General features: G+C 39.4%; 2 protein-coding genes across 2 annotated transcripts; one reads left to right on the top strand and one right to left on the bottom strand.

Annotated features, from left to right (window-relative positions):
- Positions 1–24,430: 24,430 nt before the first annotated feature.
- Positions 24,431–56,366, bottom strand: LOC143437343 (uncharacterized). Its single transcript, XM_076922142.1, has 7 exons — positions 56,287–56,366; positions 32,185–32,259; positions 31,980–32,096; positions 31,586–31,928; positions 29,659–29,757; positions 29,050–29,139; positions 24,431–26,582 (listed from the first exon to the last, which is right to left on the bottom strand). Exons 1-7 carry the CDS (start codon positions 56,364–56,366, stop codon positions 26,499–26,501), a joined length of 888 nt encoding a protein of 295 aa, XP_076778257.1. The 3' UTR covers positions 24,431–26,498.
- Positions 31,860–70,390, top strand: LOC143437404 (uncharacterized). The gene is made up of 5 exons (XM_076922238.1): positions 31,860–32,205; positions 34,332–34,442; positions 67,192–67,318; positions 67,516–67,576; positions 68,714–70,390. Exons 3-5 carry the CDS (start codon positions 67,285–67,287, stop codon positions 69,618–69,620), a joined length of 1,002 nt encoding a protein of 333 aa, XP_076778353.1. The 5' UTR covers positions 31,860–32,205; positions 34,332–34,442; positions 67,192–67,284; the 3' UTR covers positions 69,621–70,390.
- The last annotated feature ends 1,699 nt before the right edge of the window (positions 70,391–72,089 follow it).

The raw sequence follows: 72,089 nt of genomic DNA, 5'->3' as shown, positions 1-72,089 counted from the left end.
AAAAACATAAAAGATCCCACATTGGAAGAAACCTCATGAATGTGATCAACGTGGTAAAGACTTTTCACAACTTGAGCATCTCCAAACCTATAAAAGAGAAACCTACATGAATACATGAGAGAAACATGAATACAGGAGAGAAACCTCATGAATATAATCAGTGTTGTAAAGCATTTGCCAGTCACACTCATCTGCAGTGACAGGAGAGATCACATACCAGAGAGAAACCTGCTTGAATATTCACAATGTGGTAAAGCCTTTGCCTGTCATAGTTCTTTACACACACACAAAGAAATCACACTGGAGAGAAGCCTCATTAATGTAATCAATGTGGAAAAACTGACAATTCACTTTTTTCTGCGACTACATAGTAGAACACGTTCAAGATAGTGACTCAGTGTCATCAAGGTGCTAAGCCCTTGCATGTCACAGGCATCACCGGATACATAAAAGAACACATACTGTAAAGAAACTGCATGAATGCCATGAATGAGGTACAGTCTTTGCATGACAGTGTACTCTCCAAATACTTCAAGTAATACATTTTTTAGAGAAACCTTATGAATGTGACAAACGTGGAAAAGCCTGTGTCTATCACTGTAGTATCCAAAGACATAAAAGACCACAAATTGGACAGAAATCTTGTGCATGTACTCAAGTTGGAAAATCCTTTACATGCCACAGTATTCTCTGAATAGAAAAATCAACACATACTAGAGAGAAACCTTCTGAAAATAATCAATGTGGCAAAGCATCTGCATGTCCTAATCATACTTAAATGAACGAAAGAATTCATAGTAGAAATAAACTGTGGTGATTTGAATATATTTGGCCCTAAGAAGTGATAATATGTATTAGTATGTTTGGCCTAGGTGGATATTACTGTTTTGAAATAAGTGAATTCCTAGGGTCGGTGTCTTTGGAGCTCCAGCCAGTGCAAAATAGAGTCTCCTACCATTTTGCTGGATGATGTCTCTTCCTGGATGCCTTTTTATGAAAATGCAGAACTCTCAGCTCCTTCTCCAGAATCATGACTGCCTGCATGCTGACATTCTTCCTGCTATGTTGGTCATGAACTAAACACTTGAAAGTGTAAGACAGACCCAGTTAACTATTTGCCTTTAAAACTGTTGCCTTGGTCACAGTGTCTCTTCTTAGCAATGGAAATTCTATCTGAGACAGAAGTTCGTTCCCCAGGCTTAAGCATTTTTATTGATAGGCCTTACCATGCTTTTGTTGGAAGCAATGTGGATTTTTAGACTTTGGATTTGTACATGTATTAAGTGGAACTTCATGGGCCAAGCTAGTAGAACACATATGTACTAAGGGTGGTTTGAACTTTGTATATAGTTTTTATAATGTTTTGCTGAAGAATGTTGCTGTCTTTTGCTCTCATCAGAAGGTCAAGAGGCTTATTTTGTTAATTGCATTGACAAAGGAAGTCTCAGGAAAGCCAAGCATAGCCTTTGGCCTGTGTTTACTCTCATGGTGACTGTTTTGATCATGCTTAGTAATCTTAGAAAAGAAAAAAAATATGAATTGTTAGCTTCAAAGAGAAAATCTCACCAGGAAGTTGAATGAAGCTATATCCTGTGATCAAAGATACACAATGTTATTAAAGAAATGGTGATATTATTGCAAGATACCATCCACCTAAACATGTGGATGTGAAGTTGTATGAATGTGAACTGTATAATATTAGGCATTATTATTAACTGGTTACTCTTTTTATGTGGACTTGAAGACATACAAGTATGTGTCAAATTGACAATTGGCAAATTCTGATTACTATACTGGGTTTTCAATTTAAAATTTAAAGGGATATAGGATATACTTAGGTCCAGGCATGGTGGTACACACCTTCAATCCCAGGAGATGAACATCAAGCAGATTTCTGATTCAAGTCATCCTGGTACAGAACAAGTTTTAGGTAATAAAAAGCTTAGGTATGGGCAAAGTGTTACACATGTATTTATCAACATTCAGAAGACAGACCCATGCAGATCTGAGTTCAAGATTCCTCTACAGAGCAAGTTCAAGGACAGCCGAGCTTAGGCAGTGAAGTTGTTGAAAAATAGAAAGCTGGTGATGATGTAATAGAAGGAGTGATGTTTGGGCCCCAGCAAGCAGAGGGACTCAGCAGCTTTGTCCATGTGGCTCTGCTTTTAGAGGGAAGAATAGAAGGGACAACTGAGACAATTGATGCTGGTCAGCTGTAGTTAGAAAATTAGTGGGGATGAAGAAGAAACCATCACTCTCAGAAAACACTTCTGAGAAACCAACACTTCTCAGAAGTGTTTTCTGAGAGGACAAAGAAGCTGTGTTCCAGAGACAGCCAAGGTTGAACCTTGTTGTGCACCTGGAGTTTATCATGTGTGAGAATCACCCGGGTGGTATTGTTTTCAGAGGCATAAATGAATCTGTCATGCAGAGCAGCTAAGGTTTGGTCCTGTGAAGGGAGTGCATGAGAGCAAAACAGTGAATCCTAGTCACAGGGGAAGAACCCAGCATATTGAAGATGTCAGTCCCATGGGAGGAGCAGAAAGAACAGCAGCAGCAGTAAAGTGGAGTCAGCCAGAACCTACAGTGCTATAGATGGAAGAGCTGGTGAAGTGACCCAATCTCTTTTGAAGAGCACAGATGATCATGTGTGAATCCCAGATACTGGAACAAGAAGCTGTAATATAGAAGTTACCTTTGAAACCCTAATATTTTGAGACTCCAGAGATGTGGGATACCTGCTCTGGAAAACTGTTGCAGGGAATAAAACCAGCCAAAGAGAAAGAATTGTGCTGCAGTGAGCAAAGCAGGAAGGAGTTGGAGATCTGAAGAACACTTTGACATCAGACATGGAGATGCAGAGTTTGGAGATTGCCTTACAAGCTTTTGGTCTTCTTTTGGCCCAGTATTTCCTCATAATGGCATTTAAAAATGGTGAAGTACATTCTGCAAATTTGGATGGATATGATATTCTATTTGTTTTTGAAGATATAGGGGATTACATTTACATGATTGTATAAAACTCAAAAGAGACTTTGAACTTGAGGAATTTGTTGTGTCTTTCTCCAATTCTTTTGATTAATTTTGTTTAATATCTATTTTGCTACATTTTAAAATGTCCACACCAGCTTGCTCCTTTGGTCCATCTGCTTGGAAAATCTTTTTACATTCCATTACCTGGAATTACTGCCTATTCTTGATGTGGAGCTATATTTTTTGTATGCAATTGAAGGATCAATTTTATTAGCATCTATTCTTTGTCTTTTTACTGGTGAACTGTGGTCATTGATACTGGGAGAGTCAATAAACAGTGATTGTTAACTCCTTGTATTTTGTTATTGCTGCTGCTGCTGGTGCTGCTGGTGCTGTTGTTGGGGTATTTGTGTGCTTTCCTTTCTTTTGCAGATAATACAAGATTATTTATGACCTGAATTTTCATTTGTATTGGTAACTTCCTTGAAGGTCATCTGCAATTTTAAACAATCTTAATTTATATGTTTATTGGCTTTTGACCTTTGTAGCTTTTAGTATTCTTTCTTTGTACTGGATGTTTTGATTATTATACAGGAAAGAGACTTCATTTTAGGGTCCATTCTGTTAGGTGTTTTCATGATTCTTTTACTTTGATAAGCACCTCCGTCCTTATTTTGGAAGTTTTTCTTCTAAGATTTTGTTATCAATATTTTAGGAGAATTTGATCTAATATTGTTTTTTCTCTAGTCCTGGTATCCTTACATTTTATCCTTTCACAGTGTCCTAGATTTTCTGGATATTTTATGTCAGGATGTTTTAGATTTAACATTTTCTTTGTGTGATATTTCCATCCCTTCCATTGTATCTTCAGTGCTTGAGATTTTTCATTCATCTCTGAATTCTGTTTGTGAATCTTGCCTCCGTAGTTCCTCTTTGCAGTCTTGAAGTTTTGTTTCCATTATTCCCTCAGCTTGTGATTTTGTTATTGTTTCTATTTTCCTTGTAATCTTCATTTGTTTTTCTTGGCTTTATTTTTTTTTAAATCAGGGTTTCTCTGTGTAGCCCTGGCTGTCCTAGAACTCACTCTGTAGCCCCGGGTGGCCTGAAACTCAGAAATCCACTGCCACTGCCTCCCAAGTGCTGGGATTAAAGGTGTGCACCACCACTGCCCAGCTCTTGGCTTTATTTATAAGATTTGTTGGTTTCCTCCATGTTTTTGTTTGTGTTTTCCTGGCTGTCTTTGAGGTGTTTATTGATTTCCTCCAATTGTTTGTGCTTTTCTCGATTTCTTTAAGAGATTTAGTCATTTCCACTTTAAGGACTTCTATTATCTTCATACAGTTGATTTCAAAGCCTTTTTCTTGTACTTCAGCTATGTTGGAATATATAAGACCCTCTTTGGCAATATAAATGAGCTCACACTCATTAACCAGAGGGTGATAAATGTTACTCCTTAGTACAGAATCAAGTACCAACATCATGGAATGGGATGTGGCTATAACTTCTGGAATTGAAAAAGTCTATTTTATGTCAATGTAATTGATATACAATAGTTTGTGTCCGCACAATGAAATGTATGGTGGGACCCACCATAGGCTCTATGATAGATTCCGTGAAGTACTCAGCTTACATTTAACCCAAAGTTTGATTAACCCCATGTTTTTTTTCTCCTTAAATTGGACAGAGAGGCAACTGATGCACTTTTTAAATAAGTTACTTTGTTGAGATGATGGTTTTAATGACATCACTTCCGATCACTCACCATCACTGTGTCACCAACCCGCTGCCGCCGCCACCGAGGGTTTCTGTGATGCACTTCCGCTTCCCGAGAGGGCGGGGCTTCGTCTCCAAAAAAGTGCCGAAGGCCTTTCTGCCTGGAGATGCGGCGCCGCTTCCGGTTCCCGGGCGGTTGCAAGGGCACTTCCGGTCGTGCTCACCTCTGACCCTGCGGGACGGAAGCAGATGCGGTTCCCACCGGAAGCGGTTCCAGGTGACTGGGGGCATCGGCGACCCGCGGCCATCACCCCGCGATCCCGGCGCTGGCGTGTGACGTCACCGCGACTGCTCGGCGGCCGCACCAGGATCCCCGCGCCCGCCACGGCTCCCGCCGACACCGGCGCGCTGTCCGTGACGTCACAGCCGGCGACGGGGACCCGCGTAGGCGCACAGCGGCGGCCGCGCGATTCCCCAGGTCAGTGGCCGGCGGCGGCATGTGATCCCGTGAAGCCCCGGGTCGCCCGCCGACCCCGTCGCGGGCTTCTGACGTCACAGGGAGCGCGACTGAGCACCGCGAGCCCGATCGCGTCCCTTCAGCGGCCCTACCGCGATTGCCGCCATCGCCGCGGGCCCGGGACCCGTCGCGCTCTGCGTGACGTCACAGCCGGCGACGGGGACTCGTGCAGGCGCACGGCGACCTTCCTGGGTTTCCTCGGCGGCAGAGGCGGCGATCGATCCCGTGATTCCCCGCTGGGGCCCCGAACCCGTCGATACTAATCGATACTAATCAATTATCAATAATTGAGCTAATCAGTAAATCATTGCGCAGCCCTTTGTTCCCAGCACTCCCGAGTCAGCGGCAGGGGCATGATGGTGATGGGATGCCGATGAAGATCAATACTCATGGTAACCGATAATCAATGCTAATCAATGACGAATAATCGATGCCGGTCAGTAACTAAAAATAATCAATAACGATGATAATCAACGATCGATAATCAGCAGTTTTTGCCGATCAGTAATCAATACCGATCAATAATCGATAATCAATAACCGATAATTAATCAATACTCATCCATAGTTGATGACAGCGGTCAGTGCAAAGTGCAAATCAATAATCATCTTGCGAGGATCCTAATAAATATAAATAAAAATACAAATATAAAATGTGCAACGAAATATGAAAATAAAATTCTAATGAAATAAAAGACAAAATATAAAACATAAAATAAAACGAATAAAAATTTAAAATACAATGTAAAATATGAAAAAACCTAAATAAGATAAAAATATAAAATATAATAAAATATAGTAAAGTAAATAAAAAATAGGATAAAATAAGGCACAAATATAAAATTAATTATAAAAATAGAAAATAAGATATAAATGTAACATAAAATGAATAAAATAAAATATAAAAAGGAAATATAAAACATGAAAATATGAAACATGCTATAGACAAATCATTATTATTATAAAATTAAGGAAATAAAAATATAAAATAAAAATATAAAATAATATAAAATAAAATATAAATGTAACATAAAATAAATAAAATAAAATATAAAATATGAAACATGCTATAGACAAATCATGATTATTACTGTTTTCCATATTCCGCCGTGTGTTGAAGCACAATTGGTCAAACAGTGTCCGAGAGGAAGTAACACGTGCAGTGTGATATTTAACAATTTTATTTCCCTCACACAGGTGAGGAATTGAAAGTCCAGGTGTAAAATTGAAAGTCCAAGCAGATTTTTATTTTAAAGTCTTTAAAATTCATTTCTTAAACTATTTTTTCAAATTTTACGTATTTTTACTGATATTTACATCATGCTTTATATTTATAATTTATTTCAGTTTTTATTCGTATTTGATTTCATATTTAATGTTATTTTACAATTTGATTTACTCTTATTTTTCTGTTTTATAATTTATATTTAATGTATTTTATGTTTTATTTTAATTTTATAATTCATATTCACAGTATGCTTTATACTTATGTTTTATATTTTACATTTTATATTTTATATATATTTTGAAGTTTAAATTTATTTCATTTTATTTTATATTTTATATTTTATATTTTATTTTATATTTATTTTTATTTTATGTTTTCATTATATTTCATATTATATTTAATTTTATATTTTTACTTTACTTTTATTTTTTTAATTTTATAATTTATATTTTATATTTGATGTATATTATTTTAGTTTTATTTTATGTTTTATACGTATGTTTTATATTTTACATTTTATAGTTTATTGTATATTTTAAGTTTTAGTATATTTTATGTTTTATTTAATTTTATTATTTGTACTTATTTACATATTATATCCTATATATTATTATATATTGTTTTTAATATTTAATGTTATATTTTATATTATTTTATATTTTACTTTACTGTTAGGTTTTTATTTTCTATTTTCTATTCTTTATGTTTTATATTTTATTTTATTTTTATTTACATTTACATATTTATATTTTATATTTTACATTTTATTATATATTTACATTTTATTTTATATTTTATATATTGTGTTTTATATTTTATTTTTATGTTCATATTTTGTATTATTTTCTACTTTACTTTACTCTTTAATTTTATATTTTATATATTTTATATTTTATTTACTTTTTAATTTATTTTATTTTATTTATATTATATATTATATTTTATATTTATGTTTTGTACATTACATTTTGTATTTATTACATATTTTAATTTTAAATTTTATATTTTATATTCTTTATTTCATAGTAAAATATTTATATCATATTGTACGTTTTATTTTATATTTTATATTATTTTCCATTTTAATTTTTAAAAATTTTATATTACCGTATTTAATGTGTCATTTTGTTTTATTTTATATTTTATATTTACATTTATCTTATAATTTATATTGATGTTTTATATTTAATGTTTTTTCCATTCTATTTTAACTTAATTTTTAAATTTATATTTTAGAAGTTATGTCCGATGTATTTTGTATGTAATTTTTATATTTCATATTTTATTTTTTATAGTTGATGCATCTGATTGATGAATTAGAAGACGCAGCTTCATCATCTCTATCAATTTTCCGATGATTTATTTCCCAGCCGACACAACGCGGAGACAAATCCACAAGGAACGAGGGTGAGGCCCTGAGGCCCCGGCGGATGCTGCCATCCAAGGCCATGTTAGTCCTTATTACAGAATCAAGTACACCCGTCATGGAATGGAATGTGGCTATAACTTCTGGAAGTTGTACCTTCCCCCCCACCATGAGCAGGACTGAAGAGACCTTGGTTGCCACAGCAAGGTCAAGTGATCTAGGTGGAGTTACCCACCTTGGCTGCCCGGAACACAGCAGAACTGCCCCTGGGCTTGCCCTGAGACATCTCCGGCCGTGACCTGGCATGGACTATGGATTATCCCACCCATCTGGAACCAGGAGGGGTTGTGGGTTGGGTCTTCCCCTTTAAATTGAGAGCCGAACATTAAAGCTTTGGGCCTTGATCAGAGAACTTTGTCTTGGCCTCATCTCTTCTCGCCCTCCTTCCCCCTTCATTCCCAGCCCCCCTTTCAGGTGAATCCAGTTGACTTGTGGCCGCGGGCGGCTACAGATTGGCGCGCCATCGTGGGACTTGAAAACGGGGACCAGCTGAGGAAACACTGTCTTAGGTGGGGCCCCACGGGAAAAAGGTAATAAAAGAATGTATCCCGCGCACTTAGGAAGTAGCAAACAATATTGAATCTAGCGCTAGGTAAGTTTAGGAGGCCATGTTTGCAGGAAGTGCGTTGTGAGGGATATGGTATAGGTCTAGGTCAAATAGGTGTTGACCCGATGCCTACTTTGCCTAGGGGTGACAGTGAATTCGGGATAGGAGACCGGCAGATGCCCGCAGCCTTCAAGAGCTGCCTCAGACGAGAAAGAGCAGGGTTAGAAGAAATTGGAAAACTAAAAAAGCAGCCACAGCCATCTCCTAAAGAAAGGGATAAAGTGTTAGATCTTAAACTTCAGAGAGAGAACGGGTTTTGAAAAGCAGTTGTTCTCTCTCTGGGTTATGCCAGCAAAAAGAATGGAAAGGCTGTTTCGGAGCTCTCCTAGGAACAAGAGAAAATTCCGGAGATGTTTTAGACTAAGAGAAACTAAGAAATTCTTAGTTCTGCTTTCTTTGTTTATTGTCTTGTCCTTGGTGCACCAATGTCCACGTGTGTCTCATTGTGTTTTCTGTCCACATGTCTCGTTGTATGAATGATTGGTCGTCTATGTTTTATGTTCTATGTTTAATGTTTAAAAGATTGTTAAAATTGCTTGATTCAACACTTGGTCTAGTTTAACTTGGTTTTCAAAGGCAGTTCTAATATGCAGAGCAGCGGCTAGTAAGTTTGCTTAACACCTGTAGCTAAAAGTTTGGGAGCTGAGCTGAGCTGGAAAGGCTGCTTTTAAAGGGACAGGCAGGTTTCTTGGATTAAATAAGGAAGTTAAGAGTTGTTTGTCGTGGAAAAAATCTCAGTGATAAGGTGCTTTTATTTTAGAATTGTGGCTAGAAAAAGGGAGAAATTTTGTTTCGTTTAAATATATAAGATGCGTTGTTACTTCATTTTTGTTTGTAATTGGTTTTAAGGTACAAATATGTTCATGTCTTGGTTATAAATTATTGGCCTATAAGTTATTGGGTTTGATTAAAAATTTACAACTTTGGTAACAAAAAGTTGGCTCAAAACTGGTAACACAGGGTTAGTCATTCAAAAACCAGATGTATAAAAGATATAAAAGCAATGTCTATTTAGTGAGATATTAAAGACTGCACTATCGTGCATTCATATATAAGAACTGCAGCCAAACTTTGTAAGGTAATCCACTTGGTGTTGATTTTAGAGAAAAATAGATTGCTTACATTGTTAAAAATTGGTTTTGTTTCCAAAAATTATGGTTATATGCTAATATTGCAAAGGAAACTTAAAAATGTGGTTAATTGCCAACATTCCTTTGGCTACAGCTGACAGGAATCGTGAGCTTGAAAATTTATTGACTTGGTTATGTTTATAGAAGAAAGGCTATAGCAGGTAGAGTTAAATAAAAGAGTTAAAAAACAATTGTGGCACAATATGGGTCTACTGACCCCTTCACACAATCTTTATTGGATACTGTGGTAGAAGCAAATTTAATGCTCAAATATTGGAAAACTATATGTAAGGCTACTTTGTTAGGAGATTACTTGCTTTGGAGCTCAAAAATGGTGTGATACCAGTAAGAAAACCGCCATGATGATTGCCCAGGCAGGCAATGCAGATTGGGATCTTAACATGCTTCTAGGAGAAGGTTAATGTGAAGGTAATGCTAATCAGGTTAAACTGCCTACAGGATTGCATACATAGGTTGCAATGGTTGCCTGCTGTGCTTAAAATCAACTACCTACTAAAGGGGATCTTAGTGGAAATTTATTCAGTATTAATCAGGGTTCTGAGGAACCATTCCAGAAATTTGTGGACAGGCTGCTGAAAGCAGCTGGTAGAATTTTTGGAGATCCTCAAACAGGAATTCCTTTTGTTACTCATTTGGCTTATGAGAATGCTAATGCAGCCTGTTGCATAAAGCAAAGACAGACTTACTTGGAGACTTCGTCTTTGCGCTAAAATTGGGCCCTCTTACCATCAGGGTCTGTCTGCCTTACAAGGGACCACTGTACAAGCAATGCTTGCACAGAACCGTAAAGTTAAAAAGATGTTTTTAAATGTGGAGATTCAAGTCATTTTTAAAAGGAGGGTCTCAAAAACAGGCACTAGCAAATAATCTGGTCACAAGACAGAAATTTGTCCTTGGTGCAGGAAAGATAATCTCTGGGCTAGGCCTCAGGATATAGGCCAAGATTAAAAACATTTACATCTGAATTAAGTTGATATACAATGGGTGCGGCAGAAGTTTGTGTGACAAATACTCTTTTTGCCTTGGTCATCCTGACCAGCCCCTTGAAGGGTGTTTTCTAGAATTTGTTTATTGCCTTGTTTGTTCCTTGGAAGGGTCAGCTTCAGGGCCAAGAGTTGTAATGATTATGCTGGAGAAATTTAAATAATGGCTGCTCCGCCCATGGCATTGTAACTACCTGCTGGAAAAAGAATTGTTCAACTTGTTTTTTTGTTCCTTTGCATCTAGTTCCTTCCAAATTGTTAAGAAAGAGAAAGGACAAGATGGCTTTGGTTCCTCTAATATATATTGGGTTCAGTCTATCACTAGCAAGAGACCTAATCTCAAATTCTGTAACAATTAGAAGGTTGCCTTCAGCTTGGCATTCATCTGATACTCTCACTCTGCTAAAATAGATTGGTTATTGAATTAATCCAAAACAAAGTTTAAACTTAAGATTCATAAGACTAATGGGGCATTACAGCCTGACTTGCCTACTCCAGCTGCCATTTCAGTAAATATGTATATAATTATTATAGATCTAGAAGATTGTTTTTATACCATTCCTTTACATTTCTGGTAAGGCGTTAGGTTTGCATTTAGTAGATTTGCTGGTAATTGAGAATCCAAGGTTCTCACATTATTGGAAAGGTTTGCTTTTAATTTCATTTGCATTTAATGATTTTCAAAATTTGTTAAGAGATATTATTTGGCTAAAACCTCATCTTAAGCTTACCATAAGAGTATTTGAACCTCTGCTTGATATTCTCAAGGGAGATACAAGTCCTAATTCCCCTTGACAATTGACTAAAGGAAAAATAGCTTTGCGGAAAGTAGAGTAAGCTGTTAGTTATCAACAGACAAATTATATAGACTATGAAAAATTGTTGGTTGTTTGTGTTATTATTACTCATGCCCACAGCAGCCCTTTGGCAAAAGAAACCATTTATGTAGATTCATCCTTCTTCATCTACAAGTAAAGTTTGTGTTAATAAAACATTGTAAAATAGAATTCTAAGAACATTTTTGATAAAATATTCCTTATTCCAAATAGCAATTAAATTGGTTATTGAAAAATGATATTTGCCCTATTATGTGGCAAACATTTTAAGCAAATTTGGTGATCACTATCCAAAAGATAAGTTGTTACAGTTTTTCTCTGCATGCTTTTATATTTCCTGAAATTTACTACGCATGCAGCTCATAGAAAAGACATTTACTGTATTTACAGATGCCTCATCTATTGAGAAGGCAGTATATGTAATTAGATCACATTTAGATCACATGTTTATTTTTTTGAGTTTTCTCTACTTGAGCACAAATAATTAAATTATGTGTTGTAGCCACTGTTTAAAATACTAGAAAATCAAGCTTTCAATTTATATACTTATAGCCAGTAAATGGCTCATAATTTATAATTGCTTAAAATTGTTCCTTTTTTAGATATTGCTAATTCTCAAATTTTATAGTTATTTATAAAAATACAGCTTAATTTTTAAAACATGTACTGTCTCTGAACTTTTTAAGACATTTAAAAGCTCATTGGATTGCCTGAACCCCAGGACAATGCCAGAGCAGATTTGTATACTAGACAGATCATAGGCCTTGCAAATAATTGGCCATACTATCTTATTCTTTACAGCATCAAAATAGTAATAGCTTGATACAATAATTTGGCATTTCTAAAAGGTGTGCAAGTTAAATTGCAAAAACTTGTTTTCAGTATTTTCAATTTTTTTTTTCATAATGGTGTTAAACCTTGAAGATTTATGTAATCAATTTTGGCAAATAGATGTTACTCATTTTGATTTTTAAAAATTAAAATATGTACATGTGACTTGACACTTTTTAGACTTTCTAGTTGCAACTAATTTAACAAGAGAAGCAACTAAAAATATAGTTATTGCCTATATTATTTCCCTGTGCTTGGTGTTCCATACCAGACTAAGATAGGTAATGGAACTGGCTATTGCAGTTATTTGACTACAGTCAAACATTTGAGAGATTTTGTTGACAATTTAATATTGAAATTCCTTATTATCCTCAAAATTGTGAAAGAGAGATTATAAAACCTTAATATCTTTATAACTCTCTGAGTGTGGGAAAAACAGCTATTGGTGCTTCTTCCCTGATTTTACAAATACTCTAAAAGGTTGGCTTTTTAAACTAAAAAGGGGGGGAGAATTATACCCTCCAAGGTCACCAAAAGCACATCTTGCTTTTGTGTTATTTCTTTTAAATTTTCTGCAAACTGATGTTAAAGGTCAGTCTGCAGCAGATTGCCACTGGCATCCAGTCACTTCCAGGGTCTAATGGAGAGACCCCCTAACTAATGGTCCTGACCCTGTCTTAATTTGGGGTCGTGGATCAGTCTGTATTTTCTCAGAAAAAGAAAATGGAGCCTGATGGCTGCCTGAAAGATTGGTCCGTCAAGTGGACGAAGATCTTGAGCCTAATAATTATGATTCTGATAATGAAGAATCTGATGACAAAATTTAGTCAGACACATTACCATGTGTTAGCCATGGAGGACCGAAGACTCTAGATAAGGTTGTTACTCTATCCAGGGTGTTCCCAAGTCTCATCTCCATCCAACCTAAAAGAGGGGACTTCCGCCCCTAGACCAAGCAGAGAGGGACCACCCAGAACCCCCTCTGTCTGGCAATCTGAATTCTTGCTAAGGCTGCGAGGCTAAGCACTGCAAGGGAATATAAATAAAGGTTAAAAATATGTTTCTGGGTTCCCTGAGGGACAAGCCTGACTGCATAGGGGTTGATGTCAAAAGTATCCCCTCTCCAGGAAAAAGACATCTGGACGGGTATGGCCCTCAGGCCTTACTGGACAACGACAGGAGGACTGGAGCCATTACAAGGTTCCCTTTAATTATTGGAGGTCAGGCCTCTATCCCCGCCTGGGTAAGATGAGAATTGCCACGGTCCTTCTATAATTGGAAAAGAGAGGAGACTTCAGGGACAGCCCTGCTTAACTTTGAAGGCCTAAAATCAGCTATAAGCCTAAAATTCAGCAATAGGCCTGGCTTATTTGCCCGCTCAAAGTCTTAGGTCTCCATGGAAAAACACTGAAACAGAGGGCTATAAAGTATTGTAAACAGACAGCTTTTGTTGATATCTACCAGCCTGAGTAGTCATAGACTTTGTATCTGATCCCTGTCAGTCAGCAGTTGGATGAGATACTAAAACAGTTCCACCTTCAACCTTATTTCCTACTCGGCTGGGATAATCATATTGCTGTTAACCTTGTTTGAACCTTGTGTCTCAAGCAGATAAGTTGCCTTCACACAAAGATCTCTCCCAACAAGCCCGGCTACTCGGTACCTCAGATGGGATGAAGTCGTGTAACCCACACAGCTGCTTCTACTGGACCTGTTCCTCCTGACCTATCCTCAGATGGGCTCCATAAACCCTGGACAGCAGGACACAGCCGACTCTCCTATATCCCCCATACCCATTCTTCTAGGTTCCCCCTAGAGACACGTCGCCCCCAATGTCAGCAGGAAGTAGCCAGATATCACGACGATGACCCTATTCCTGTTTCACCTCTTTCTTTTCTTTTTAAGTTAACTAAAACGGGGGAAACTGTACCTTCCCCCCCACCATGAGCAGGACTGAAGAGACCTTGGTTGCCACAGCAAGGTCAAGTGATCTAGGTGGAGTTACCCACCTTGGCTGCCCGGAACACAGCAGAACTGCCCCTGGGCTTGCCCTGAGACATCTCCGGCCGTGACCTGGCATGGACTATGGATTATCCCACCCATCTGGAACCAGGAGGGGTTGTGGGTTGGGTCTTCCCCTTTAAATTGAGAGCCGAACATTAAAGCTTTGGGCCTTGATCAGAGAACTTTGTCTTGGCCTCATCTCTTCTCGCCCTCCTTCCCCCTTCATTCCCAGCCCCCCTTTCAGGTGAATCCAGTTGACTTGTGGCCGCGGGCGGCTACAGGAAGTAAAAAGGTCTATTTTATGTCAATGTACTTGATATACTATAATTTGTGTCCACATAATAATGAAATTTATCGTGGGACCAACCATAGGCTCCATGATAGAGTCAGCTTAAAAAATTATTACCCTGTCACCATCAGGTCACGGTCTTTTTTTGTAATGGTGACTCCAGGGTTAGTGATTGGAAGCGATGTTATTAGAAGGGTCCCTGTTCCAGCCCCAGCAAGCAGAGGAACTCAGCAGCTTTGTCCATGTGGCTCTGGGAGGAAAGACTAGAAGGGACGACTGAGACAATTGATGCTGGTTGGCTGTAGTTAAAAAATTAGTGGGGATGAAGTAGAAACCAGCACCACTGAGGTGACATATTCTCTGAAGTGTTGTTAGATTGTCCATATGCTGGGTTCTTCCCCTGCGACTAGGATTAACTGCATTTCTGTCATACATTCCCTTCACCGTGCCATGCCTTAGCTGCTCTGAATGACAGGTTCATTTATGCCTTTAAAACCAATAACACCTGGGTGATTCTCACACATGATTGACTCCAGGTGCACAACAAGGAACAACCTTGGCAACTTCTGGAATACAACTTTGTGTATTTGCATTGCAGTAGGTTCTTGGTGGTCTCTGGGGTGCCAGTGACTTGGGAACAACATCTTGGTGCATGGACTGGAACCCCAAAACACTCAAAAATACCAGCTGAAGGATTGAAAGGCTGCCTGTTAAGGTGTGTCATTGTTGCCGGGTGGTGGTGGTGCACACCTTTAATCCCAGCACTTGGGAGGCAGAGGCAGGTGCATTTCTGAGTTTGATACCAGCCTGGTCTACAGAGTGAGTTTTGGGATAGCCAGGGCTACAAAGAGAAACCCGGTCTCAAAAAGAAAAAAAACAAAAACAAAACAAAATAAGTAACAGATGTGTTATTGTTGTTCTTTGTGTCAGTTCCTTGTCTGTCAGATTTGTGTCTTTGTGCTTTGGTTTTTGGATTTTTTTGAGTATTTGCAGAGGGAGATGACTAAAGTGAATGTGGAAGCACATTATAGTGAACGCAATGGAGAGTTGAAGCCACAAAGGGCTTGGAACATGTTTCAGAGCCTGGTGTAGGGGATGGTGTGTGTGCATGGTCTTAATTTCTGGGGATGTAAGAATCTTGCTACATGGCTGACAGCTCCCTTCCTATCTTTATTTTCTCCTCTGTACAAGGGTTGGCATATGCTGGGTACCCTTTACTGCCCCCTTGAGGCTATCCATTTTGTGTGTTGCAATTTGTTATTCTCTGAGGAAATGAGACAGATTTCATCCTAATCAATTTAGTTACTAGCCCCATACCTTGGGTTAAATCCTGTGGGGAAGAATCTCACGGGTGGGGGGAGGGAGTCCGGCGGCGGGCTTCCCATCCTGCCCGGATTACACACAGAAACCCTGTCTCGAAAAACCAAAAAAAAAAAAAAAAAAAAAAAAAAACCCAATAATTTTACTTCCTCCTTTCTAATCTGTATTACCTTTATCTTCTTCAGTTTTATTGCTCTTGCTAAACTTTTAGAGAGTATTTTAAATAGATATGGAGAGAATGGATCACCGCTTCTTGTTTGTGAATTAGTGGAATTAATATGCATGTCTCTCTATTTTAATTGTTGTCTCTCTATTTAATGTTGGCTATAGGTTTGCAGTAAAGTGACATTATGTTTAGGTGTGTCCCTTGTATCCTTAATCACTCCAAGAACTTCATCATAAAGTGGGATTAAATATTGTCAGAGAATTATTAATCATCCAATGAGATGACCACTTATTTTATTTTCTTACACATTAAGCACATTATATTAAAGCATTCCTGTATCTCTTTAATGGAGCCTGCCTCATTGATCATTGAGGATGATCTTTTAAAATGATTTCTATTTTATTTAATTCATTGTATTAAAGATTTTTGCATCTGTGGTTTTAAGGGAAAACGGTTTGTAATTCTTTTTGTAGCTATGTCTTTATATTGATTGGATATTTGAGTAGCCATGGGCTCACAAAATAAAATCAGCTAAGGTTTCTTCTCTTTCTATATTGTTGAATACTTTGAGGACTATTGTCATGAACTCCTCTTTGGAGGTCTTGTAGGATTCTACCCTGAAACTCATGATCCTGGCCTCTATTTGTTGGCAGACTTGTAATGACTTCTCTTTTTCTAGGTGTTTAGGTGTGTTTAAGTTATTTCCCTTAGTTTGATTTAACTTTGGTCAGTGGAACAAATTGAGATTAGCCTTTTCTTTTAGAATTTCTAATTTGGTGTTGTAGAGGCATTTTAAAGCTATGTCTGTACCATTCTCTGGCTTTCTTCATTGTGTTATTTTGTCACCCTTTTTATTTTAGATTTCATTAATTTGGATATTCTCTATCTTTTAATAAGTGTTTCTATTTTGTCTAATAAAAGGTTCAAAGAACCAACCCCATGTTTCATTAATTCTTTGTATACTTCTCTTTCTATTTTATGGATTTTGATCCCAATTTGACAATATCTTGATGTCAACTTCTTTCCTTCATCGCTCACTCACTTCTTTCCATTCTAGATTTCAGAGAATGCTCTTAAATTGCCAGTGTGAGAGCTCTCCAATTTTTTCATGTAGGGATTTTGTGCTATGAACTTTCATCTTAGAGACAGTTTCATTTTATTTGTATTCCATAAGATTGTGCATTTTGCATATTCATTTGCATTGACTTCTATAAGGTCTCTAATTTCTTCCTTTATTTCTGTCTTAACCTAGTTTTCACTCAGTAGTGAGGTGTTCAGTTTCCATGAGTTTGTAAGCTTTGTGTTCTTTCTGGTTTTGTTGATATCCAGCTGTAATCTATGGTGGCCTGATAAGATACATGGTGGGTAGCTTGTCTTTCTTTATGTATTGAGACCTGCAATTTGTCTAAATATGTTTTCAGTTTAAAAGTGAGTTTCATGAAGTTCTAAGCAGGAAATATATTCTCTTTTATTTTGGTAGAATGTTCTCCAAATTTCAGCTGGATTCATGTTCATGCTATCAGTTAGATGGAGTATTTCTCTGTTTAATTTTGATCTGGGGAATTTATCCATTGGTGAGAATGGAGTATTGAAATTTGCCAGTATAATGTATGAAGGTTATCATGTGATTTTTACTTTAAAACTCTTTTTTTTTTACAAAGGTATGTGACCATGTGTTTGAGGCATAGATGTTAAAAATTGAAATGTCATTTATGGTAACTTTTTCTCTTTGATGAGTATGTTGTATCTTTCTCCAATTTTTTTGATGTTTTAAAAACTATTTTAAAATAGTTACATCAGCTTGCTTCTTTGGACCATTTGCTTGGAATATCTTTTTACAACCCTTTACACTAAAGTAATGCTTATCCTTGATGTTGAGCTATCTTTCTTTTTCTTTCTTTCTTTCCTTTTACAGTTATTATTGTTTTTAATGATATATTTATTTATTTTATGTATATGAGTACACCATTGCTCTCTTCAGACACACAAGAAGAGGGCATGAGACCCCATTACAGATGGTTGTGAACCACCATGTGGTTGCTGGGAATAGAACTCAAGACCTATGGAAGAGCAGTCAGTGCTCTTAACCACTGAGCCATCCTCTCCACCCCAAGCTGTATTTCTTATATGCAATAGAAGGATAAGTTTGTGTTAGCATCCATTCTGTTAGCCTGTGTCTTTTTATAGTCATCTGAGGTCATTGATATTGAAAAAGTCAATGAGTGGTGATTGTTATCTTCTGATATTTTGTTGTTCTTGTTGCTGTTATTGTTACAGCCGCAGCTGGTCGTGGTGGTGTTGTTGTGGTGTGTGTGTGTGCTTTCCCTTCTTTTGCAGATAACAAGATTATTTACTACCTGTGTTTTCATGTCTATCATTAATCTCCTTGGATTGGATTCTTCCTTCTACACTTTGTGTAGGTTTGTTTATGTAGATAGATCAGGTTAAGGGTTAGGATTATGGTTAGGATTAGAAATCCCCAAATAATATTTACCACAACAAGATGGCTGTAATTATGATTTGTGTCCAATGATTGAAATGGAATAGAGAGTAAGATGATAGAGGATACTCAGTAGTCCTGGCTCAGGTTCTTTCTAGAAAAGGTCATACTGTGCTTTCAGACGCCTTTCCTTTAAGGAAGATGAAAGGGAAAGATTGTTCCAGTAACCAATTATTAGACATGGAAGTTGAAAGGAAACATGCTGCTCCTGTGGTGGTGCATGCCTTTAATCTCAGAACCCAACAGACAAGTCAGGAAGATCATAAGGCCAAGACCCATCTCATCTATATAATGAATTTGAGCCAAGCCTAAGTTAAATTAAATCCTGTCTTACTTCCTTCTCAAATATTTTCATTGAAACTGGTTAGAAAAGGTGTCATGCGTGTACAGACATCCGTACATATCCCTTTCTACTTAATGTTTTTAGATGTGAATAAATGCATTGGAAAACAAGAAGAGTTAATAATAAAATATTAAAATTAATTTCTGTGGGGAATTTAAATTTACTAGCTTTTCAGTTTTCTCTTTTGCATCTATATTTCATCATTTTCTGTATCAAAACTGGATTCCTTGTGCAGTTTAATCAAAAGCACAAGCTATGACAAACAGTCTACACAACAGGTGTGGTCTGTAATGTGTTATTTCATTCTAATTCCTAGGGATTTAAAAAATTATTAAATACACATTTGTAGCCCAGCTGCAGAGGTCACACATGGATCTGGAAAGTCTCTTGTAGAAGAAGGCCAAGAAAATCTCCAGTGCTAAAGAAAAAATCACATAATTCCCAGGATGAGATTTTGTTTTCTTATTAAGCAGCACGAAAGCCTGCTTCTGAGCAAGACACTGACTTTGAGCCTTCACAAGACCGAGGGCCTCTCCTCCCATTGATGCCCAACAGTCTATCTTCTGCTACATATACAGATAGAACCATGGTTCTCTCCACGTGTACAGTTCAGTTGGTGGTTTAGTCCCTGGGAGCCCTGGGGGGTCTGGTTGGTTGATATTGTTGGTCTTCCTCTGGGGTTGCAAACCCCTTCAGCTCCTTCAGTCCTTTCTCTAACTCCTCCATTGGGGACCCCATGCTCAATTCAATGGTTGGCTGCAGGTATCTGCCTCTGTATTTGTCAGGCTCTGGCAGAGCCTCTCAGGAGACAGCTGTACCATGCTCCTGTCAGCATGCACTTCTTGGTATTCACAATATTGTCTGTGTTTGTTGACTGTATATAGGATAGATCCCCAGGTGCAGCAGTCTCTGGGTGGCCTTTCCTTCAGTCTCTGCTCCACACTTTGTCTTGGTATTTGCTCCCATGAGTATTTTGTTCCCTCTTCTAAGAAGAACCACTCAAACCACACTTTGGTCTTCCTTATTTTCTCTCTCTCTCTCTCTCTCTCTCTCTCTCTCTCTCTGTTTTTTTTTTTTTTTTTTTTGGTTTTTTTTTTTTATACAACCTTTCTCTGTGTAGCCCAGGCTGTTCTGGAACTCATTCTGTAGACCAGGCTAGGCTTGAACTCAGAAATCCTCCTGCCTTTGCCTCCCAAGTGTTGGGATTAAAGGCGTGCACCACCACTGCTCCCTTTGTCTTTATTCTTGAGTTTCTTGTTGTCTGTGAACTGTATCAGGTATTCTGAGCTTTTGGGCTAATATTGAACTCAGGACCTTTGGAAGAGCAGTCAGTGTTCATAACCAATGAGCTATCTCTCCAGCCCCCTAAAATATAAATTTCAATAAAGGACTAGTTAATATTGAATAGGAAATTTCAATATAGGATTAATTCAAATTAAATTGGAAATTTCAATATATGACTAGTTAAAAATAATTGGAAATTTCAATATAGGACTAGTTCATATTTAAATGGAAATTTCAATATAGGACTAGTTAATGGTAATTAGAAATTTCCACATATGGCTAGTTAAAAATACTTGGAACTTTCAGTATAGGCCTAGTTAATATTAAAGTGTAAATTTCAATATAGGACTACTTAAAAATAATTAGAAATTTAAACATAGGTTGAGTTACAAAAGAATTGGCGATTTTAGTGTAGGATTAGTTAACATTAAATTGTAAATTTAAATATAGTCTTACCTAGTATTAAATTGTAAATTTCAATATAGAATTAGTTAATATTAAATTGGAACTATCAAAGAATATTATATTTCTATATAGTACTAGTTAACACTAAATTGGATATTTCAATATAGGACTAGAAAAGATTAAATTGGATATTTCAATGTAGGACTATTTAAAATTACATTGTAAATTTTATTATGGCACTTGTTAATATTAAATTGGAATTTTCAGTATTGGACTAGTTAATATTCAATTACAAATTTCGATACAGGATTAGTTAACATAAAATTGGAAAATTCAATATAGGACTAGATAAAAAAATTGGAAATTTGGATATAGGACTACTTAATGTTAAATTGAAAATTTTGATATAAGACTAGTTAACATTAAGTTGAAATTTTCAAAACAGGAGTAGTTAATATTAAAATGTAGATTTCAATATAGGACTATTTAATAATAAATGGAATTTTCAATATAGGACTAGTTCACATAAAATTGAAAATTGCAATCTAGGACTAGTTAACATGGAAGTGTAAATTTCAGTATGGCACTAATTATCATGGAATTGTACATTTCAATCTAGGACTAGTTAACATTAAATTGTAAATTTCAATCTAGGACTAGTTAACATTAAATTAAAATATTCATTATAGGACTAGTTAACATTAAATTGGTAAATTGCAATCTAAAACTAGTTAACATGGAATTGTAAATTTCAATATAAGACTAGTTAACATGGAATTGGAAATTGCAATCTAGGAATCATCAATATCGAGTCGTAAATTGCATGATAGAATTAGTCAACTTAGAATTGTAAATTGCAATCTAGGACTAGTTAACATTACATTGAAAATTGCAATCTAGGACTAGTTAACAGGAAATTGTAAATTTCAATATAGGAATATTTAATTTGGAATGGGAAATTGCAATCTAGGACTATTTAACATTAAGTTGTAAATTTCAATATAGGACTAGATATATAGAACCACTACAACAGTAGGGTCATCCTCTCACATTGGATCATTTCTCTTGGGCAAAGAACAAAGCTTTCTACTTCCTGGAATAGACAGGTATTCTGCTTATGATTTTGACTTTCATGCACATATTGCTTCTGCCAAATCCACGATCCATGGACATACTGAGTGCCTCATTCACCACAATGGCATTCCACACAGTATTGCTTCTGACCAAGGAACTCATTTCACAGCAGAGAAGTGAGACAGTGGGCCAATGATCATGGATTCTAGTGGTATTAATTACCATTAATACCATAGTCCTTGTTACCCTGAAGGTGCTGAACTGATAGTAAAATAGAATGACCTTTAGAAGACACTTTTACACAGCCAATTATGGGACAGTCACCTAGAGAGCTGGGCAGGGTCCTAGGCTGTATGTATTTTGAATCAGCTTCCAGTATTTGGTACAGTTTCTCTCACAGCCAAGATCCACGGTTTCAGGAATCAAGGTTTTGGAAACCTGTGTGAAGGTCACAGGCCACAAGTCTCAGTGGAACTCAGATCAAAATGCAGGGCTCCCTTTATCAGAAGGTCTTCCATTTCTTTTTTTTTATTTATTATTTATTTATTTATTTATTTATGGGATTCCATATCCCTGTCTCAAATTTTCTAGACCATATCCCTGAACACAGGTGGCTGTCCTTATCAAAAGAATGTCCCTATGTGGAGCTTCTTAAACTCAAGCACACAAGTTCTGGCTTCCCTGCCCACATGATACTTAGATATACTATTATGACCAATTAATCCTTTCCACCTGTACCCATAAACTCCCTCATATACCTTATTTCTGGAACAATAAAGTAGAACTGACTCACTGTGCTGGTCTCCGGAGTTAATTTTATAATACTCACAGCCATCTCAAGCCAGATTGCTGTGGCTGCTCCCTTTGTCCTCACTGTTTGGTGGCTAACAACCACCCAAGAATAAAGAAGACCCACACCAAAGCTACCACCCTTAGTGGCCCAGTAGGAAAAATGTCAATGTGTTTTACATTCCTGTGTTTAGCCTTTCCCATTCTTCAGGTTTCTCATAAATTCTCCTGTCTTTCCATGAAACCATCACTGGTGATGCTGGACAAGATGAATATGAGTGGGCTGGCACTGCAGTCACCTTTGAGAGAATATCTGTACTTTTTGGTGTTTGTACAATGGATCCTTCTACATTGTTAAACTGACCAAAGGGGTGATATAGAAAGAGCAGCAGTTATGGTGCCTCAGAGAAGAATCCTTCTAAGGGGACAAAATAAAACAAAAGAGATGACAAAGATTATGAAATAAAACAGTCAAGGAAGGGAGAACACATGGAAGGATTCTGTTAGGAGAGTCAGATAACATCCACAATACACAAAAGCCAGACTGTTAGGACCATCATAATTTCTATTCAGGATATAGTTAAGAACATAATTAGGGCAGGATTGTGCTTATTATAGGAAGAAAATAGGCAAGAGTCCCACCTAAAAACCAACGTCATGCTTTGTATTGGGTGTTAGAAGACTGATACTTTTGGCCTTCTTGTAAGGCTGTGCTTTTCCCCCAGCCTTGAGCAGGCCTGAGAGACCTTGTTTACCACAACAGACCAAGTGGTAGGATCTAGGTGGAGTTACCCACCTTAGCTTCACAGAACATAGAAGCAGAACTGCCCCTGGACTTGCCTTGAGATATTTCAGGCCATGACCAGGAATGGATTATAGATTATCACACCCATCTTCAGCTGAAACAAGGAGGGGTTTGGGGTTGGGGCTCCCCCATTTAAATTGAGAGCTGAACATTAAAGCTTAGAGCCTTGATCACAGAACTTTGTCTTGGCTTCATCTCTTCTCACCCTTCGTCCCTTTTCATTCCCAGCCCCCTTTCAGGTGAACTTAGTTGATTCATGGCTGCAGGCAGCTACATAAGGCCAGCAGTTCAGTGAAAAAAAATTGAGGAATTTTGGACAACTCATTATAAGTTTATATTCAACCACTGATTCTCTTCTATTACAATCTTGTGTAATATATGAAGAATTAAATTTTGAGGAAATACTCCTAGCATCATTATTAATATGGGCTATGTTTTATAAGGAGAAATATGCATCTATTATGAGTTAAACAATATTAATATTAATATTAGTTTTTTCACCATTCAAATTTGTTTTGTAGGAAATGTTCTACAGGTAGTCCTGGTAGTTTCTATGTGATCCTGCGAGTCTATACCCAGCTGAATCCCTGTCATTTTCTAAGCCCACAGCCTCTATGTCTCACCTCATGGCTTCTTCACAGTCCATGAAGTTAGACTTACAACAGTTGCATCATTATCAAATGTGGATATTTTGGTATATGACATATACACTACAGTATAGTAACTACACAGAGATAGAAGGTGAGTGTGGGAAAGGCCTGGGGATCTGAGGAGGTGAGGACAGCACCAGCTCATAGATTTATAGATCTCTGAAATTTGCAACTGTACTGTTCTGGGGAGTAAGATTACTAGGTCTGAATGTGCGATGAAAGATTTACTTTTGATGTTCAGAGTATTCCCATAGTTTCAAGATTGAAAGTGACAAGTGTTTCACTATACTTAAAGTGTGAATTTAAGCAACAGACAGACATTATGCAGATTGCCTACTTTCTTGGGAAAGTCTGAAATTGTCATCTGTCAGACAGAACTTGAAAGACCTAGGCCTCAGGTCTTTCGCTCTGAGAGACCCCCGTCACCAAGACACCGAGACCAGGTATTCGGATGCAACAGCAAGAGGCTTTATTCTTCCAAATGGGTACCCGGACGACAGCGTCTCCCTGGAGGACTGCCATCCGGTGGTCTAGGGATTGGGGTTTTTATAGGGGTTCAGAGCAGGAAGCAAGGTTTACAGAAGCGAGAAGCATGGTTACAGGGCTCTAATTGGACAATTCAAATAAGGCCAGGTTCAACCTAGGGTCAACCCCCTGTTCCAGGAACTAGGTGCTGGGGGCAGTCTCTATTGTTCTTTGGATCACCTAGTGTTTTTCTGGGTACTTTCCGTCCCCTGCCTGGGGCCAGGTGCACTGTTTTGGCACTATCTTTGACCTGCTCAGGGGCCCAGTATTTGTCCAGCCTTGCAAAACAACTCTGCTGAGCAAAATAACTCGGCTAAGCAGGGGTCTTTCATTCCCCCATTTTCTTTATACATGGAATGGAATCTTCCATTCGCTATTATCTTAGTTTAACTCGGTCTCCTGTCTAAGTTGGTGATACTGTTGAGTTAGAACCATAGCCTGGACTGTGATAGATAACTCTGGGCCACGGCTCAACGAGGACACAAAAATCTCTGGTTTGATTGAGGACCTGAGCCGATATGCAAGGGGTCAGTCCCATGTTGCAGGCCTACTGGGTCCCGTTCGGGCCTGTAAGTCAATAGTTCCCAGGGTGTACCCAGAGGGTCTTATTGTAAAGGGCCTGATGGGTAAGAGGAACTGTCCCTAAACAAAGTCCCTTGCCTGATACTTCGGACAGGGTCAGCTTGTTTTGGGTGCCCTGTGAGCCAAGTTGAGGAACTGAGGTGTGGTTGGAAAGGTTTTTAATCACAGCAACCCCCTCATAGTAAGGGGGTGCTGAGCTCAAGCACAGCCAGCATTCCTGGAACAGGGTGTAATTGGCACTTACTGTGATATAGTCCCAGCCAGAGGAGGGCTTCCAATGGGCCTGGCCAGTCGTCTCACAGTCCCAGGACTTGCACTAGAAGTCCGAACCTCCCCCACAGTAGCGGTATGCCCGGGGTCGTTGTGATCCGGGACAGACATAAAAGGTTACTTCTTTGAGCTGGCTCCTCCAATTGGGGGTTGCGGCAGCCTCCCCAGGAGACCCCGGCTCGCCCTCCTTTGGGCACCGGTCGTCCCTCAGCGGGGAATGCCTGCGGGGCCGCAGAAGTAGCGCCAGCCAGAGTTCCTTGGATACTGAGAAAAAGTTTGGTAGAACTCGAAGCGGTCTTTAGAGGCGAGAGCGGCGCTATGGAGTCAGCTCCATGCACAACATGGACAGGGAACCGCTCTCTGAGGCAGAGGCTCCAGGACACTGTGGGTTTGTGCTTTCCCATGAGAACTTACAGTAAGTAGTCAAAGCCTCTCTTTTTCGATAAAAGAAAAATATATCTTTCTGAATTGATGCTGGAGAAATGTCTTTTTCCTGCTGGCTCAGATTTAGCACAAAAGTGGCATGGGATCAAACAGCATACCGCTCCTGTGAGCCCCCATTTAACATTTTTGATACATTTGATCCATCACTGGTGTCTTTGAAGCTACTGCAAAGGTCAATCCATTGTATAAACTAGGACTAAAGTTAGCCCCTGGGATGACGGAAATAAGTGGAGATGGTTCTGCAATTCTACAAATGAATTGTGACTCAGAAGAGGATTCAACCACCCTCTGTCTGCAGTCACGGAGGCAGAAGCAGCGCCAGGAGTAGCCCGCTTCACAGTCCCACACTGGCGCTCCTGTTGCCAGCTTACACAAGTCTGGGTACAGTTCCGGGTACCAAGTCCAGAGGGCATGCGTTCTGGAGACAGACCAGACGATGTCCCCCTGACTGTTTAGGACCTCCCAAGTTAATGACTTGGGAGCGTGGGGACTGTAAGAAGTCGTCTTATTGGGAAAATAAAGGAAAACAAGGAGCGTGAAAGTCTTATCTTTAAAGGGTTTGGGGTACGATGGGCTTTCCATCTCGTGGCCTGGTTCGATTCTGGAACGGAGATAGCCAATTTGACATGGGCGGCGTGAATCCAGTGAGCAATGCTATCTACTTTCAGTGCCGTTGGGGTGGTTAGTAGCACGACAAAGGGTCCCTTCCACCGTGGTTCCAGGTTCTTTAATTGATGCCGTCGAACCCAAACCGAATCTCCCACTTGGAACCGGTGAGGTATCATTAGTTGGTCCGCCTGCTCTTGGTAGGCACCTGCAAGGAATTGCCAAATCTCCTTCTGGACAATCTGTAGCGCCTGCAAGTGATCTGGAAAGGGGAGGCTATCAGCAAGGGATGGGAGGTAAGGATTCAGAGGCTGGCCACAGGGGGAGGCGCCCCATAAAGAATCTCAAAGGGGGTAAGTCCATGTGGCCCAGGCGTGTTTCGGGCTCCATACAAAGCCAGGGGTAGCAGGGTTACCCAGTCTCTAGTGCCAGCTGCCAGCGTTAATTTGGTTAAAGTCTCCTTTATAGTTCTATTTACTCTTTCTACTTGACCTGAACTCCTGGGGTTATATGCGCAATGCAGTTTCCAATTTATCCCCAGTGCTTTGGCCACTGACTGACTTACCTGGGAGATGAAGGCGGGTCCGTTGTCTGAGCCCAGAATATGTGGTATCCCGTAGCTGGGGATGACTTCCTTTAACAGTTTCTTTGCAACCTCCCTCGCAGTCTCATGTTTTGTCGGGTAAGCCTCTACCCAGCCTGAAAAGGTATCTACAAAAACCAACAGATACCTGTATCTATAGAGCCCAGTTTTTACCTCTGTGAAGTCGATTTCCCATTGAGTTCCGAGTCGGTTGCCCCGGGCACGGGCTCCACGGGGCACCCTGTTGTGTCCTGCATTAACCTGGGCACAAATGTCACAATTGGCTGTGACTTGCTGGAGAATCTTGTCTTTGCCCAGGAACAGTTGTTTCTCCTCTTCTTTATCTACCAGCATTTTTATTTTCTTCTGACCCAAATGGGTCATCCTGTGTAGGCATTAGAGCCTTGGTTTGCTACATGGGCCAGATTGGCTTTCCCTGGTGGACCCATAGTCTGGAGATGGGGTCATAGGCGGCCCCCATTTTCTTGATCAGCTCTAGATCCTCTTGACTATATGTGATTGCCAGTGGGGGGTTCATCTTTGGGGTCGGCTCTGACCGGGAAGGCCTCAGCGGACTCCCTCACCGCCGCCTCTCTTGCTGCTTGATCTGCCAAGCGGTTGCCCCGGGCCTCGATGTTGTCTCCTTTCTGATGGCCTGGGGTTTGAATTATGCTCAGGGCTTCTGCCATGCGGAGGGCCTGGGCCAGGGCAATTAACTCTGTCCTCTGAGCCGACATTCCCGGCGGCAATGTTTCTGCCCAGATCACCTCTGAGGTGGTGGTAACTGCAGCTCCTGCCTTTAGCAACCCGTTGTGTACGAAGCTGCTCTCATCGGTGAACCGGGTGCAGTCCGGAGAGGAGAGGGGCTGATCTGTCAGGTCGGGGCGTGTCCCATGTACTTCTGCTAGGATCTGGATGCAATCATGGGGGTCGGGCTCCCCAGGGAGGGGGAGCAAAGAGGCCGGATTAAGCACTTCCGGGGATCCATAGGTGACTCGTTCGGAGTCCAGCAATAAAGTCTGATAATGTGTCATTCGGGCGTTGGAGAGCCACCTTCCTGGGGGTTGCTTTACCAGGGACTCCACTGCATGCTGGGCAAACACCATCACCGGCTGGTCCAATGTTAACTTTATAGAGTCCTTGAGCAAGAGGGCGATGGCCGCTAACATCTTGAGGCACGGTGGCCATCTGGCAGCAACCGGGTCCAATTTCGTCGACAGGTAGGACAGTGGTCGTCACCAGGGCCCCAATTTCTGTGTCAACACCCCCTTCGCATATCCCTGTTTCTCATCGTTATCCAGATGTACCTTGCGCTCAGTGGTCCACTGGTAGGATTTTCTTCCGGTTGCCCCTTGGACCCATGCTGTCTTCTCACTCAGGGGTCCCGGTTGGCGGGTGAGAACCGAATGCTGGGCGCCGGTATCGACCAGAAAGGTGGCTGGCTGCCCCCCCACTTGAAGGGTTATCCGGGGTTCGGGGGGGGGCTCCTGACCCTGACCTCCCTAGTCTTCTAGGTTTATGAGGGAGGTCTGCGCCGGCCTGGGCCTACGCGGGCCCCTCGGTCTCTTGGGGCAATCTTTTATCCAGTGGCCCCTTTCCTTGCAGTAGGCACATTGATCTCAATCTACCGCTGGGGCTCTCTTTTCCAGTTTTCCCGGTTTCTGACTACTCTGTCTCTGCCCTGCTACTACAGTGGCCATTATTTTACAAAGATCTCTGTTGCGTTTCCTATCTCTCTGGGCCTCTCTCTCTTCTGTTTCTCTCCTCAACCTCTCCTCCTTCTCTTCCTATGTCTCTCTAACTTCCTTTTAATATCTGGAGCCGACTGCCAGATAAAAGACATGATAAGGTGAGTGGCCTGGCTCGGATCCTCCGGGTCATATGGGGTATGTACCCGGTAGGCATCCTTCAGATGTTCCATGAACGTAGATGGATGTTCCTCCGGTCCCTGAGTGACTGACTTGACCTGGGCCAAATTGGTGGGCTCTTTACCTGCCCCTAGGAGACCCGCTACAAGCAACTGGCGATAGAGACGTAGGCTGGCCCTACCTGCAGCCGTGGTGAAGTCCCACTAGGGTCGCTTCAAGGGGAAGGCCTCCTCAATTTCAGCCGTTATCTGGGTGGGGCGTCCATCGTCGCCCGGTACCTGTTTCCGGGCCTCCTGGAAGACGCTCTGCCTCTCCTCAGAGGTGAGGAGCACCTGTAAGAGCTGCTGACAGTCATCCCATGTGGGCTGCTGGGTAATTAAGACAGATTCAATAAGACTAGTCAGCTTGGAGGGATCCTGCGTAAAAGAGGGGTTATTGTTCTTCCAATTATAAAGGTCTGAGGTGGAGAAGGGCCAATATTGGGGGCGACCATCGTTCCCAGTTCTCAGAGGGAGGGCCTGTGACGACCACGGGGGTTCCCTTCGACCTCTAATCCGACCCGCTACCGGAGAGAAACCGGGGTTCTCAGGGGATGCTTCCTGTCCCCGCGGAGGATCTACCTCGGAGGAGGGGGCCCACCTGCCACCGCAGACTGGCCCTCCAGTCCCTGTTCTCCATAAGGAGGGGGGTCCTCAGTTAGGAGATCAATAAGAGGGCCCTGATCAGATGGCAGGACCGGGGGACATTTTTTCTTGTCCTCCGTTTGTTTGACAAGGGCAGGGTAGAGGGCAACGGGAGAGGTAGCAGGAGGGGCAGTTAGGACTATGGCGGGGGGCTGGCAAGGGAGGTAGGATCGGAGGGGAAACGGGAGAGAGGAAGGGTTTTACCTGTAATGGCGGGTCTACCACCAGCGACTCCAAGGTGATGATATATGAAACCCGATCCGGGTGTCTGCCCGGTTCAGGATTTATCGCCCTCTCCTTAACCTGCCGAATAATGGAAATGTTAAAAGTACCATCCCCAGGCCACCCGACTGAAAAGGTCGGCCACTCGGAGGTACAGAAGGTCTGCCATTTGCCTTTCTTGACGTCCACGGAGTTGTTGTGGGCCACACCGCGGACATCCTTGAAATGCTGTAAAGTCAAACTTAAAGGGGTGACCAGAGTCTGGCCCATAATTTCTCCCAAAGAGAATGCCAATGCCTTTACTGAGCAGGTTCAATATATACACCCAGCCAGGGAAGGAAAAACACAAACTCAGAAAAAAACAGGAACTGGACTAGGGGCAATAAGATGTCAAGTGTAAATTCCCTTCCTGGAGCATCATCCTTCAACAGGATGTTTTGTTCTCAGAAAAACTGCAGATTGTTACTTTGCAGAATGTTCCTTTGCACATGGAAAGTCTCAGCCAGGGCACAGCAGCCCTTCAGGGTACTACAGGAGATGACTCCAACAAAACCTCAAGAAACTGTGAGTGCTGAGTTTCCAAAGTGCTCCACAAACATCACTGTTTGCTGACATCAAGCATATTCTGTCCCCACTGTAATTCTTTTCTAAAGCTAGACTCTCACATATACCAGGAGGGTCTCAAATTCATAGCAATCCTCATACTTCTGCCTCCATCATGCGAGAGTTAAGGCAAATCCCATCATTTCTGGCTGTTAACAGGACTATTGAAATTGTATTTGTTCACTCTCTTCAGACTATCCTACACCTTTCCAATTTGCTGAATTTAAGAACTCAGGCACTACGTTAATAGTGAATTTTTAGGAATGAGAAATCTAAGCCTTAGTAATGTTACATAATTCATACAAAGATTACAAGGATATATTGTTAAAATAAGCAGAATTGAAGACTGTATCCAAAGTTTACTGAGTAGTAACAAGTGATGGGATTTGCTGTAGCTCAGATCCACAGTGAGCGTGGAGTTGAGTGTTAGGTCCCTTTTACAGAAAAATTAGGATGGATGGCCATTTTAAAAAGACTGAATCTCCCAATCCAAGAAGAAGGGAGATCTTTTAATTTTCTAGTGCTTCCTCCATGTCTTCCTTCAGTGTTTTGAAGTTTTCATTGTACAGGTTTTTTATTTTTGAATGGCAGCATGAAGAGACAAGAATCTCTCATTTTAGAGAACCTCAAAGCAATGCCGACCTAAGAAGCTGTTAATTGATTTATAAAAAACAAAAATGACAAAAGAAACTATGCCACACTGTAAACTCTATCAACACTGACCCCTCCCACCACAGCCTGACTCCGCCCACTTCCCCTCATCCTGGCTCCTCCCACACTCACATCACCACAGCAACGCCCCATAAACCCCACCCACTCAGGAACTGTAAATAGACTGGTATTTACACTAACTCCGCCCACACGGGCCTGGCCCCGCCCACGTTACTCAGTTGGCCTGGCTCCTCCCACACTGACATCACAGGCCATTACCTAAGCACCGCCTACAGTCAGATGAGAACTCTGCAACTGTAAATACAAACCAGGATTCCCCCTGACCCCGCCCACCCACCCTGGCCCCGCCCCTCCACCCTGACCCCGCCTCTGACGTCAAAGCCCATTAACTAAGCACCGCCTACAGTCAGATGAGAACTGTAAATACAGACCAGGATTCCCCGGACCCTGCCCACCCGCCCTGGCCCCGCCCCTCCACCCTGACCCCGCCCCGCTGGCCCCGCCCTGGGCCACCATGTCTCCCCTGGGCGCTGCGTTCCCTCTGCGGCCTTGGCCCACTTTGGAGCCCGGGGTGACACGAAGTTGGCTAGAACCGGATCCGCGGGGCCCCGGGGTGGGCGGGGCCTCGGCTCACCTTCGCTAGGCCCCGCCCACCGCGTCCGTCCGCAGCGCCGCAGCCTTCTCCCCGCCACACACCACACCCTGTCTCCCCCGCCGCTGCCGAGGGCCTCTGTGACGCACTTCCGCTTCCGGGGAGGGCGGGGCTGCGCCTGCGGAAAGGAGGCGGGGCCCTTCCACCCGGAGACGCCGCGCTGCTTCCGGTTCCCGGGCTCCCGCGAGGGGACTTCCGGTCAGGCTCACCTCTGACCCTGCGGGACAGAAACAGCGCGGCTCCCGCTGACCCCGTCGCGCTCTCCGTGACGTCACAACCGGCGATCGGGACCCGCTCCGCCCCACGGCGGCGTCTCCACAAAACCCTGGCGGCGGCGGAAGCGGCAATGGAGCCGCCAATCGGTCCCGTGATTCACAGCGGTTCCCGCCTACACCGTCGCGCCGGCCGTGACGTCACAGCCGGCGACAGGGTTTCCTGGAGGCAACGGCAATCGACCCCGTGATTCCCCGCGGCGGCTTCGGCCCTGTCAATACTAATCAGTTATCAATAATCGTGCTAATCAATAAATCGTGGCGCAGGCCTTTGTTCCAGCACTCGAAAGGCAGAGGCAGGGGCATTACGGTGATGGGATGACGATGACGGTCAGTAATCGTGATAATCGGTAATCAGTACTAATCAATGACGAATAATCGATGCTAAAAATGATCAGTAATGATGATAACCAATGATCGATAACCAGCCGTTACTGCCAATCGGTAATCAATACCGATCAATAATCGATAATCAATTATTGATAATTAATAACCAATGCTGATCCATAATTGACGACAGTAGTCAATGCAAATCAATAGTCAACTTGGGAGGATCCTAATATAAATATAAAATGTGCAACGAAATACGAAAATAAAATTATAATGAAGTAAAATGCAAAATATAAAATGTGAGATAAAATGAATAAAAATATAAAATAAAATATTAAATACGAAAAAATCTAAATAAAATAAGAATATAAAATATAACGAATAAAAATGTAGTAAAGTAAATAAAACGGAATAAAATAAAGTATAAATATAAAATTAAGTAAACGAAATAAATAAAAATATAAAATAAAATATAAAATAAAACGTAATAAAAATATAAAATAAAATATAAAATATAACATAAATAAATAAAATAAAATATAAAATATAAAACAAGCTATAGAGAGACAAATTATTATTATTTATTATTATCAATATTATGACGTACGGTGAAGCACAGTTGGTCAAACAGCGTCTGACAAGAAGTTATGCGAGTAGTATAATATTTAACAATTTTATTTCCCTTACACAGCCCGGTGTAGAATTAAAAGTCCAATTAGATTTTTATTTTAAATCTTTAATTTATTTTATATTATATTTTGTATTTGATTTCATATTTTACATCGTTTTAAAACGATTTAATTTATTTTTATGTTTTATATTTTATATTTAATGTATTTTATATTTTATTTTGATTTTATATTTATATTCATAGTATGTTTCATACTTGCTTTATATTTTACACTTTATATTTTATTATATGTTTTAAAGATTAAATTTATTTCTTTTATATTTTGTTTTAATTTATATTTATTTTCTATTTTATATTTTACATTTACATTATATTTTACGTATATAAATTTTTATATTTTATATTTAAATTTACATTTTACTTTATTTTTTTATTCTATACTTTATATTTGATATATTTTGTATTTTTTATTTAATATTTTATATTTATGTTTTCTATTTTACATTTTATATTTTAAATTTTAGTTTATTTCATATTTTATTTAATATTTATTTCTTATTTTATATATATTATATATCATATATATATAATTTATGATATTTTTATTTTATATTTAATGTTATATTTTATATTATTTTATGTATTAGTTTATTTTTAGTTTTTTATTTTCTATTTTCTATTTTATTTTATATTTTAAATTGTGTTTTTTATTTTCATTTACATATATATTATATTTATAGTTTGCATCTTATATTTTATTATATATTTAAATTTTATTTTACACTTTATATATTATGTTTTATGTTTTATATTTTATATTTTATATTATTTTCTATTTTAGTTTGCTTTCATTTTTTAATTTTATATTTTATATTTGATGTATTTTATATTTTATTTACTTTTTATTTTATTTTCATTATATTTATATTATATTTTATACTTATGGTTTATAAGTTACATTTCATATTTATTATATATATTAATTTCAATTATAATTTTTATATATTTACATTTAATTTCATATTTTCTATTATTTAATATTTTGTTTACTTTTTATTTTATATTTTATATTTAATATTTGATTTATTTTATATTTTATTTTATTTTATTTCATATTTTATATTTATGTTTTATATTTTACATATATTTGAAATTTTAAATTTTTTTTATTTCATTTTATATTTTATATTATTTATTTCATATTAATATTTATATTATATTGTATGTTTTAGTTTGTATTTTATATTAGTTTCCATTTTAATTTACTTTTTTTAATTTTGTATTTTAAATTTTATATTACCGAATTTTATGTGTCGTTTTATTTTTATTTTATATCTTATATTTACACTTACATTATAATTATTATCAATGTTTTATATTTAATATTTTTTCTATTGTAGTTTAATTAAATTTTTAATTTTATATTTTAGAATTTATATTCGATGTATTTTATATTTTATTTTTATTTTTATATTTTATGTTTTATGTTTTATAGTTGATGGATCTGATTGATGAATTCGGAGATGCGGCTTCATCATCTCTATCGATTTTCCGATGATTTATTTCCCAGCCGACACAACACGGAGACAAAACCATAAGGGACGAGGTAAGGCCCTGAGACCCTGGTGGACACGTTTGTCCAAGGTAGGCAGCAAAGAAAGCACTGGAAATTATTGATTAATAATAATTAGTTATTATTTCAGGGGGGTCTGAAATTTTGTTTATTATACACATATTTATATATGTGTATATACCCAACCTAGATATATAAACTATCTTTGACTGGTGGAGACACGTGAACATTTGCCTCCATGTTCCCCCCTTTCTCTCTCTTTCTCTCTCTCATCACCTAGCTTCTCTTCTCCTTTTTCTCCTCCTCTCCTTACTTCTTCTCTTCCTCTTGGTACCCCTTCACACCTTAGTTCCTCTTACATATCACCCTTCCTGTTAAAATAAAACTTTTCTCTCAAAATACAATTAGAGCACAATTATGCCAATTTGTACCAGTGAGGTACAAGATAGTCCTAATACGCAGTCCATCATTTTGTTGACTAACCAGAACCTCTGTCATCTATCCTAACTAAAACTCTTAGTTCTGAACCTGGATTTTTCCTTGGCTTTAGAATGAATGTCAGCTGAAAACCATCTACTCAAATCTTTTCTCCCAAGGTAAATAGCCAGGATTGGCTATGAGACCATAGGTCTTCAACCCCGTCAAAGATCCAGAATGGCTGAGTTAATTGTCCATGCTTTTTGTTTTCAGTTTCTAATCTAAGCTCCCAAAATGATGGACTGTGATCTGACAGAACCATGTACAACAGCCACTTATTACCTGAGATGCTTTTGCTCAGAGCATTCAATCACAGCAGCAAAATAGCAAGTTAGAACAACAACAACAACAACATTATTTGCTGAATCTATGTTGTAGATTGTATTCATGTGGACAAGACAAATTTTGGGTAACAAGATTTTTGGATTGGTTGGGGTCTTTAACTCTCCATTAAGGGTCCTGCCTGATGCAGGATGTGGCCTCTTCAGCATCCATATCTAACTGCTATACATCTCAGCTAAGATCAACCTTAGACTCCTTGGTACTTATTTATGGTCTCTGGCACACCCTAAATGTACCCCCTCCAACCCCCAGCCAGCTGCAGATTTTGATTCATTTTCCCCTCTGGCCCTCTCTTGTCTCTCACCACACCTGTTGCTGGTTCTCCCCTATTTCCCCTTCTTATCTGTTCTCCCATACAGTTCTCTCTCTTTCATCTGCCTCCTATGATTGCTTTACTCCCCCTTCTGAGTGAGATTCAACCATGCTCATTTGGGCCTTCCTTCTTGCTTAGTTTCTTTGTGTCTATGAAATGTAGTGTGGGTTTCCTGTATTTTATGATTATTATTCACTTGTAAGTGAGTACATACATGCATGTGCTTTTGGGTCTGGATTACCTCAATCAAGATGATAGTTTCTAGCTGTATCCATTTGCCTGCAAAACTCATGATGTCCTTGTATTTAATAGCTAAATAGTTTTTCCTTTTGTAAATACATTTTCTATATCCATATTTTGGTTGAACAGCATCTGGATTATTTCCACTTTCAAGTTGTTATAAATAAAATGGCTCTGAATTAGTGGAGTCCCTACTTTAAGTCACCTGCCTTCACAGAGTTCCTCCTGTATCTCCTGTTGGTCCTTTGAGAGGGTGTGGGCCCCTGGGAATCCATGATGGTGCATCAGGTCTGTATTGGGTTAAGTGCATCCTATTCACTGAGGCCAGACGTGGCAGCGCAGTTATGAGAACAGATTCCAATGATAGACAGCAGCTTTAGGGACTGCTCCTGCTACAGGTGTTGTAGGACCATCATGAAGACTGAGCTGCACATCTGCTACTTACAGGCCATTGGTCCTTTGTCCACCTGTGAGTGTTATTGTTTTTGTCTCACTTTCTTTATGGCCCCAAGGGTCAAGGTTAATTGAGTCTGCTGGTCTTTCTGTGGAGTTCCTTTCCTGTTCAGGGCCATCAATCCTTCCCCCAACTTTTCCATCAGAGTTACCAAGGTGCATGCAATGTTTGACTGTGGATCTCTGCTTCTGCTTCAGTCAGCTGCTGGGTGGAGCCTCTCAATGGACAATTATGCAAGGCCTCTGTGTGGGAGCATCACAGAATATCCTTAATAATGTCATGGATTGGAGCTTGTCCATGTTGGTCTCCAATTGAATGGGTTTTCATTGTCCACACCTTCATTCTCTGCTCTAGCTTTACTTCTGCATTTCTTTTACACAGGATAAATTTTGTTCTTGGTGTCTCCAGTGTTGTGGTTGAATCTGATCCTCCAGCTTTCTTCTCATGCTCCCATACATTCCCCATTTGGACTCTGTCCCTCAGTCACATAAGATACTGTGCACACATTTGCTGTTCAATGCTATGATATTTTGCAAACCTGGTGGTTTTATATTTTTAACTTTATTCATTCTGTTTTTGGTTTTCTAGAACAAAATTCTCTGTTAAGCAATTCCTGTTCTGATTGTAGATATAGAAGCCACATAAGCCACCTGACATGTTTTTGTTCTATAAGCACATGATTTTTTGCTGCTCTTCATCCACCTCTTTCATTTTGAAATTCAGCCAAATGCATAAATTATATTCTATTTCTCCAGATGGCTTCTGCTCATGTCATCAGTATTATCTGATGCTTCAGATTCATTGAATTGCAGGTGTATGATATTCTGCCTCTTATGATTGTTGTGAAATTTTTGAATAAATAAGTGTATTATGGCTAGGTACATGAATATGAATGTGTGCCTCATCTTTACTGTTGTCAGAAGATGGCCTCAGAACTCATGATCTTGAAGAAATGGACAGGTGTTGGTCCACATGTGTATGCTAGAAATTGACTTCCATTATGTGGAAGACCAGCAAGAGCTTCCATCTTCTGAGCTATAACTCCTGAACTGCATTCTTTATTTCTGACCAACATATACATTACTGCTGGGTGGTGGTACTGCACGCCTTTAGTCCCAGCACTTGAGGGTCAGAAACAGGATTTCTGAGTTCCAGGCCAGCCTGATCTAAAGAGTGAGTTCCAAGACAGCCAGGGCTATACACAGAAACCCTGTCTCGAAAACACACAGACACAAAAAACAAAAAACTAACAAAAAAACATATATATTACTAATATTTTCATCTGTCAGTTTTTAACTGTTTAAACATAAATTCCCTTCTAGTAAAATTTAGTTAATGTTGCTGTTTAAACTGGTTCACTTTATGTTCATGCAAGGTGAATACAGAACTGCAGTGAATGTATAACTCTTTGCAGTAACTTCAATAACGAACTGTGAGTTCATTCTATCATTTTTCCCCTGGTTTATTTTTGTAGCAGAGTGAGGTTCTTAACATGTAAGTTTTGCTGTCCTGAAACTCATTGCATAGACTGAGCTGGCATCCAGCTCAATGACATACACCTGCCTGTACCTCTGTGATTAAAAACATGAGGAAATATATGCAGCTTGCCCATCATTTTTCTAGTTAGTAATTGTTCATACAGCTTTTCAGATGTGTGCTCAGTACAGTTGATCTGTTTCCCCCTGCATTTCTCTCTCAATTGCCATTTGTGTTGCAAGGCTATATCCTATTCAAAGGGTTCAGAAGTGAAACAGCTGAACCCTGTGTCAAGGGTTCAAGTGTCAATATTTCAAGTTTCTTCTAAACTGACATGGTGATTATATTATAATTCGTGTGTCAGAAAATAAGTGGAGAAATCATGTGATTTATAAGATTATATTGTCTAGGGAGCATAACTTTACTTGGTAGTGATGTCAGTATCAGACTTTCTGTTGTACACATATTTGGGGTATGCATGTTTTTATTTCTCAGGACTTGCTGTGATAGGATAGCTTGGATTTCTTGGTGACATATTTTCCTGGTTATTATTCATTATATTCCTATTCTGGTGTCTAGGCCTCTGAGTTTAAAGTGATTATTGATTTAGGTACTGATTTCTGAATTTGTCTTGCTTGGGTGGGAGTTTTGTTCCTGGGTTGCTGTTTGATGTCTGGATTTACAAAGAGAGTTGCCTGAATATTGCCTCTTTTACTGACCTGTTTGGTGGGTATCCTCAAGAGGGAATGCTGGTTAATGTTGGGATCAGTGAGAAGAGGTGAGCAGGAAGAGATGATCTTAGCATCCACGGGGAGACATAGGTAGGACAGACGTAAAGCTGCCTCTGCTGTTTAGTACAGTGCTAGGGGAAATTATGATCATTGCATGTGGGATAACAAATAGTGTGGTAGATCTATAGAAAGCTTACCTTGTGTTCTGGCAGGTAAAGCATGTGGTTGAACAGGGACTGTCTGCACACATGGGGCTGAGACACAGGGATGAGGCAGGAAAGGAAGGGCAGATGGGCATTATCTATCTTACCTATAAGAGGCATGCACAAGGGGAGAGGCAACTTCCACTGGTATTCTGTCTCATAGTAAGTGTAACTGATATTAGGATCTGCAGTAACAGATAGTGAGGCAGGTCTTTGGACAAAGTTCCTTTTCTACTGCCATGCATGGCTTGTGGTTGAACAGGAGCATCTTTCAATAATCAGGACCTCAGGCACAAAGATGAGTTGGTAAAGCACAATCAATTCTGTTTCTGAGAGTGCACAAAGTCTATTTGAGCAAACATCCTATGACAATCCCCCCTTGTACACAGACAGTCAAGGTACAACTGCAGGGTTAAGCTACATATAGATAACTAATACACCTTACAGAGAAAAAGTTAGTCTAACCATCATGGTTGTCAGATGGTTTTGCCCCCTTGATTGGTTCCTGCAGATTATGCCGGACATGTAGTTTTTAAAATATTAAGTTGCTGACCTGTGTATTAATGTCTTAATCTTGCTGTAACTACAATAAATACCCAGCACCTCTAGACTCTCAGTTTTGATCTCATGTGAGGCTGACTGGTGAAAATCCTTATTACAGAGCTCATAATAAAGACCTCCATGTGATTGCATTGCAATAGGCTCCTTATTGGTTGTTGGGGTCTCTGTGGCTTGGACATAACATCTTGGTGCATTGACCCAAGACCCTCAGGACTCCCAACTAAAGGATTGAAAGGCCAGTTGTTAAGATCCACCATTGTTTTGTGTCAGGGGCTTGTATGCCAGAGCTACATAGAGAAACCCTGTCTCAAAACAAACAAACAAACAAAAAACCAAACAAAGAAGCTGGGCAGTGGTGGCTTTTAATCCCAGCACTCTGGAGGCAGAGGCAGGGGGATGATGGTGATGGAATAATGATCAATAATCCTGTTAATCAATAATCAATACTAATTGATGGCCAATATTCAATACTAGTCAATAACCAAAACTGATCAATAATCTTGCTAATCAAAAATTGATAATCAGCAGACAGTGCTAATCAATAATCAATATTAATCAATAGCCAATAATGATCAATAATTGATGACGCATGCCTTTTATCCCAACATTTGGGAGGTAGAGGCAGGCAGATTTCTGAGTTCAAGGCCAGCCTGGGCAACAGAGTGAGTTCAGGGACTGCCAGGGCTACCCAGAGATAGCAGCTGGAGACTACATTTCCCATAAGGACTCATGCCAAGATGGTGGTAGAATAACTAAATGCGCACGCCCATCAAACTCAATCCAATATGGCGGCCGGCCTTTGAATTACATATCCCATGATGCCATGAGGTAAAAGAAAGATGGCGGCCGGCAGGAGACTACATTTCCCATGAAGGCTCTGGCCCAGCACACAAGCCTGATGTAAGGAAATCCCGACCAGAGCCAATTGACTGCACCACAATACAACCACTGCCACCATCACAGTCTGGGAAAATCACCTCTGTCACGGTGGTATCCACGGCCTCCTTCTGACATCACAGACTGTGCAATGCAATCCGATTGCCCACAGCTGGGCCTAAGCAGACTGGGGAGATGACCAGAGCTTCCAGGTACCGAGGCAGGCGGGCCTATGGACAGGACCCCAGACTTGTAGGAAGGAGAACTGTATCATGTTGGGCGTTGTTATTGAAAGACCCCCAGGAGGGGAGACCCTCACTCTAGTCTCCAATAACTGGCAAGACAGCAAGAGGCTTTATTTTGGGAATCAGACGGGCTGAGATCAAGACTCAGAGCAAGGAGTATTGACCTCGAGGCCAGGGGGAGAAAGGTATTTAAAGAAAAAAAAAACACAAACCAGGGGTGTTAGGGGGAAACCAAGGAAGGATATCATAAAAACAGTGGACATTCCCAGCCCATCATTTAGTCGGTCATGTGGGAAACATCTTGTACATGTTTTTCTCAGGAATTGAATCTTGCTCAACCATCTACTTTGTGGTCAGCCAGTTCCCAGAACAACCCAGCTGACCTGGATTTTTAGTTCTGCTTTCTTTGTGGTCATCCAGTTCCTGGAACATGGAGCTAGTGAACCGGTTGGCCTACATTCTTGGCTCAGCTCTAGGGGGTCATAATAACTTTTCATACCCTTTATAAATTTTCATATCGTTAAATTATCACCTGGTTATCGTTTTCATGTGGACATAAGGGTCACCAGTATGTGTGAAATTGACCATCGATGGACTGTGATTACTATTCTGGGCTTTCATTTTAAAACCTAAAATAAAATACTTAAGTATAGGTGCGGTGGTACAGCCTTAAATCCCAAAAGATGAGCATCAAGCAGATCTCTGATTCAGGTCTTCCTGGTACAGAACAAGTTTTAGGTAATGAAAAGCTTAGGTACAGGCAAAGTGTTACATGGGTATTACCCAGCATTCAGGAGACAGAGCCATGCAGATCTGAGTTCAAGGTTAATCTACAGAGCAAGTTCAAGGACAGCCGAGCTTAGGCAGTGAAGTTGTTGAAAAATAGAAATCTGGTGATGATGTAATAGAAGGGGCCATGTTCCAGCCTCAGCAGGCAGAGGAACTCAGCAGCTTTGTTCATGTGGCTCTGATTTAGAGGGAAGAATAGAAGTGATGACTGAGACAATTGATGCTGGTTGGCTGTAGTTAAAAAATTAGTGATGATGAAGAAGAAACCAGCACCACTGAGGTGAAATCTTCTGGTAAGTGTTTTCTGAGAGGACAAAGAAGCTGTGTTCCAGAGATAGCCAAGGTTGCTCCTTTGTTGTACACCTGCAGTCGATCATGTGTGAGAATCACCCAGGTGGTATTGGTTTTTAAGCATAAATGAATCTCATGCAGAGCATCTAAGAGCATGGCACCATGAAGGGAGTGTATGACAGGAACACAATGAATCCTAGTTGCAGGGGAAGAACCCAGCATATTGAAGATGTCAGTCCCGTGGGATGAGTAGAGAGAACAGCAGAAGCAGTAAAGTGGAGTCAAGCAGAACCTAGAGTGCTATAGATGGAAGAGCTGGAGAGAGACCCAATCTCTTTTGAGGAGTGCAGTTGATCATGTGTGGATCCCAGATACTGGAACAAGAAGCTCTAATATTGAAGTTACTTTTGAAACCCTAATATTTTGAAATTCCAGAGCAGTGGGGTACCTGCTCAGGAAAACAGTTCCAGAGAGTGTAGTAACAGATAGTGAGGTAGGTCTTTGGACAAACTACCTTTTTGACTGCCATGCATGGCTTGTGCTTGAACGGGAGCATCTTTCAATAATTAGGACCTCAGGCACAAAGATGAGTTTGTAAAGCCCACTCAGTTTTTTTTTTTTTTTTAGAGAGTGCACAAAGTCCATTTGAACAAACATCCTATGACAAACCTCCCTTGTCAACAGCCAGTCAAGGTACAACTGAAGGGTATAGATAACTAATACACCTTACAGAGAAAAAGTTAGCCTACCCATCATGGTTGTCAGATGATTTTGCCCCTTTGATTGGTTCCTGCAGATTATGCCAGTCATGTAGTTTTTAAAATATTAAGCTGCTGACCTTTATGTTAATGTCCCAATTTTACTGTAACTGCAATAAATACCCAGCACCCCTAGACCTGGTCGGTCAGTTTTGATCTCATGTGAGGCTGACTAGCAAGCATCCTTATTACAGAGCTCATAATAAATACCTCCATGTGTTTGCATTGCAATAGGCTCCTTTTTGGTTGTTGGGGTTTCTGTGACTTGGACATAACATCTTAGTGCATTGACTAGAACCACAAGACACCCAGGACTCCCAACTTAAGGAACGAAAGGCCAGTTTTTAATATCCACCATTGTTTCTGTGTCAGTGGCTTGTCTGCCAAATATGAGTCTGTGTGCCTCGGTTTTCAGGTTTTTCTTGAGTATATGTGGAGGGAGGTGACTAAATTGAACCTGGAACCCTGCTACAGTGAATATACTGGAGAGTCGCAGCCCCAAAGTGCTTCGAAGATGTTCCAGAGTCTGGTATAGTGGATGGTGTTTCTCTGGTCTTAATTTCTGGGAAGGTTAGAGCAGACTTGGAGCCCTGCTACAGGGCTCACAGCTGCCATCCTGTCTTCATTTTCTTCTCTGTCCAAGTGGAGGAATGTGCTGGGTAGCCTCTACTGCCCCCTTGTGGCTGTCTATATTGTGTGTTGCAATTTGTTATTCTCTGACTGAGGAAATAAGACAGACTCCACCCTAGTCAATTTAGTTTCTAGCCCCACACCTTAGGTTAAATCCTTAACAACAGGACCTAGACCCATTGACTAGTCCATGAGAGAGAGCTCTTCGAGACAGCGTCCAGGGCAAAAATCAGGCTCTGTCTACCTTATTTTAAAGGGTAGAAACACAAAGACCTCATTTTCCACCTCCTGAACTACCCTCTGACTAGGTCATATGTGACTCTAGTTTTGCAATTGGAGCTGTCATAAGATGGAATTTCATTCTTCATCAACACTCAAAAAATTAGCATATCTTCCTTGGACAAGAGGTCTTGTCTTATTGGTGGCCATTTCCAGTTGTGTGGGACAATCTGCCTTTCTGTCCACCTTCCAGCTGTCTTAGCCTCCTCTTTGGTAGCACTGGCCTGGGAACCCAGGGTTAAAGAAACTCACCCAGGTCAGCAAAGCCTCTGAGCTCCCCATTCAAGTGTATCCTTCCCTGCTCTGAGCCAGGTGCCCTCCCTATTTTGTCCTTGCTCAGTCACAACTCCAACTCCCTCTTGTGTTGTCAGAGTTTCCTGTAATTGATATGGTTAACTCATTGGTTTTGGGTTGTTACAACTTCCTCATTTATTATTGTGTCTGTGTCATAGTTGTCTTAAATTCTCAGCATTTCAGAGCTACAGTCATCTGAAGTAACGTCAATTGAGGGCGTGCCCTCATCAGAATGGCTGGTTGCTATGTCTGTAAGAGATAGTGTTGATGATTGATTAGGAAGGCTCTTCCACTGAGGGTGGCAATATCCCTAAGCAATTGGTCCTGGGCTGGATGAGAGAGCAGGCTGAGCATGAGACAGTGAGCAAGCAAGAGAGCAAGCCAGGAGACAGTGTTTGTCCATGCTTTTTGCCTTCATTTTCTAATCTAAGCTTCAAAATGATGGCCTGTGAACTGACAGAACCATGTACAACAAACATTTATTGCCTGAGATGCTTTTTCTTAGAAGATTCAATCACAGCAGCAGGGTAGCAAGTTAGAACAACACCACCACCAACAACAATGTTATTTTGCTGTTGTACAGAATCTATGTTGTAGATTGTATTCTTGTGAACAGGACAAATTTTGTGTAGAAAGATTTTTGGATTCGTTGGTTTCTTTAACTCTCCTCTGAGGGTTCTGCCTGACTGCCTTTTTAGCGTTCATATCTAACTGCTATACATCTCAGCTAAGATCAACCTTAGACTCCTTGGTACCCTCCAATTTGTGGTCTCTGGCGCATGCTAAATGTATCCACCCCCAGCCAGTTGCAGATTTTGATTCATTTTCCCCCTCTGCCTTTTTTTTGTCTCTCTCCACACCTGTTGCTGGTTCCAGGACAGCCAGGGCTACACACAGAAACCCTGTCTCGAACACACACACAAAAAAAAAACCTGATAATTTTACTTCCTCCTTTCTAATCTGTATTACCTTTATCTTCTTCAGTTTTATTGCTCTTGCTAAACTTTTAGAGAGTATTTTAAATAGATATGGAGAGAATGGATCACCTCTTCTTGTTTGTGAATTAGTGGAATTAATATGCATGTCTCTCTATTTTAATTGTTGTCTCTCTATTTAATGTTGGCTATAGGTTTGCAGTAAAGTGACATTATGTTTAGGTGTGTCCCTTGTATCCTTAATCACTCCAAGAACTTTATCATAAAGTGGGATTAAATATTGTCAGAGAATTATTAGTCATCCAATGAGATGACCACTTATTTTATTTTCTTACACATTAAGCACATTATATTAAAGCATTCCGGTATCTCTTTAATGGAGCCTGCCTCATTGATCATTGAGGATGATCTTTTAAAATGATTTCTATTTTATTTAATTCATTGTATTAAAGATTTTTGCATCTGTGGTTTTAAGGAAAAATGGTTTGTAATTCTTTTTTGTAGCTGAGTCTTTATATTGATTGGATATTTGACTAGCCATGGGCTCACAAAATAAAATCAGCTACGGTTTCTTCTCTTTCTATATTATTGAATACTTTGAAGAGTATTGTCATGAACTCCTCTTTGGAAGTCTGGTAGGATTCTTCCCTGAAACTCATGGCCCTGGCCTCTATTTGTTGGCACACTTGTAATGACTTCTCTTTTTCTAGGTGTTTAGGTCTGTTTAAGTTATTTACCTTAGTTTGATTTAACTTTGGTCAGTGGAACAAATTGAGATTAGCCTTTTCTTTTAGAATTTCTAATTTGGTGTTGTAGAGGCATTTTAAAACTATGTCTCTACCATTCTCTGGCTTTCTTCATTGTCTGTTATTTTGTCACCCTTTTTATTTTAGATTTCATTAATTTTGATATTCTCTATCTTTTAATAAGTGTTTCTATTTTGTCTAATAAAAGGTTCAAAGAACCAACCCCATGTTTCATTAATTCTTTGTATTCTTCTCTTCTATTTTATGGATTTTGATCTCAATTTGACAATATCTTGATGTCAACTTCTTTCCTTCATCGCTCACTCACTTCTTTCCATTCTAGATTTTAGAGAATGCTCTTAAATTGCCAGTGTGAGAGCTCTCCAATTTTTTCATGTAGGGATTTTGTGCTATGAACTTTCATCTTAGAGACAGTTTCATTTTCTTTATATTCCATAAGATTGTGCATTTTGCATATTCATTTGCATTGACTTTTATAAGGTCTCTAATTTCTTCCTTTATTTCTGTCTTAACCTAGTTTTCACTCAGTAGTGAGGTGTGCAGTTTCCATGAGTTTGTAAGCTTTGTGTTCTTTCTGGTTTTGTTGCTATCCAGCTGTAATCCATGGTGGCCTGATAAGATACATGGTGGGTAGCTTGTCTTTCTTTATGTACTGAGACCTGCAATTTGTCTAAATATGTTTTCAGTTTACAAGTGAGTTTTATGAAGTTCTAAGCAGGAAATATATTCTCTTATATTTTTGTAGAATAGTTCTCCGAATTTCAGCTGGATTCATGTTCATGCTATCAGTTAGCTGGAGTATTTCTCTGTTTAATTTTGATCTGGAGAATTTATCCATTGGTGAGAATGGAGTATTGAAATTTGCCAGTATAATGTATGTAGGTTATCATGTGATTTTTACTTTAAAACTCTTTTTTTTTTTTACAAAGGTATGTGACCATGCGTTTGAGGCATAGATGTTAAAAATTGAAATGGCATCTATGGTAATTTTTTCTCTTTGATGAGTATGTTGTATCTTTCTCCAATTTTCTTTGATTTTTTTAAAAACTATTTTAAAATAGTTACACCAGCTTGCTTCTTTGGACCATTTGCTTGGAATATCTTTTTACAACCCTTTACAATAAAGTAATGTTTATCCTTGATGTTGAGCTATCTTTCTTTTTCTTTCTTTCCTTTTACAGTTTTTATTGTTTTTTAATGATATATTTATTTATTTTATGTATATGAGTACACCATTGCTCTCTTCAGACACACAAGAAGAGGGCATCAGACCCCATCACAGATGGTTGTGAACCACCATGTGGTTGCTGGGAATAGAACTCAAGACCTATTGAAGAGCAGTCAGTGCTCTTAACTACTGAGCCATCCTCTCCACCCCAAGCTGTATTTCTTATATGCAATAGAAGGATAAGTTTGTGTTAGCATCCATTCTGTTACCCTGTGTCTTTTTATAGTCATCTGAGGTCATTGATATTGAGAAAGTCAATGAGTGGTGATTGTTATCTTTTGATATTTTGTTGTTCTTGTTGCTGTTATTGTTAAAGCCGCAGCTGGTCGTGGTGGTGTTGTTGGTGTGTGTGTGTGTGTGTGTGTGTGTGTGCTTTCCCTTCTTTTGCAGATAACAAGATTATTTACTACCTGTGTTTTCATGTCTATCATTAATCTCCTTGGGTTGAATTCTTGCTTCTACACTTTGTGTAGGTTTGTTTATGTAGATAGATTACGGTTAGAAATCCCCAAATAATATTTACCACAACAAGATAGCTGTAATTATGATTTGTGTCCAATGATGGAATTGGAATGGAAAGTAACATGATAGAGGATACTCAGTAGTCCTGGCTCAGGTTCTTTCTAGAAAAGGTCATACTGTGCTTTCAGATGCCTTTGCTTTAAGGAAGATGAAAGGGAACGATTGTTCCAGTAACCAATTATTAGACATGGAAGTTGAAAGGAAACATGCTGCTCCCTGTGGTGGTGCATGCCTTTAATCTCAGAACCCAACAGACAAGTCAGGAAGATCATAAGGCCAAGACCCATCTCATCTATATAATGAATTTGAGCCAAGCCTAAGTTAAATTAAATCCTGTCTTACTTCCTTCTCAAATATTTTCATTGAAACTGGTTAGAAAAGGTGTCATGTGAGTATACACATCCGTACATATCCCTTTCTACTTAATGTTTTTAGGTGTGAATAAATGCATTGGAAAACAAGAAGAGTTAATAATTAAATATTAAAATTAATTTCTGTGGGGGAATTTAAATTTACTTTAGCTTTTGGGTTTTCTCTTTTGCATCTATATTTCATCATTTTCTGTATCAAAACTGGATTCCTTGTGCAGTTTAATCAAAAGCACAAGCTATGACAAACAGTCTACACAACAGGTGTGGTCTGTAATGTGTTATTTCATTCTAATTCCTAGGGATTTAAAAAATTATTAAATAGACATTTGTAGCCCAGGTGCAGAGGTCACACATGGATCAAGAAATTCTCTGGTAGAAGGAGGCCAAGAAAATCTCCAGTGCTAAAGAAAAAATCACATAATTCCCAGGATGAGATTTTGTTTTCTCATTAAGCATCACAAAAGCCTTATTCTGAGCAAGACACTGACTTTGAGCCTTCACAAGACCAAGGGCCTCTGCTCCTATTGATGCCCAACAGGGCTATCTTCTGCTACATATACAGATAGAGCCATGGTTCTCTCCATGTGTACATTTCAGTTGGTGGTTTAGTCCCTGGGAGCCCTGGGGTGTCTGGTTGGTTGATATTGTTGCTCTTCCTCTGGGGTTGCAAACCCCTTCAGCTCCTTCAGTCCTTTCTCTAACTCCTCCATTGGGGACCCCATGCTCAATTCAATGGTTGGCTGCAGGTATCTGCCTCTGTATTTGTCAGGCTCTGGCAGAGCCTCTCAGGAGACAGCTGTATCATGCTCCTGTCAGCATGCACTTTTTGGTATTCACAATATTGTCTGTGTTTATTGACTGTATATAGGATGGATCCCCAGGTGCAGCAGTCTCTGGGTGGCCTTTCCATCAGTCTCTGCTCCACACTTTGTCTTGGTATTTGCTCCCAAGAGAATTTTGTTCCCTCTTCTAAGAAGATCCACTCAAACCACACTTTGGTCTTCCTTATTCTCTCTCTCTCTCTCTCTCTCTCTCTCTCTCTCTCTCTCTCTCTCTCTGTCTCTCTTGTTTTTTTGGTTTTTTTGAGACAGCCTTTCTCTGTGTAGCCCAGGCTGTCCTGGAACTCACTCTAGTCTTGAACTCAGAAATCCTCCTGCCTTTGCCTCCCAAGTGTTGGGATTAAAGGCGTGCACCACCACTGCTCCCTTTGTCTTTATTCTTGAGTTTCATGTTGTCTATGAACTGTATCAGGTCTTCTGAGCTTTTGGGCTAATATTGAACTCAGGACCTTTGGAAGAGCAGTCAGTGTTCTTAACCAATGAATATCTCTCCAGCCCCCTAAAATATAAATTTCAATAAAGGACTAGTTAATATTGAATAGGAAATTTCAATATAGGATTAATTCAAATTAAATTGGAAATTTCAATATATGACTAGTTAAAAATAATTGGAAATTTTAATATAGGACTAGTTCATATTTAATTGGAAATTTCAATATAGGACTAGTTAATGTTAATTAGAAATTTCCACATGTGGCTAGTTAAAAATACTTGGAACTTTCAGTATAGGCCTAGTTAATATTAAATTGTAAATTTCAATATAGGACTACTTAAAAATAATTAGAAATTTAAACATAGGATGAGTTACAAAAGAATTGGAGAGTTTAGTGTAGGATTAGTTAACATTAAATTGTAAATTTAAATATAGTCTTACCTAGTATTAAACTGTAAATTTCCATATAGAATTAGTTAATATTAAATTGGAAATATCAAAGAATATTATATTTCAATATAGTACTAGTTAACACTAAATTGGATATTTCAATATAGGACTAGAAAAGATTAAATTGGATATTTCAATGTAGGACTATTTAAAATTACATTGTAAATTTTATTATGGGACTAGTTAACATTAAGTTGGAATTTTCAGTATTGGACTAGTTAATATTCAATTACAAATTTCAATACAGGATTAGTTAACATAAAATTGGAAAATTCAATATAAGAGTAGATAAAAATAATTGGAAATTTGGATATAGGACTACTTAATGTTAAATTGAAAATTTTGATATAAGACTAGTTAACATTAAATTGAAATTTTCAAAACAGGAGTAGTTCATATTAAAATGTAGATTTCAATATAGGACTACTTAATAAATGGAATTTTCAATATAGGTCTAGTTCACATAAAATTGAAAATTGCAATCTAGGACTAGTTAACATGGAATTGTAAATTTCAATATGGCACTAATTATCATGGAATTGTAAATTTCAATCTAGGACTAGTTAACATTAAATTGTAAATTTCAATCTAGGACTAGTTAACATTAAATGAAAATTTTCATTATAGGACTAGTCAACATTAAATTGGTAAATTGCAATCTAAAACTAGTTAACATGGAATTGTAAATTTCAATATAAGACTAGTTTACATGGAATTGGAAATTGCAATCTAGGACTCATCAATATCGAGTCGTAAATTGCAGGATAGAATTAGTCAACTTGGAATTGTAAATTGCAATCTAGGACTAGTTAACATTACATTGAAAATTGCAATCTAGGACTAGTTAACAGGAAATTGTAAATTTCAATATAGGAAAATTTAACTTGGAATGGGAAATTGCAATCTAGGACTACTTAACATTAAGTTGTAAATTTCAATATAGGACTAGATATATAGAACCACTACAACAGTAGAGTCGTCCTCTCACATTGGATCATTTCTCTTGGACAAAGAACAAAGCCTTCTTCTTCCTGGAATAGATAGGTATTCTGCTTATGATTTTGACTTTCATGCACATATTGCTTCTGCCAAATCAACGAACCATGGACATACTGAGTGCCTCATTCACCACAATCGCATTCCACACAGTATTGCTTCTGACCAAGGAACTCATTTCACAGCAGAGAAGTGAGACAGTGGGACAATGATCATGGATTCTAATGGTATTAATTACCATTAATACCATAGTCCTTGTAACCCTGAAGGAACTGAACTGAAATAGAATGACCTTTAGAAGACACTTTTACAAGCCAATTAGGGGACAGCCACCTGGAGAGCTGGGCAGGGTCCTAGGCTGTATGTATTTTGAATCAGCTTCCAGTATTTGGTACAGTTTCTCTCACAGCCAACATCCATGGTTTCAGGAATCAAGGTTTTGGAAACCTGTGTGAAGTTCGCATGCCACAAGTCTCAGTGGAACTCAGCTCAAAATGGAGGGCTCCCTTTATCAGAAGGTCTTACATTTCTTTTTTTATTTATAATTTATTTATTTATTTATTTATTTATTTATTTAAGGGATTCCATATCTCTGTTTCAAATTTTCTAGACCATATCCCTGAACACAGGTGGCTGTTCTTATCAAAAGAATGTCCCTGTGTGGAGCTACTTAAACTCAAGCACACAAGTTCCATTCTGGCTTCCCTGCCCACATGATAATTATGTATACTATTATGACCAATAAATCCTTTCCACCTGTACCCATAAATGCCCTCATATACCTTATTTCTGGAACAATAAAGTAGAACTGACTCACTGTGCTGGTCTCCAGAGTTAATTTTATAATACAGCCATCTCAAGCCAGATTGCTGTGGCTGCTCCCTTTGTCCTCACTGTTTGGTAGCTAACAACCACCCAAGAATAAAGAAGACCCACACCAAAGCTACCACCCTTAGTGTCCCAGTAGGAAAAAATGTCAATGTGTTTTACATTCCTGTGTTTAGCCTTTCCTATTCTTCAGGTTTCTCACAAATTCTCCTGTCTTTCCATGAAACCATCACTGGTGATGCTGGACAAGATGAATATGTGGGGGCTGGCACTGCAGTCACCTTTGAGAGGATATCTATCCTTTTTGGTGTTTGTACAATGGATCCTTCTACATTGTTAAACTGACAAAAGGGGTGATATAGAAAGAGCAGCAGTTATGGTGCCTCAGAGAAGAATCCTTCTAAGGGGACAAAATAAAACAAAAGAGATGACAAAGATTATCAAATAAAACAGTCAAGGAAGGGAGGACACAGGGAAGGATTCTGTTAGGAGAGTCAGATAACATCCACAATACACAAAAGCCAGACTGATAGGACCATCATAATTTCTATTCAGGATATAGTTAAGAACATAATTAGGGCAACATTATGCTTATTATAGGAAGAAAATAGGCAGGTGTACCACCTAAAAACCAACATCATGCTTTGTATTGGGTGTTAGAAGACTGATACTTTTGGCCTTCTTGTAAGGCTGTGCTTTTCCCCCAGCCTTGAGCAGGCCTGAGAGACCTTGTTTACCACAACAGACCAAGTGATAGGATCTAGGTGGAGTTACCCACCTTAGCTTCACAGAACATAGAAGCAGAACTGCCCCTGGACTTGCCTTGAGATATCTCAGGCCATGACCAGGAATGGATTATAGATTATCTCACCCATCTTCAGCTGAAACAAGGAGGGGTTTTGGGTTGGGCCTCCCCCATTTAAATTGAGAGCTGAACATTAAAGCTTAGAGCCTTGATCACAGAACTTTGTCTTGGCTTCATCTCTTCTCACCCTCCGTCCCTTTTCATTCCCAGCCCCCTTTCAGGTGAACTTAGTTGATTCGTGGCCGCATGTAGCTACATAAGGCCAGCAGTTCAGTGAAAACATATTGAGGAATTTTTGACAACCCATTACAAGTTTATATTCAACCACTGATTCTCTTCTATTACAATCTAGTGTAATATATGAAGAATTAAATTTTGAGGAAATACTCCTAGCATCATTATTAATATGGGCTATGTTTTATAAGGAGAAATGTGCATCTATTATGAGTTGGACAATATTCCATAACCCTTCACAAAAGGATAAAACTTGAGCCAGCAGTTTGCTTCCTCAGAACCCTTCATGAAGAGCCTGTACCTGCTGCTCCTACATCACATTTAAATCAGGGACCGTGCATGGTTACTGTAGTGAAGGACATAGTCTATTAGTGAGAAGTTCTCTTTGATAGTGAGATGGTGTTCTATATTTGGTAAATATAGCTTTTAGACTTGGCCTCAGTATTTAATAAGGTTGTTCAGTTTTCCTCAGCTGTATGTAGACCCTGCCATGCTGAAGTAAGCAAAGGGCTTTTCTTTCATCTGGAATATTGAGAATCATTTATATATGACAAAGAGAATCAAGAGTGAGAATTTATTTTCTAAATCACATTTCACAAAATCAAACATAACTTTTGAGGACTCTTGTCCCATCACTTGCTAAAGGGACACACTGCATTTTGAAAGTGATCATACTTTACATATGCCTGCTTAAGATTATATGTTTGTTTAGCAAAATCAACTTCTGTTGACCTGTTAAGGTCTGTTGAAATTTCATGTCTCGGTTATCACTTGATCTTCTGAGGAATCTCTGTATCTTCAAGCTTTTCTTTGTACTATTTTTCTGTTAGTGAACATTACTCGATATCCTTGCTTGGGCTGAGTCTGACTTCCCATAGAAGCTTTGAGGGAATCATCCCTGTATTCTGACTCTCCTCAATGTAGACTGGACACAGGATAGGATAAAACTTATATTACAGCCAGTTTGTCATAAATGTTGATCTGAAGACAGATACTTTATCCCATATGTATTTCCCCAATTTTTTATGATCTAAGTGCCTTAAATATCTCATTTATTCCTTCAGAACTTCCAACGGCTGTGTATGCTTTCTTTTCTTCTCATTTGGGGAATTTCCATCGTATTCTATACATAACTTTTTAATTGAAACCATTTGCATCTTTAGATCATTCTAATATTTTATAAATATTAATACCATAACATACAATAGGGTTAACAAAAAAATTCACAATCTATTGTGAATATATTTATTCAGGGGTGGGAAATAAGCAATTTATATCCCCTCTTTCTAAGTTCTCAGTGGCACTTCATTTCAAAATTATCATAGTTCACCCTAGGATTATGGTGAAATAATTGGTTTTACATACAAAAAATTGACAAAGTGTTTCTTCTGAGACTGTAGACGTCCTGCAATCAGTCACAATAAAAATACTTTACTCAGTACATCTGGAGACAACTTTATATTACCTAAATAGTTATTACTTTTCCAAGTTGTACAAATTCTGGCCAGCCATGTTATTTTTTGATAGAGGTTCAGTAACATTTAAAAAGACGTGCTGTAATTATTTTAATTCAACAGAGCCGAAGGTATGAAAATGGCTGTTGTTTAATTTAGAAGATAAGATAAGCCCTGTGCTGGATCTTTGTATATTTATCTGATTTAAAGAGGTTTTACTAGATATAAATGTCTTTTAAAATATTAACATGTTTATGGCTTCATACAATTTAAAATATGTATATATCATAGTTAAAAACCTAGATGTGTTAGTCTTATTTGAGTGAGGAGATTATCTAATATTAATAACATCTTGTCTAGGAGTAGTAAAATCTTTAAAACATGTTACCTCTTCCAAGGAAAGATTCAGACCCATATTATCAGTTTATATTTATTCTACCTGTGTAGATATAAGAATTAAATATATTTTTGTCCTTTCAAATCTATTTTTAAGTTTATTTTCATTAGGAAAAAAATGAACTAGGATCAAGTTAACAAGTTTAATTTACTTGTAATTCATTTGCTATTAAGTACATCATGTGAATAACAAACCATGTCTTGTGTATATTCTACATGTAATTAATAAAAAGTCAAAATTTATAAGCCATGACTTTGTGTCTATTGCTTGTCTGGGATTTCTGTTTCAGAATTTTCATTTTAAAGTGAAAACTTCACTGAGAAATGTTTAGTAAGCATAATTTTAGGTTGGTGAGAAATTAAACCAGACATGTCTAGAGCAGAAGAGTACTGAAGCACATTTTATCTCAGAGGAAAATTAACTGCAGAAATAACTGATGGTGAAACACAAAACAGGGTAACATAAATGTTCTTTGCTGGCTGCAAGCTCTGTGACTCTCAGAATCTTAATCTTTGGTTATCTGTGGGGTTCTGTGAATATCAAAGTCTTTGCTTCCTTTGTTAGTATGCTAGTTTGGGAGGTAAATGGCTAGAAAAACTTTTAGGTTCTTTTGAGAAAGCTTTCTATAAGTAAGAGAGAAGCTATCAGAATAAGAATAAAGGAAACTATTAAGATATAAAATGAATACCTTGTAGGCCTGATAATTCTTCTTTGTGTAATAGGGATAATTTTGACTCAGTAGGACCATCAAGAATAATGATGGCCACCTTAACCTTAACCCTGAGCCTAACCCTATCCTAACACTCACCTCTGAATTTCCTAACCTCCTAAACTGAATTCTAAAAACACTTATACTAATCCTAATCATAAATGTATAATCCCCTAACCCTAAGTCAAATCCTGATTGCTGTGGGGCATATCTCTTAATTACAACTTTTGAAGTGAGAAATCCTTTATTAATCTTGCTCTTTTGAGATGTTCAGATAAACCTTTAATCTGGGCTACAGATTCTTTTGACAACCTACATACATAAAGGACATTGAACAGGGCAGTTTTTTTTTTTGTTTGTTTTGTTTTTTGTATTGGCCCTACTTCTTTTTACAAAACAAAGATGATTTGTTAGTTTATTTGCATTTTGAAACTGGTATTAGTAAGTACTTAATTCTTCAAAATTCTGGTATTCACTGAATATCAGCTGTAATATCCTGCAACATGAAGTCAAGCAGTCCTTGATTTTTCTAATTTACCTTGTCCAACAGCCTTTATTGGGACATTCTAGTACATAACCTTTCTCTATACAAAGATTCATTATCTCTATGATTTGAGCTATGTTTATCTACAGAACCGGTACTAATCCAACTCTGGTTTTTCTTCACATTGCCACAGATGAAGATGTTCTGGCTGACAGTAGTGCTCAACTGTGTTTCCCTTATGATTCTAGATTTTCTCCAGGGTTGATTGATACCTATCATCTGGCAAACCCGAGATATAGGTTCCCTGAGCCCAGCATGAAGCTTGATTTCTAAAACCCCACTTTAATATTAATGGTGTTAGCATTCTGTCTAAAACTCTACCTCAGTTACCTGGTGACAGCCAGGTATGCTCCTCCCCATAGTTACCTCTCTCTAAAGAGAGATGGAATATGATCTATGAGTGTGTGGGGAAGTGTGGAGGAAGGGGATGTCTCAGCAGGCTCGTGCCTCCTGTTGAGATATTTCTCTCCCCCACCCCAAGGGACCATGCCCCATGCAGGGACAGCTCTTCCCCAGGAGCAAACCATCAGAAGACAGTATATTATAGAATATACTTTATTCAGGGCATGGGGAGGAGAGTTAAGAGGGTAGTAGAGGCAGAGAAAGGCAGGGAGAGGCAGAGAGTAGTGAAGTAGAGGCCGGGCATGAGCCTGTGGAGAGAGAGGGGGGAAGGAAAGAGCTCAAGTGGGCAAGAGAAAGAGAGACCAAATGGGCAAGATATCAAAAGAGAGAGGAAGAGAAAGCAGCCACTTTTATAGTGGGTCAGGCCTACCAGGCTGTTGCTAGGTAACCATGGGGAGAAGCATACCTTTCTGTTGCCAAGTAACTTGGGTGGAGTTTAGACAATGCTAAGAAATAACTAGGGCAGCTGGGCAGTGTGGCACACACCTTTAAACCCAGCATTTGGGAGGCAGAGGCAGGTGGATTTCTGAGTCTACAGAGTGAGCCTGGTCTACAGAGTGAGTTCCAGGACTGATAGTGCTACACAAAGAAACCCTGTCTCAAAAAAAAGAAAGAAAGAAAGAACCAGGGTATCCTTCCACTTGTGGGTCAGAATGATACCTCTACTGCACCTTGAGTACTGGGCTATGGAAGCTGTTCACCTTGATTACAGGAAGAAGAAGGCAAATGCTGTGAGGAAAGCTTAGGTAAGGTCTGGTGTCAGGTCCTGGTAGGTGCAGGATCATTGCTCTCAGAGGGGAGGAGCAGGAGGCTGAACAGCCAGAGCTGCAATGCTGGGTTCTCCCCCAGGGCTGGGTGGGGTGAGATTCCTCTTTGAAGACAGAAACAAATGCTAATGGAGTGCAAACCTCTCCTGAGCTCTGGAAAAGGTCTGACCCTGGTCTGGAAGCACACTTTAACCTTGAGGAGTGGTAAGACTGGCCAATTGAGGCTTCCAGGCAGACCTGCCAATCAGACAAGGAGGCAGGTTCTCCCGGGTGCCATTTTGCAAGTTCGCTGTCCCTGTGCAGGCTTGAATGGTCATCTGTGTCCTGCTCTGAGCTCTGCTGTGGATGCTGTGTGGAGACTTCAGGAAGCTCTGAAATCGAGTCATGGTGAGCACAGGATCACTGCCCACAATGGGTACGGGAAGGTGGCTGAGCAGTGGGAGCTGGGGTGCTGGGTCCTCTCTGGGGCTGCATGGGAAGCATCAGCCAGGTATGACCACCTGTGAGGTCCCTGGTGATGCCCCTCACGTGTTAAATCAGGAGGTGAACTCTGAGTAATGTCACTATCATGGATGATTCTGAATCTGCCCAAAACATTTGGACCAGTTGCTTTCCTGTAGAAACACGGGTGGTTTCTCTGACTCTGCAGTACATTTGTCCAAATCCTTTTGTCTTTTATAGAATACATTAAGAAGACTGGTATAGCTGGGCAGTGGTGAAACACGCCTTTAATCCCAGCATTGTGGAGGCACAGGCAGGCAGATTTCTGGGTTCGAGGCCAGCCTGGTCTACAGAGTGAGTTCCAGGACAGCCAGGGCTACACAGAGAAACCCTGTCTCAAAAACAAACAAACAGACAAACAAACAAAACCTGTTTTTAAGAAGACAGGCATACATCTAAGAGATCTACTTTCATACATTACTTGTTTTTCTTTCGTTTAGTTTTTGTTAATTTTTTTCCGATGCAGTTCTTTATGTTGCTTTATTTTTTATGTTTAGTATTTGATTATTATGAGGTAAAAGGACTTTTTCCCCTCCAATCTCTTAGGTGTTTTGGATGCCTCTTGTACATTAACATACATGTTCTTTGGTTTAGGAAAATTTGCATTATTATCTCATTGACAATATTTTCTAGATCTTTGGGCTGATATTCTTTTTCCTCTATTTCAATCATCTGTAGTTTTCCCCTCTCTCTCTCTCTCTCTCTCTCTCTCTCTCTCTCTCTCTCTCTCTCTCTTTTTGGTTTTTTGAGTCAGGGTTTCTCTGTGTAGCCTTGGCTGCCCTGGAACACACTCTGTAGACCAGGCTGGCCTCGAACTCAGAAATCCACCTGCCTCTGCCTCCCAAGTGCTGGGATTAAAGGCGTGCACCACCACTGCCCGGCTAGTTTTCCCTTCACATATGTTGAAAAATTCCTAGTTGTTTAGGGTTAGGAAACTTTTAGAATCCACATATTTTTACCCAATGTATTCATTTTGTTTTATTCATCCTTAATATCTGAGACTCTCTCTTCCTTTCCCATTCTGTGGGTGAACCTTGCCTCTGTAGTTGTCAGTGCACAGGCAATTTCAATGCTCTTCTCTCAGGGACTTAGCAATTGCTTAAGTCATTCCCTGCCTCCATCACCTGCTGCTGTTGTCAGGTGTGCTTTATATACACGAACCACCAGCTACACAGCTCTCTCTGTTTGTTCCCTGTCTCAGTTCATGTCTTCTCTCTATTCTCTTTGTTTACTTTCAGGGTTCTCTCTCTCTGCTCCCTGTCTGTCTGTCTGCTGTCTCTCTGCACATCCTCTTTTGTGCCTCATTGCCTTCCTCAGATTCTCACTCATATCCGTGCTCCCAAACAACCTCTTTTTTACCATATCTGTTGCATGTTTTAATTTCTCAGGACCTGCTGTGTTAGGATAGGTTGGCGCTTTTGATGACCTATTTTTTTCTGGCTGTTATTTATTATATTCCTATGCTGGTGTCTAGGCCTCTGAGTTTGAAGTGATTATTATCTCAGTACTGATTTCTGGATTTGTCTTGCTTGGGTGGGAGTTTTGTTCCTGGGTTGCTCTTTGATGTCTGGATTTACAGAGAAAGTTGCCTCCTTTACTGACATGTTTGGTGGGTATGCTCAAGAGGGAATGCTTGCAAATGTTGGGAGCAGGGAGTTGGGCAGGAAGAGATGATCTTAGCATCCACAGGCAGACATAGTCAGGACAGATGTAAAGCTGCCTCTGGTGTTTAGTACAGTGCTAGGGGAAACTGTGATCATTGCATCTGGGATAACAGACAGTGTGGTAGATCTATAGAAAGCTTACCTGTGTTCTGGCAGGTAAAGCATGTGGTTGAACAGGAACTGTCTGCACAAGTGAGGCTGAGACACAGGGATGAGGCAGGAAAGGAAGGGCAGGTGGGGATTGTCTGTCTTACCTATAAGAGGCATGCACAGGGGGAGAGGCAACTTCCACTGGTATTCTGTCTCAGAGTAAGTGCAAATGACATTAGGATTTGCAGTAACAGATAGTGAGGCAGGTCTTTGGACAAAGTACCTTTTCTACTGTCATGCATGGCTTGTGGTTGAACAGGGGCATCTTTCAATAATCAGGACCTCAGGCACAAAGGTGAGTTCGTAAAGCACAATCAATTCTGTTTCTGAGAGTGCACAAAGTCCACTTGAGCAAACATCCTATGACAAGCCCACCTTGTCCACAGACAGTCAAGGTACAACTGCAGGGTTTAGCTACATATAGATAACTAACACACCTTACAGAGACAAAGTTAGTCTACACATCATGGTTGTCAGATGGTTTCACCCCCTTGATTGGTTCCTGCAGATTATGCCGGACATGTAGTTTTTAAAATATTAAGTTGCTGACCTTGTATTAATGTCTTAATCTTGCTGTAACTACAATAAATATCCAGCACCTCTAGACTCTCAGTTTTGATCTCATGTGAGGCTGACTGGTGAAAATCCTTATTACAGAGCTCATAATAAAGACCTCCATGTGATTGCATTGCAATAGGCTCCTTATTGGTCATTGTGGTCTCTGTGGCTTGGACATAACATCTTGGTGCATTGATGCAAGACCCTCAGGATTCCCAACTAAAGGATTGAAAGGCCAGTTGTTAAGATCCACCATTGTTTTTGTGTCAGTGGCTTGTCTGCCAGGGCTACACAGAGAAACCCTGTCTCAAAACAAACAAACAAACAAACAAACAAACAAAAAAACAAACAAAGAAAACAGGTGTAGCTGGGCAGTGGTGGCCTTTAATCCAAGCACTCGAGAGGCAGAGGCAGGGGGATGATGGTGATGGAATAATGATCAATAATCATGTTAATCAATAATCAATACTAATTGATGACCAATATTCAATACTAGTCAATAACCAAAAGTGATCAATAATCTTGCTAATCAAAAATTGATAATCAGCAGACAGTGCTAATCAATAATCAATATTAATCAATAGCCAATAATGATGAATAATTGATGGCGCATACCTTTAATCCCAGCACTTGGGAGGTAGAGGCTCGCAGATTTCTGAGTTTAAGGCCAGCCTGGGCAACCGAGTGAGTTTAGGGACTGCCAGGGCTACTCAGAGATAGAAGCTGGAGACTACATTTCCCATAAGGACTCCTGCCAAAATGGCGGTCAAAGAACTAAATGCACACACACATTAAACTCAATCCAATATGGCGGCTGTCCTTCGAACTACATATCCCATGAGGCCACGAGGAAAAAGAAAGATGGCGGCCACTGGGAGACTACATTTCCCATGAAGGCGCTGGACCGTCGCACAGGCATGATGTATGAAAATCCCGACCAGAGCCCAGTGACTGCACCAGGAGAAAACCACTGCCACCATCACAGTCTGGGAAAAGCACCTCTGTCCTGGTTGTATCCGTGTCCTCCTTCTGACGTCACAGACCCAGCGATGCAATCTGATCGCCCACCGCAGGGCTGCTGCAGACAGGGAGATGACTGGAGCCTCCAGGTACCATGACGGGCGGGTGGAAGTGGAGGCCCAAGGTTGCCCATGAATCTGAGGCAGGGGCATGACTGGAGTTGCTTATAGGTACTGGCTGGCGGACCTATGGACACACCCCCAGACTTGTACAAAGGAGAACTGTATTGTGTTGGGTGTTATTATTAAAAGACCCCCAGGAGGGGAGACCCTCACTCTAGTCTGGGGATATCACAATCACTCAGTAAATCACAAGACACAAGAGGCTTTATTTCAGTAATCAGCCGGGCTGAGTTCGAGACTCATAATGAGGAGTGTCTACTAGGAGGCCAGGGGGAGAAAGGTATTTAAAGGAAAAAAAAAACACAAACCAGGGGGGTGAAGGGGAAACCAAGGAAGGATATCATAAAAATAGTGGAAAGTTCCAGCCCATCATTCAGTCAGTCATGTGAGAAACATGGTGTATATGTTTTTCTCAGGAATTGAATCTTGCTCAACCATCTACTTTGTGGTCAGCCAGTTCCTGGAACGACCCAGCTGACCTGTATTTTTAGTTCTGCTTTCTTTGTGGTTAGCCAGTTCCTGGAACCTGGAGCTAGTGAACCAGTTGGCCTACATTCTTGGCTCAGCTCTAGGGGGTCATAAAAACTTCCCATAACCTTTATAAATTTTTATATCTTTCAATTGTCACCTGGTCATCGTTTTCATGAGGACACAAGGGTCACCAGTGTGTGTGAAACTGATCATCGATGGACTGTAATTACTATCATGGGCTTTCATTTTAAGATCTAAAATAAAGTACTTAAGTACAAGCATGGAGGTACAAGCCTTAAATCCCAGAAGAAAAGCGACAAGCAGTTCTCTGATTCAAGTCTTCCTGGTACAGAACAAGTTTTAGGTAATGAAAAGCTTAGATACACGCAAAGTGTTACACATATATTACCCAGAATTCAGGAGACAGAGCCATGCAGACCTCTGAGTTCAAGGTTCATCAACTGGGTAAGATCCAGGACAGCCGAGCTTAGGCAGTGAAGTTGTTGAAAAATAGATATCTGGTGACGGTGTAATAGAAGGAGTCATGTTCCAGCCCCAGCAAGCAGAGGAACTCAGCAGTTTGTCCTTGTGGCTCTGGGAGGAAAGAATAGAAGAGACAACTGAGACAATTGATGCTGGTTGGCTGTAGTTAAAAAATTAGTGGGGATGAAGAAGAAACCAGCTTCACTGAGGTGAAATCTTGTGGTGGGTTTTTTCTGAGAGGACAAAGAAGCTGTGTTCCAGAGACAGCCAAGGTTGTCCCTTGTTGTGCACCTGGATTTGGTCATGTGTGAAAATCACCCAGGTGGTATTGGTTTTTAGGCATAAATGAATCTCATGCAGAGCAGCTAAGGCTTGGCCCAGTAAAGGGAGTACAGGAGAGGAAAACAGTGAATCCTAGTCTCAGGAGAAGAACCCAGGATATTGAAGATATCAGTCCCATGGGATGAGCAGAAAGAACAGCAGCAGCAGTAAAGTGGAGTCAAGCAGAACCTAGAGTGCTATAGATGGAAGAGCTGGAGAAGTGACCCAATCTGTTTTGAGGAGCACAGATGATCATGTGTGGATCCCAGATACTGGAACAAGAAGCTGTAATACTAAAGTTACCTTTGAAACCCTAATATTTTGAAATTCCAGAGCTGTGGGGTACCTGCTCAGGAAAACTGTTTCAGACAGTGCAGTAACAGATAGTGAGGCAGGTCTTTGGACAAACTACCTTTTCTACTGCCATGCATGGCTTGTGGTTGAACAGGAGCATCTTTCAATAATCAGGACCTCAGGCACAAAGATGAGTTTGTAATGCCCAATCAATTCTGTTTCTGAGAGTGCACAAAGTCCACTTGAGCAAACATCCTATGACAAGCCCCTCTTGTCAACAGCCAGTCGAGGTACAACTGCAGAGTTAAGCTACATATCGATAACTGATACACCTTACAGAGAAAAAGTTAGCCTACCTATCATGGTTGCCAGTTGATTTTGCCCCCTTGTTTGGTTCCTGCAGATTATGGCAGTCATGTAGTTTTTAAAATATTAAGCTGCTGTCCTGTATGTTAATGTCCCAATCTTTCTGTAACAATACCCAGCACCCCTAGACTTGGTCTCTCAGATTCGAGCTCATGTGAGGCTGACTGGTGAGAATACTTATTACAGAGCTCATAATAAAGACCTCCATGTGTTTGCATTACAATAGGCTCCTTGTTGGTCATTGGGGTCTCTCTGACTTGGACATAACATCTTAGTGCATTGACTGGAATCCCAAGACCCTCAGGACTCCCAAGTTAAGGATTGAAAGGCCAATTTTTAATATCCACCATTGTTTCTGTGTCAGTGGCTTGTCTTCCTGAATTGTGTGTGTGTGCCTTGGTTTTCAGATTTTTCTTGAGTATCTGTGTAGGGAGATGACTAAATTCAATATGGAACCCTGCTACAGTGGATACACTGGAAAGTCTGAGCCCCGAAGTGCTTCAAAGATGTTCCAGAGCCTGGTATAGTAGACAGTGTTTCTCTGGTCTTAATCTCTGGGAAGGTTAGAGCAAACTTGGAGCCCTGCTACAGGGCTCACAGTTGCCATCCTGTCTTCATTTTCTCCTTTGTCCAAGTGGAGGAATCTTCTGGGTAGCGTTTAGCGCCCCCTTTTGGCTGTCTATTTTGTGTGTGGAACTTTGTCATTCTCTCACTGAGGAAATGAGACACACTCCACACTAATTGATTTAGTTACCAGCCCCACACCTTGGGTTAAATCCTTCTTAACAACAGGACATAGGCCCATTGACTAGTCCATGACAGAGAGCTCTTAAAGACAGAATCCAGGGCAAAATCAGGCTCTGCCTACCTTGTTTTACAGGGTAGAAAGACAAAGACCTCATTTCCCACCTCCTGAACTACCCTCTGCCCAGTTTATCTGTGACTCTGTAGTTTTGAACTTCGAGCTGTCATAAGATGGGAGGTTGTTCTTCATTGATTGTCACAAATTTAGCATATCTTCCTTGGACCAGAGATCCTGTCCGTTGTGGTGGTCATTTGTGTTGTGTGAGACAATCTGCTTTTCTGTCCACCTTCCTGCTGTTTTAGCCTCCTCCTTGGTAGCACTGGCCTGAGAACCCAGGGTTAAAGATGCTCACCCCAGGTCAGCACAGCATCTGAGCTCCCCATTCCAGTGTATCCTTCCCTGCTCTGAGCCAGGTGCCCTCCCTATTTTGTCCTGGCTCAGCCAGAGCTCCAACTCCCTCTTGTGGTGGCAGGGGATCCTGTAATTGATATGGTTAAATTTTAGGTTTTTTGTTGTAACAACTTCCTCATTTATTATTGTGTCTGTGTTATTGTTGTTTTCAGTTCTCAGCATTTCGGAGCTACAGTTATCTGAAGGAGCCACAGTTGAGGGCCTGCCCTCATCAGGAGGACTGGGTGCTATGTCTGTGAGAGATAGTGTTGATGATTGATTAGGAAGGCTCTCTCACTCAGTATTGCAATATCCCTAAGCAAGTGATTGGTCCTGGGCTGGATGAGAGAGCAGGCTGAGCATGAGACAGTGACCAAGCAAGAGAGCAAGACAGGAAACAGTGTTTGTCCATGCTTTTTTTATGGTATATTTTATTTACATTTCAGATGCCATCCCATTTCCCCACCCCCCACCCCCAATAAAACCCCTATCCCATGCTCCTTTTTCCTTTTTCCTTTTATACTCTTTTTTAAAATATTAATTAAAGGCATTATAAGTTTGTTAATGCTGAATCAGAAGTGTAACCCAATACCCAACCTAGATATATAAACTATCTTTGACTGGTGGAGACACGTGAACATTTGCCTCCATGCCCCCCCCTTTTCTCTCTCTTTCTCTCTCTCAACACCTAGCTTCTCCTTTCCTTTTTCTCCTCCTCTCCTTACTCCTTCTCTTCCTCTTGGTACACCTTCCCACCTTAGTTCCTCTTACATATCACCCTTCCTGTTAAAATAAAACTTTTCCCTCAAAATACTATTAGAACATAATTATGCCAATTTGTACCATTGAGGTACAATATAGTCCTAATACCCAGTCCATCAATTTGTTGACTAACCAGAACCTCTGTCATCTATCCTAACTAAAACTCTTAGTTCTGAACCTGGATTTTTCCTTGGCTTTAGAATGAATGTCAGCTGAAAACCATCCACTCAAAAATTTTCTCTCAAGGTAAATAGCCAGGATTGACTATGAGACCATATATCATATAATCCCGTCAGAAATCCAGAATGGCTGAGTTAATTGTCCATGCTTTTTGCTTTCAGTTTCTAATCTAAGCTCCCAAAATGATGGACTGTGATCTGACAGAACCATGTACAATAACCAGTTATTACCTGAGTTGGTTTTGCTTAGAGGATTCAATCACAGCAGCAGAGTAGCAAGTTAGAACAACAACCAAATGGTATCAAAGCGTTATTTGGCTGCCGTATTCTTGTGGACAGGACAAATTTTGGGTAGAAAGATGTTTGGATTGGTTTGGGTCTTTAACTCTACATTAAGGGTCCTGCCTGACTGCAGGATGTGGTCTCTTCAGCATCCATATCTCACTGCTATGCATCTTAGCTAAGATCAACCTTAGAATCCTTGGTACCTATTTGTGGTCTCTGGCACATCCTAAATGTACCCCCTCACCCCCAGCCACTTGCAGATTTTGATTCATTTTCCTCTCTGGCCCTCTCTTGTTTCTCGCCACACCTGTTGCTGGTTCTCCCCGATTCCCCTTCTTATCTGTTCTCCCATTCAGTTCTCTCTCTTCCATCTGCCTCCTATGATAACTTTACTCCCCCTTCTGAGTGAGAGTAAACTGTGCTCATTTCGGCCTTCCTTGTTGTTTAGTTTCTTTGTGTCTATGAAATGTAGTGTGGGTTTCCTGTATTTTATGATTATTATTAACTTGTAAGTGAGTACACACATGCATGTGCTTTTAGATCTGGGTTACCTCACTCAGATAATTTCTAGTTGTATCCATTTGCCCGCCAAATTCATGATGTCATTGTATTTGATAACTAAATAATGTTTCATTTTGTAAATGAACCACATTTTCTATGGTTTTCACATTTTGGTTGAGCAGCATGTGTATTATTTCCAGTTTCAAGTTGTTATAAGTAAAATGGCTATGAACTTAGTGGAGTCCGTACTCTAAGTCACCTGCCTTCACAGAGTCCCTCCTATATCTTCTGTTTTTCCTTTGAGAGGGTGTGGGCCTCTTGGTATCCATGATGGTGTATCAAGACTCTATTGGGTTAGGTGCATCCTCTCCACTCAGGCCAGACCTGGCACCCCAGTTATGTGAACAGATTCCAATGATAGACAGCAGCTTTAGGGACAGCTCCTGCTAGAGGTGTTGTAGGACCATCATGAAGACTGAGCTGCACATCTGCTACTTACAGCCCATCAGTCCTTTGTCCAGCCTGTGTGTGTTATTGTTTTTGTCTCAGTTTCATGATGTCCCCAAGGGTCAAAGTTAGTTGAGTCTACTGGTCTTCCTATAGAGTTCCTGTCCTCTCGAGGGCCTTCAATCCTTTCCCCAACTCTACCATCAGAGTTACCAAGGTGCATGCAATGTTTGACTGTGGATCTCTGCTTCTACTTCAGTCAGCTGCTGTGTGGAGCCTCTCAATGGACAATTATGCAAGAATCCTGTGTGGGAGCATCACAGATTATCCTTAATAATGTCATAAATTCAGGCTTGTCCATGTGTGTCTCCAATTGAGTGAGTTTTCATTGTCCACTCCGTCAGTCTCTGATCCAGCTTTACTTCTGCATTTCTTTTAGACAGGATAAATTTTGTTCTGGGTGTCTCCAGTGTTGTGGTTGAATCTGATCCTTCAGCTTTCTTCTCATGCTCCCATACATTCCCCATTTGGACTCTGTCCCTCAATCACATAAGAGACTGTGCACACATTTGCTATTCAATGCTATGCTATTTTGCAAACCTAGTGGTTTTATATTTTTAACTTAATACATTCTGTTTCTGTTTTTCTAGACCAAATTTTTTCGTGTAGCCGTTTTTGTCTTGATTGTAGATATAGAAACCACATAAGCCCCCTGACATGTTTTTGTTCAATAAGGACATGATTTTTTGCTCGTCTTCATCCACATATTTAATTTTGAAATTCAGCCTAATATATAGATTATATTCTATTTCTCCAGATGGCTTCTGCTCATATCATTAGTATTATCTGATGCTTCAGATTCATTGAATTGCAGATGTATGATGTTCTGAGTAACTCTTATGTTTGTTGTGAAATTTTTGAATAAAAAAGTGTATTATGGCTGGGTACATGAATATGAATATCATGTGTGCCTCATCTTTACTGTTGTCAGAAGATGGCCTCAGAACTCCTGATGCTGAAGAAATGGACAGGTGTTGGTCCACATGTGTATGCTTGAAATTGACCACCATTATGTGGAAGACTAGCAAGACCTTTCCATTCCTGAGCTATATCTCTTGAACTACGTTCTTTATTTCTGATAAACATATATATATTACCAATATTTTCATCGATCTATTTTTAACTGTTTAAACATGCATTCCCTTGTAGTATAATTTAATTATTGTTGCTGTTTGAACTGGTTCACTTTATGTTTATGCAAGATGAATACAGAACTGCAGTGAATTTATAATTCTTTTCAGGAACTTCAGTAATGAACTGTGAGTTCATTCTATCATTTTTTCCCCTGGCTTATTTTTGTAGCGGAGTGAGATTCCTAACATGTAACTTTTGCTGTCCTGAAACTCATTGCATGGCCCTTGCTGGCTTCCAGCTCAATAACATACACCTGCCTGTACCTTTGTGATTAAAGACATGAGAAAATACACACAGCTTGCCCGTCACATTTGTAGTTAGTAATTGTTCATACATCTTTTCAGATGTGTGCTCAGTACAGTTGATCTGTTTCCCCCTGCAAACCCCTCGCAGTTGCCATTTGTGTTGCAAAGCTATATCCTATTCAAAGGGTTCAGAAGTGACACAGGTGAACCTTATATTTCAAGTTTTTTCTAAACTGACATGGTGATTATATTATAATTTGTGTGTTAGAAAGTAAATGGAGGAATCACCTGAATTATAAGGTTATATTGTCTAGGAAGCATAATTTACTTTGTACTGATGTCAGTATCAGGCTTTGTGTTGTACACATGTATGTGATATTTTAGGAAGCAGTGAGTTTCGAAGATGTGCATGTGAACTTCACTGCTGAAGAGTGGAATTTGCTGGATCTTTCCCAGAAGAATCTCTACAAAGATGTGATGCTTGAGACCTACTGGAACCTCACTGCTATTGGTAAGACTGTGAATATATTTTTACTTCTCAATATAAGGGAAAATGTTTCTGGGTTGCTGATGATCATATCTTATTTCAATAGAGAACAATTAATATTGAGTTGAATAAATCAGGTTCATTGCTGTGAAAATTCAGAGTAACTTCAATGTTGCCTAATCCCAATCCCATATCTTTCATTTTCTGGTACTGTGTTTTAGGATATAATTTGGAAGGCCATCATACTGAAGAACAATGTCAAACGTCTAGAAGTCATGAAAGGTAATTTTAATGTATAAGCTGATACAAATATGCCTGTGAGGAAAGTTTAATATGATCTGGAAGCTCTAATGGAAAGCAAGTGTGTAAAATATCAGTCCTTTTATTGTAGCTATGATTATAAATTCGTCCAAAATTATGTACCTCAATGTCAGTTATGTGATTGGTGTTTGCAAGGCAATTCTGTAAGAAAGAAGAGAAGGAAACAATGCCTTAAGCGATCAGTTTATTTGATTTGTATCTTCATTAGAGCTATGTTATGGAACTACCAATTTGTATAGTCTCATAATATTTAGATGTTGCACATTGAATAGTGATAAACATGTATCCATAACCTTCTAATAAGCAAATAGTTCATGATAAAGTTGGTGATACTCATATACTTGTAGTGAAAATTTTAAGTTTAGTGTTTTGTCAGTTTATGAGAGTCAAGAATGTTGTCGTGGGGAAACATTAATCATGTCTGCAATGAACAAAAAGTCAATGCATGTGAATTCAATGTGGAAACCTTTCATTTGTTCTTCTTTTTTAATGGGTGTATCAATTGTCAGAATGGATGAAACCATGTGAGCATAGAGATACTAAAAGTAACAACATACATCTATCTACTTCAGAACAATGAGAAGACATGTAGTATTCTGCCTTTGGTAGAGTTTCTGAATATGATAGCCATTTGCAATTAATTGGTTTCCTGACTTTACTGGAAACATCCCCAAAGTCACACTGCAGAAAATCTCTATGGGTACTAGAAGGTTGTAAATCTTTTGTTCATCCTCGTTCACAGTGCTGCTGTTGTGTGATGCACACTACAGGAAAAACTCAGAATACAATCAGTGTTTTAATGCTCTGAGTTATCCCATATTTCTTATGACATGTTAAAAACATCATATAGAAATCTCATATAGAAAAAGGATTCTGTAAATGTGAGCCATGTAATAAATATTCTCACCATCACAGGTATTTTCAAAAAGGTAAAGCAACCCACAGTGAGCAAGTACAACCATGAACATCAAAGTGATAAAACCTTAAGATCTGAGTGTTCTTTATTAGTAGACCAACTGTAAAACATAAATATTTGTAAAATGAGTGATCAGGCTATGAATGTGGTAAAGTTTTCATATGTGCCCATTATTGTTGCAGGCATGAAAGAAGTCATACTGGACAGAAACCACATGAATGTAATCAATGTGGTAAAGCCTTTTCATGTCACAGTCATCTCCAATCTCATAAAAGAACACATACTGGAGAGAATCCTTATAAATGTAATCAATGTGGTAAAACCTTTTCACACCACAGTGGTCTCAAATATCATAAAAAAACACATACTGGAGAGAAACCTTATGAATGTAATCAATGTAGTAAAGCCTTTTCAAGACACAGCAATCTCCAAATACATAAAAGAACACATACTGGAGAGAAACCTTATGAATGTAATCAATGTGGTAAGGGCTTTACACAACAAAGTAATCTCCAAATCCATAAAAGAACACATACTGGAGAAAAACCTTATGAATGTAATCAATGTGGTAAAGCCTTTTCATTTCACAGTAATCTCCAAAGACATAAAATAACACATACTGGAGAGAAACCTTATGAATGTAATCAATGTGGTAAAGGCTTTACACAACAAAGTAATCTCCAAATCCATAAAAGAACACATACTGGAGAAAAACCTTATGAATGTAATCAATGTGGTAAAGCCTTTTCATGTCACAATAATCTCCAATCTCATAAAAGAACACATACTGGAGAGAAACCTTATGAATGTAATCAATGTGGTAAAGCGTTTTCATGTAACAGTAGTCTCCAATATCATAAAAGAACACATACTGGAGAGAAACCTTATGAATGTAATCAATGTGGTAAAGCCTTTTCATGGCACACTCATCTCCAATATCATAAAAAAACACATTCTGGAGAGAAGCCTCATGAATGTAATCAATGTGGTAAAGCCTTTTCATGTCACAGTCATCTCCAATGTCATAAAAGAACACATACTGGAGCGAAACCTCATGAATGTAATCAACATGGTAAAGCCTTTCCATGAAGTTTTTTCCTCCTAAAACATGCAAGAAGCAATATTGAAGAAAAACTATGAATGTAATCAATGTGCTAAAACATTTGCATGTTCCACTAGTCTGGAAAACATTAATAATTTCATACTGGAAAGACACTTCATGAATGTAATCAATGTGGTAAAGACTTTTCAGAACCTTAGAATCACAATTATTATAAAAAAAACACGTACAGGAGAGAAACCTTATCAATGCAATCAATGTGGTAAAGCATTTGCAAGTTCAGCCATCTGCAGTGACAGGAATGATTACATGCAAGAGAGAAATCTGCTTGAATATTAACACAACAGAAAGCACAGTGGAGAGAACCCTCATTAACGTAATCACTGTGGTAAAACCTTGGCAATTCACTTTTATCTGTGACTACATAATAGAACACATTCATGAGAGTCACTCAAGGTAATGAAGGTGTTAAGCCCTTGCACAGCATGGTCACCATCCAACACATAAAAGAATACATACTGGAGAGAATCTGAATGTCATGAGTGAGGTAAAGCCTTTCCAGGACACACTCATCTCTGAATACACAAAGAAAAATGTGCAGAGTGAAACCTTATGAATGTAGTCAATGTGATAAACCCTTTGCATGTCACTGTACTCTCCAAACACTTAAAGGAACACACGCTTTAGAGAAACCTTAACAAATGTAATGAATGTGGTAAAGTCTGTGAATATCTCTGTAAAGTTTGAAATGATTGTTGATGCTTGTCACATTTTTTCTCATAATAAATAACCTTAAAAAATGCAGTGTTAGTGTGTTGGGTAAGATCATATAACTTATTGGCAGTCACAGATTACTTTTGATATTATTGAAGGTGCTCAAAGACTATTGTGATACACAAAGGCCTTAATAGATTGGTTACTTACTAAAGACTTTAGTTTTTTATAAAGATAGCAGAAAGTATTTTAGAAATAAACGGTGGTGATTTGAATATGCTTGACCCTAAGAAGTGGCAATATTAAGAGATGTGTCTTGTGGGAGATGTTACCTTTTTGAAGGAATTGAATTCCTAGGGTGGTGGCCTTTGGAGCTCAGGCCAGTACAAAAGAATCCCCCCAACTTGGCTGGAAGACAGTCTCTTCCTGGATGCCTTCACATGAGGATACAGAACTCTCAGCTCCTTTTCCAGCATCATGGCTTCAGGCATGCTGACATTCTTCCTGCTATGATGGTGATGGACTAAACATTTGAAATTGCAAGCCAGACCCAATTAAATATTTGCCTTTAACACAGTTACCTTGGTTACCTTATCTCTTCTTAGCAATGGAAATTCTATCTAAGACAGAAGTTGGTACCCCAGACTTAAGCATTGCTATGATAGGCCTGAATGTGTTATTTTTTTTTGTTTTGTTTTATGGAGCAATGTGGATTTTTAGACTTTGGATCTGTATATGCATTAACTGGAACTGACTGGGTCATCCTACTAGGAATATGGAACACATATGTACTAAGGGTGATTTGAACTTTGTATATAGTTTTATGATGTTTTGCTGAGGAATATTGATGCCTTTTGCCCTTGTCTGTAGAGTGTCCTTGAAGATAAGGTAAACAGGTTGATGTTAATTGCATTAACAAAGGAAGTTATAGTGAAGCCAGCAAAGCCTTTGGCCTGTGTTTAGTCTCATGATGATTGTTTTGAGCAAGCATAGTAATCTTAGAAAGAAAATAAATATAAAATGTTAGGTCAAAAGAGAAACTCGAACCATGAAGTTGAATGAAGCTAAATTCTGTGATCAATGGTATTAAATGGAATTAAAGGTACGGTGACATTAGGGCAAGATTACATCCACCTAAACAAATGGATATGAAGTTGGACAAAGGAGAACTGTATCGTGTTAGGCATTATTATTAAGTAGTTGTTTTCATGTGGACACAAGATTTATCAGTATGTGTGAAATTGACAATTGATGGAATGTGATTACTATTCTGGGTTTTCAATTTGAAATCTACAACGATATACTTAAGTCTAGGCATGGTGGTACATGCATTAAATCCCAGGAGATCAGAGTCAGGCAGATTTCTGATTCAAGTCTTCCTTGTTCAAGTGTTCCTAAAACAGAACAAGTTTTAGGTAAAGAAAAGCTTAGGTACAGGCAAAGTGTTACACATATATTATCCAGTGTTCAGGAGACAAAGCCATGTAGATCTGAGTTCAAGGTTCATCTACAGAGCAAGTTCAAGCACAGCTGAGCTTAGGCAATGAGGTTGTTGAAACCTATAAAGCTGGTGATGATGTAATAGAAGGAGCCATGTTCCAGCTCCCGCAAGCAGAACTTAGCAGCCTTGTGCATGTGGCTCTGGCTTTAGAGGCAAGAATAGAAGGGATGACTGAGACAATTGATGCTGGTTGCCTGTAGTTAGAAAATTAGTGAGGATGAAGAAGAAACGAGCATCACTGAGGTGAAATATTCTGGTGTTTTCAAACAGGAGAAAGAAGTTG

This window comes from Arvicanthis niloticus, chromosome Y (assembly GCF_011762505.2).
Source record: "Arvicanthis niloticus isolate mArvNil1 chromosome Y, mArvNil1.pat.X, whole genome shotgun sequence".
In the NCBI taxonomy this organism is placed as follows: domain Eukaryota; kingdom Metazoa; phylum Chordata; class Mammalia; order Rodentia; family Muridae; genus Arvicanthis; species Arvicanthis niloticus.
Note: the sequence above shows the minus strand (reverse complement) of the source record. Positions and strands in the feature narration are given on the sequence as shown.

Coding starts and splice junctions, on each gene's coding strand:
- LOC143437343 (XM_076922142.1), bottom strand. CDS start 56,366: ATGACCATTCAAGCCTGCACAGGGACAGCGAACTTGCAAAATGGCACC. Junction 32,097..32,184: donor GTCATCGTCATCCCATCACC/GTAATGCCCCTG, acceptor ATAACTGATTAG/TATTGACAGGGCCGAAGCCG. Junction 29,758..31,585: donor GTGGGCGGGGCCTAGCGAAG/GTGAGCCGAGGC, acceptor ATTATTCGGCAG/GTTAAGGAGAGGGCGATAAA.
- LOC143437404 (XM_076922238.1), top strand. CDS start 67,285: ATGCTTGAGACCTACTGGAACCTCACTGCTATTG. Junction 67,319..67,515: donor CTGGAACCTCACTGCTATTG/GTAAGACTGTGA, acceptor ACTGTGTTTTAG/GATATAATTTGGAAGGCCAT. Junction 67,577..68,713: donor ACGTCTAGAAGTCATGAAAG/GTAATTTTAATG, acceptor TTATTGTTGCAG/GCATGAAAGAAGTCATACTG.